This window comes from Oryctolagus cuniculus, chromosome 6 (assembly GCF_964237555.1).
Source record: "Oryctolagus cuniculus chromosome 6, mOryCun1.1, whole genome shotgun sequence".
Lineage (NCBI taxonomy): Eukaryota > Metazoa > Chordata > Mammalia > Lagomorpha > Leporidae > Oryctolagus > Oryctolagus cuniculus.
This window is the reverse complement of record NC_091437.1, coordinates 115,281,507-115,353,595: the sequence shown is the minus strand read 5'-3', so window position 1 is coordinate 115,353,595 and position 72,089 is coordinate 115,281,507. Positions and strand designations below refer to the sequence as shown.

Here is a 72,089-nt window from a genome sequence, read left to right as displayed (position 1 = left end):
CGGTCAGGGCGCCGGATTCTGTCCCGGTTGCCCCTCTTCCAGGCCAGCTCTCTGCTATGGTAAGGGAGTGCAGTGGAGGATGGCCCAGGTGCTTGGGCCCTGCACCCCATGGGAGACCAGGAAAAGCACCTGGCTCCTGGCTCCTGCCATCGGATCAGCGCGGTGCGCCGGCTGCAGCGGCGGCCATTGGAGGGTGAACCAACGGCAAAAGGAAGACCTTTCTCTCTCTGTCTCTCTATCTTACTGTCCACTCTGCCTGTCAAAAATAAAAAAAAAAAAAAGAAATTTACTGGCTCCACATATGTCCTTCCAGGCACTTTGGAATCTGTGGCACAGATCATGGGAAGGGTTCTGGGCAACAGGATGAACCTGCTTGTAGCCCAGCAGGACAGATGTTGGTCCCGTTTGAGCACATACCTGCTGCTGCCACCTCACTAACAGGAAAACCAAGCCTTGCAGAGCCCACAAGCTTTGGAAAACATGATGGCACTTTGTCAGAAAAAAGTATCAGCCAGAGGAAGTTGACGCTGATGTTCTTCCCCTCCCGCTTTTCCTAGGGAAGATGCTGAAGACAAACTAAGCACCAGGTGATGACAGAGACTTGTTTTCAAGCCCCTTGCAAACACTTTCTCTTTCTCAATCTCTTCCAGTTGGCCCATGTGTTACCCACAGAAGAGAATTTCTTGCTGCTCTTCCGGTGCCAGCAGCTGAAGTCCTGTGAGGAATTCATGAAGGTATAAGAAAGTTGTCACTTTAACTGTGGAATTTAGGAAAATAAATGATTTTTAACATGTTTGGTTTTCCTTATCCAAAATTACTTACAGACATGGAGAAAATATGATACCGATCACAGCGGCTTCATAGAAACTGAGGAACTTAAGGTAAGCAAATAAAAACTTGGGCTACTTTTTTCCCCTTTCAAATATAATTATGAACTGCTAAGAACTTCATAGCTTTTTAAAAAACCTCCCACTGAAGAACTAATGTTGAGCAATGGCACATTTTCACCCACTCTTCCACATCATTAATGAAGTAGCAGATCAAAAAAGAGATTTTAAGTGCTTCTTGAAACTCTGTTCAGTAATACAAAAAAATATCATTTTCTCTGGTGTACACAAATTGTTATATAAGGCAGATAGCCACAGAACCATATAAAAGCCCAATAAGCCATTCCTTTCATTGAAATTTTATTTTACAAATTAAACACCTATATAAACATATTTCTCTTTCAAAAAAGACAAAGAACAAATTATTTCACATTAATGTATGCCAACTACTTTGCTTTTAATCTTATATAAATTAGTAATACCCCAGTGATGAAAATGGTTCAGAGATGTTTAGTGATCTTCTGAGGGCCACACAACCCACTGCCTCTGAGCAATAAAAATAACAACCAAACCCTAATATAATCAAACTTTTGAAAAACTGCAACTTTGAAAATGAATTTACCAATTCATGTCATATGAGGGACAAACAGTTAAGTATAAAAGGAGGAGAAGGCAAAGACAAATCTGAAATAAGGTCTCACCTTGCATTAAATCTCTACAATGTTCTTGTTTGTTCCATCTTTAATACTGGAGTGACAATACCTTCCTCTCAGATGTACTGTGAAATTCAGGGGATATGTTGTACATGAAAGATTTTGTTAAATTCAAGACACGGTAAATTGTATTATTAATGAACTCAATTTTCTAGCACATATGGAAGTATCTTTCACCTCATTTCCTTTTATTCAGCCCAAGACATTTCAGACCAAAAGTTTCAGTTTTCTCTAACTTCAGAATATAAGCAATTAATAGGGAAGTAAGTTGATATTTGTTGAGCATCTACTATGTGGCAGGCACAGTACTTGGTGCTCGAAATGTATATTTACAATTAATCTTCACAGAAGACTTTGCAATGCAAGTATGATCATTCCAAATATGCCAACAAGGAAACTGAAGTTCAGATAGATTCAAAATTTGTTCAAGGTTACAGAACTGCAAAGGAAGAGAACATAAATTTGGACCTACAATACCTAATAATACTAACTAATGCTTTTTTCCTGTAACACTACACGCTTTCAAATTTCATTCATTGAGATCTGCTTCCACCACATGGGGAAACATGAATGTTAAACAGTTTCCTAATCATAGTTTAACATAGTTTAGATATTTCCTATTCAACTACAGCCTTGTGAAAGTGAGAACATTTTTAGCTTTTTAAAAAAAATTTATTCATTTTATTTATTTCAAGCATAGATGAACAAACAGCTAGAGGTTGCCAGTCCATTGGTTCAGTGCTCACATGCCTGCAATAGCCAGGGCTGGGGCATAATGAAGCCAGAAGTCAGAGATTCTGTCTGGGTCTCCCACAAGGATGGCAGGGATCTAAATACTTGAGCCTTCACCTGCTGCCTCCCAAAGTGTGCATTAGCAAGAATCTGGAATCAGGAGTTGAGCAAGTATGGAAAACTGGGCATTCTGACATTGCTGGTGTCCCAAACAATATCTTAACCACTAGGCCAAATGCCTGCCCCATAACATTTTCAATGTGGAGTCATTGAAAACAATGACTTTTATAAACTTGCAGCTCAGCAATCTAGAGCCCATAAGGTGACAGAGCTTATTCTATTAGACACACACAAAAAAACCTTTTAAAAATCCTTTCAAGTTCATACTGAAAACCTTAGCTCATTTCCAATACTGACCTCGAAATATTCTGTCTCCTCCTTTGTTCTAAATTTTGTTCTCAGAAAGAAATTCTAAAAAGAAGTTCTCCTCCCTAGAGAATTCTGAAGATAAGTTGGCATTCTTCTTTAATGGATCTTTCAAAAAAGCTAATTTTAAGACCCATAATAGAGTAAAACACCGCTTGCTCTCAGACACGACTTTGAATCTCAGCGTCCCTAGGTTTCTCCCAGGCTATTTTTGTGACCACCATTTTAGTCTCTAATGAGGCTTTTTAACCCAATTAATCTCTGACAAAAGCCTCATAAGGCTCAAAAATAAAATTCACCCCCAACAGATAACTTTGAATTTTCCATGCTTCACTTTGGATTTGAAGTGGAATGTTTCAGGTGAAGATAAATTTATTAAACCAAGAAAAAGTCTCCTTCTTTCAAAAGAGTGAATGAATGGGTGCATTTCAGAAGGAGATAAACCACTGTTAAACCAAAGAAACCCAATCCTTCAACAATAACTGGGCACGGTATCTGCTGAGTTTCCCATAATTACATTAAATCATTTTCTGAGAAAACAAAGGAGTTGCAAATGAACAGCACTATATAAAATGAAAGACTATTCTATACTTAAGTACTTTCACTATCATTTATACGCCAAACCTTTGTAAAGCTTTTATTGATTTATGTCTCTCTAAAACAAAAAATGAAACTCAGTCCTCAGTTCCAACTGTCAAGTTAAAAACCATCTTTTTTCTTCTTTCCCACATTAATCTCTATTTCAATGTGATTAACGTGTACCCTTCAAGGGTTAGATGACATCATCTGTAGGCACCTGTTTTCAAGTGAGTGGTCAGCTGAGGCATTTTAACCAAAGTGTTCTGGACTACATCAAGTTTAAAAGCCACTGACTAGCACTTTGGAGAAATGAGCTTCATACTGGCCATAAACTAGTATACAAATACAGCCTGTGAGAACAGAAAATGCATTTGAAATTAGAGGTATCTCTCCATCTGGTTTACTGATTATTTTTCAAGCATGTTACAGAGATATAGAGAAAGGCCCTATGTGTCTTACAAAATAGTCACATAAAGACTTTTCCAGATATCAGATAGAAAGGCATCCCTTGAGCTGGCTGGGTTTTAATGTTTTTAATTCAGATTCTTACATGGTGCATAATCCAGATAGTCCTTTTGTTGAAATCTGAAAAAATTCTATATAGCTCAGTCTCTGATGGATCAAGTCTCAGTAAAATTAAGATACTGTACCTGTCACTGGCATATTCATTGCCACAATGATTTAATATTGCATCCAGGGCCCTCTCCTCACCCAGTTCTACCCTCACAAAAAGACTCTTTGTATTCCTTGAATGTTCTATTTCAAGTGGAAGCAGACTATATGCATAATCGATGTCACTTATCTGAGTGTTCTTGATCTCAACAGAACTTTCTAAAGGATCTGCTGGAAAAAGCAAACAAGACGGTTGATGACACAAAATTAGCTGAGTATACAGACCTAATGGTAAGACTGATTGTGAAAAGGTGGTAGCTAAGAGCTCATAAAATATTACTGTGTTCTTACTAATTCCTGAAGCTACACAGGATGAAATAAATAAACCATGATGTGGGCATCACATGCACACAGGTATCATTTCATTTGTAAAGGATGCTTACATCTTGTAATGCTGAGTTCTGCAGGCATTAAGTTCCAGGCTCAACATATGGGCATTGCCTCTCTTGTGGAGCTATATAATTTTTATCTATCAAAATATTACTTTTTTTCTTGAGAAATTAGGGCATATATCACTGAATTACATAATTTATAATTTGTAAGTTATATTTTATATCACCCAAAATTCACTTTTTGTGGAGGTTCTGAATCTATTATTTATCTTCTAGATTAGAAAATGATAGGCTGTGTAAGAATTTAAACAAGCCTTTTAGCTATTTTATTCGTTAAGATACTTATAATGGATCCCCTTTCTTTCCATTTTTACTTCAGGCTATTATGCTGATGCTATCAGTGAGGAAGTCCAAATATAGCCTTAGCTTGATGCTATAGTAAATAGTTTAACCAAGATCTATTATAGAATATTGATAATAGAATCAAGAAAATTGCTTTATGCTTAGGCATCTTATATGTTGAGAACAAATAAACAAATAGATTAATGTGGTCTAAATACAATAAGCCAATTCACATGAAGTTAATTTGTTTCAAATAGGTGATATTTTCTTATTTTGACTAATTACAGGGTTAGGACTTCCAGGAGATACATAAGGGTACTTTTAAAAGTTCATGGAAAATATATATTGTTAAAAAGCTATGTATTAGTTACAATTTTTTTTTGCCCCCAACAAAATACTCTAGGGAATTTAAAAAATATCATGGAAAATGGAAATAAAAGATGGGTTGAGGGGCCAGCTCTGTGACATAGCGGGTTAAGCTGTTGCCTGCAACGCTGGCATCCCATATGTGTGCTGGTTCAGGACTCGGCTACTCCACTTCCAATCCAGGTCCTGGCTGATAGCCTGAGAAGGCAGTGGAAGATGTCCCAAGTGCTTCGTCCTGCACTTGTATGGGAGGTCCAGAAGACCTGAAGCGCCTGGCTTCAATCTGGCCCAGCCCTGGCCATTGTGGCCATTTAGGGGGTTGAACCAACAGATGGGAGATCTCTCCCTCCCTCCCTCCCCACCCCTCTTTACGGGTCTTTTTCTCTCTGTGTAACTCTGATCTTCAAATAAATAATTCAATTCTTAAAGGAAAAAAAATATAAGTTGACTTTGGTAAAAGAGACATTTGAAACCCATGCAGAGTTTTTCAATAATGTATATTTTCCATGAACTTTTTAGAGACCCTGAAGCATTTATAAATGCTTCAAGCATTGCGGGGAAACTGTGAATTCTTACAACTTGGATTCAGAGAAATAACCCAGAAACCATAGTTGTGTATTATAAAAGCTGCTGTTTTGTTAGACTAATGAAGGAGTTAGAATTTGTCACTTTCCTGAGAAACAGTCTTACAAAGGACTTGATTGTAGTTGATGTAACTGAGGTTTACTTTCAACCTTAACCTACTTTCTGGGGATAAAAAAGCCACTAGGACTTCTTTATGTCTTATTCACAAAGCTGTGATAATTGTTTTAAAGATGGACTAATCTTGAGTTTCAAAATAACCAAAAATATCTTCATGGGGCCTCCTTAATTCTTCATCATATGTCCATTTACAATAACATTAGCAAACAAATGGGTAGATTTGCCTGCTATGTGCCACAATGGGCAGATATAAACTCTGATTAGCTTTTGGGAAATGGACAATAACCTACATTTATCGATTTTCTATTTTGTTCCTACCTTAAGGGATATCTATTTAAAGTCAAATCTCCTTTCCAGGTAGAAATTTTAAGCAACCTTTCAAAAGCCACTCAAATGGGACTTTTCCCCTGTTGGACTGGCCCAGGATATCTGATTAAATGTCATAAACCAGTTCAAATTCAGGAAGCAAATTAATCAAGAACTAATTAAAATTTAAATATATATGTGGGTAAATATTTCCCTATGGGCGCTAAACTGTGTGATCTACTTGTCCAGGATCTTGGTAGATAGTATGACAATATCAGAATTTATGACCTATTTAGTGTTCTTTTAATGTACATATTATATATTAATACATTGTAGTTATACTACATTCTTCTAACATGGCAATAATTGCTACTTTTAAAAATGTGGATGTTTCTCTAATAAGCATAAGTGTGTTCATGTCAGGTTGGGTCATGGTGCATGATGAGTATGTAAGTATAATGGAGAGTTCCAAAGATTTACTGAATATGTTGTACCCAATTAAAAATTATGCAAGAATTCTATTTTCTAAGACTCTGTTCATGTTATCTGTATATTGCTTTTGTTTGTATTCTTTTGCTCCAAAATTATGAAGTTAACTAAATTTTTATTGTCATAACATTGTTTGGAAAGATTTAGGAAGTGCCATGTACTGCAAAGCTCCAGCCCTCCCATATCTGGACACACATACAAATATATTTGCAAGAAGAAGAAATGATGGTAGCTTTGAAGTCTAGCTAAGATCACTACTCCTCTGTTTGGCTATTCCATGCTGTTCTGACACGCTTTGGCAATTAACTCAAGTTCCAAAATTAAAATGTTGCATTAGAAGTTTTAAAAATGCTAGTTTCAAAAAGTTTTATATTCATTTGATAATTCAAGCTGCTTTATTTTGAATGTACATGTCCTTCATTAAATAAATCATTCATCAATGGCTAGAATAATGTCATTCTGTCTTTCAGCTGAAACTATTTGATTCAAATAATGATGGGAAGCTGGAATTAACTGAGATGGCCAGGTAAGTTTAGGAACTGCACATAAGTTCTTATAATAAACTGTTCTCTTTCCAAAAACCAATTTATTCATATGTTTTTCTTCCAAAAGGTTACTACCAGTGCAAGAGAATTTTCTTCTTAAATTTCAGGTATTTAATTTTTTTCTCTACAGCAAATAATACTTTCCTTGAAAAGATAGAATGTGAGATATTTGTCAAGGGAAATATGTTGAAATACAGTAAGCATTTTAACATTTACTCTCTTCTCTGTCTCCTAGGGAATCAAAATGTGTGGGAAAGAGTTCAATAAGGCTTTTGAGTTATATGATCAGGTAAAAATTCATTTTTTATCCTCTCTTTTTATTGTGATGAAAACAGCACATGATCTGCCCTCTTAAAATTTTAAGTGTAAAATATCGTATTGTTCACCATAGACAGTGTTGTTCAGCAGATCTTTAGAACTAATTCATCTGCATAATTGAAACTTTATGCCTATTGATTAATAGCTCCCCTTCCCCTAGCACTGGCAATGACCATTGTATTTACAATTTGAGTTTAGCTATTGTACAAACATCGTTTAAGTTAAATTTTACAATACTTGTCCTTCTCTGACTAACTTATTCCACTTATCATGTCTTCAAGTTTCATCTATATTGTCATATATTGCAAAAATGCCCATTCTTAAGGCAGAAAATATTCCTCTGTGTGTGTATATGCATATATCACAATTTCTTCATTCATCTACTGGTGGGCATTTAGTTTGTTTCCACATCTTGGTTTTGTGAATAATGCTACAATAAATATTGGAGTGTTAATATCTCTTTGAGATCCTGATTTCAAATCTACAGGTTAAATACCAAGAACTGAAATTGCTAAATAATATGGTAGTTCTGCTTTCAATTTGTTTAGGAATCTTAATTACTGTTTCTCATAGTGCCCACACTATTTGGGATTCCCAACAATAGTGTGCACCCCAAGCAGTGTCTCAACAGCCGAGTCATATGCTCCACCCAGTTTATTCAAATCTCCACCAACATTTGTTTTGTTTCATAATATACAATCTAAAAGCTATGAATTAATATTTAATTGTATCTTCTTTTTAATTCTCTGACAGTCAGTGATATTGATCATCTTTCATATACCTGTTGGCAATCTGTATGTCCTCTATGGAACAATGTCTGTTCTAGTCATTAGTTCATGTTTTTCAATTGGATTATTAGGTATTTCACTAAAAACTATAGAGTTGTGTGAGTTCATTGTGCACCTTGGAAGTTAACACATTATCTGATATATATAACTCACAAATATTTTCTCTCTGTAGGTTGCTTTTTCCTTTTGTTGATTGTTCCTTTGCTGGGCAAAAGCTTTTTAGCTTGGTGTAGTCTCACTTGTCTATTTTTGTGTTTCTTGACTGTGCTTATGATTTCAGATCCACAAAATCATTGATAGGACCAATGTCGTAAAGTTTTTCCCTGTCCTGTGAATTTTAAAGTTTCATGCCTTGCATTTAGATCTTTAATACATCTTGAGTTAATTCTTGTGTAAGCCTAAGGATCCAGTAACACTCTTTTGCATATGATGTTCATTTTTCCACCACCATTTGCTGAAGGGATGATCCTTGGTCAAGTATCTGTTGACATGTAGACTGATTTCTGGGCTCCCTCTGCTGTTGCATTGGTCTGAGTGTCTCTATGCCAGAAACAACCAGGCAGCATAAGGCTTCAACCTTTATTCTTCTTTCTCAAATTTGTTATCTGGAGTCTCCTGTGGGATGAATGTTAGTATCATTTTTCTGTACCTTTAAAAAGATGCCATGGGAATTTGGAAAGGGATCACATTGAATCTTTAGATTTCTTGGAGTAGTATGGACATTTAGTAATATTGACCTCTCCAGTCTGTAACACAGGAGGTCTTTTCACAGGCCTGTATCATTTTCAGTTTCTTTCAATGATACAAGTTGTAGTTTTCAGGATACAAGTCTTTCACCTCCTTAATTGCCTTTATTCTTAAGTGTGTTACGAGCTTTTTGTTACTTCTACTAAAAATACCTGAGTGGAGCTTCCCAGAAAGGAAAAGGTTTATTGCATGTCACAGTTTACAAGCTCACAGTTCCGAACCTGGCAGCACCATTAGCTTGGTGCCTGGAGAAGGCTGGCAGTAGCGCAGGGGCTGCTGACAAATGATCACATGCTGAGCCAGGAAGCAGAGAGAAGCTAGGATAAACTCAGAGTAAAGAAACAGTCCTCTGGCAAGAACCACACACACAAACACACACACACACACACACACATAGCTAAAGATCTCCCACTGGAACTCCATTATTAGACCTAGTCTCCACCCTGAATCCATCAACATTTAACATTAGGCCTTTAGAGTTTAGATATCTGCCTGAGTTTGGGAAACTAAGTCCCTGTTCAATCCATAATATTAAGTATTTTATTATTTGGTGTACTATTGAAAACAGGATTTGTCTAATACTTTAGGAGTTTACTGTTAGTGTACAGAGACACAATTGGCTTTTGAAGGTTGGTATTTTGTCTTGCAACTTTACTGAGTTTGTTTACTAATTCAGAGGTTTTTTTGCAGTCTTGGGGATTTTCTTTATATATAAATCATGTTATCTGTAAATGGACAATTTTGTACCTCTTCCTTTTGCATTTGGATGCCTTAAAAGTTTGTTCTTGTCTATAATTTGATTTTTGAGAATTTAGAAAATGCTCACTAGGGGAAAGTAAAAATCTCAGACTTCAGGTTCATATTGAAAAAAAAAGGGCTTTAAAGTCATACAACTAATTCATTCTTTCCTAGGAAATGTATTATGATATGTCCTATATGATACAAAGCTTGATTCAGATCCCACACTGTGATTTATTGACTTTGAGGCTTTTAACAAGATACAAAACTCCTTGGAGCCTCAATTTCTTCATTGGTGAAGACATGGGCTCTCAATCATCTGCCATTTCCTGGTGTGGTATCAGGCCCCTGACATTTCCCCAGGTCTTGGCACCCATCCTCACCAGATGAATATATTTATGATGACTTTCTTACATACTGTGACTGACTTTGTTACTCCCGTTTCAATAGGAGACAATACTGTTAAGGCAAAATGTGAAGTATAAAAGTATTGCAAAATATTTAAGATATTTTATAAATGTGACATAAGTGAGAAGCAACTCATTTTGTAACTTGGGAGCAGCTAAAGATTGTGAGGGCCTGACATACAGTATTTTTCATGGCTGGGCGATTTCTGGGTACTCTAATGATTGGCAGTTTACTTCATTCCCTACCATCACTGTCCATAGTGTTGGTTGTTTGCTGTTTTCTCATCCCCCAGGATGGTAATGGGTACATAGATGAAAATGAACTGGATGCCTTACTGAAGGATCTGTGTGAGAAGAATAAACAGGTAATTCAGTTAACATGCCACTTACTTCTTAGGCAGAATTTATGGGTCTATCTTGAGGCAACCACACATCCATTTTGTAAATCTATTTAAAATATTTACAGAGGAACAAAAGTACATTACCTGTCTTGACTAGATTTGGTTCTGGCCTACATCAGTGTAACTATGATAAATAGTTTTAAGAAAACAACAACCTGTGATTATTCACATTTGTTTAAGTATTTAACCTAGCTCTTTTTTTCTAAAACATTTTGTTGAGAGGTACAGAGAGACATAGATACATGCACATATACAAACACACACAACTGCACACACACAGATAGAACTCCCAACTCATTGGTTCACTCCCCAAGTGATTGCAATGGCCTGATCCGGGCCAGGCCAAAGCCAGGAGCTGGAAACTCAAACCAGGTGGCAGGCACCCAATTACATGAGCCATCACCTGCTGCTTCCCAGTGTCTACATTAGCAGGAAGCTGGAATAAAGAGCCAGAGCCCAGTGTAAACTCCAGGTACTCTGATATGGTACACGAGTGTGGTAACCACTAGGCTAAATGCCTGCCCCTTCAACTCTTTTTTTAATGGATTGATCTAACAAGGAGGTTTCATCTCACATTGTATCACTTGTCATTGGCTAATTAACTTCCTTAATGCCATCTATGTTCTACACAGGAACTGGATATTAATAATATTCCAACATACAAGAAGAGCATAATGGCTTTGTCGGATGGAGGGAAGCTCTACCGAACAGATCTTGCTCTTATTCTTTGTGCTGGAGACAACTAGAGTTGGTGGCTACTTGCTAGTGACACATTGTATCTAAAAAATAACTGTGCATTATAAGGGAGTAGGCTGTATTTTCTTTTATATCTGTAAATTTAACTGCATATAGATAATTATCCAGGATGTGTGGCACATTCTTTTCAGCTTGTTTCTATACTGTTTGTAATGTACAGTTTTTGTAACTATATGACTGAAAAAGAGAAAGTCTATGCTTAGGCCAGTCAGTATACCCAACTAAAACAAAAGTAACCTACCATATTTCTGCTTTCATAAATACAGTTGGGCACTATGATTTCCCTAAGAATTCCACCAGAATTAATCTCTGAAATTCTAATCTTTGATGTGTAAATGGACATTTGCTACTGAGTAAGAGAGTTATATATGAAAAGCATTTTTATTTTAAATAATCATAGGACTGTCCCACAAATGTATTTCAAAGTTATATTTTCAACTGTTAGAAAGAATGTGCTTTTACATCTAAAATACTCACCAAAATATCAAGAAATAGAAGTTAATTGTGGCTTTATGTGGTTACAGTCACACAGTAGAAGATTTAGTTTATTATCAACAACTGTCTATTGCTTGAATCCATATTAAACTATTGGTTCAAATTGAGTTGGTAATAAGAGAAGACAGCACCAGATGACACATAAATCTGTCTGATTCTATGTCTTTATTTCCACAAACCTAACATCAGAGAGTATGACCTTAGTCCATTTTCTAAACTGTTTTCACATGTTGCAGATTATGCTTATTCAAGTAAACTGCTGTTTCATGTCATATTCTGTGTAATCTGATTAAATTTAATATACTGAGTATCCTGGTGTCTAGTTTGCATACTTCCTGGATTTTCTTTCTATGTAGAAGTGTTCATTTCCACCAAGGGTATCTGCTGCCTCTGAAAATATTTTTTGTAGCTATAACAACTCTATTTTTTACTATGTAATTGAATTTTAATGTAAAATTCATAGCATCCTGATTATTGAATGTTATACCATCAATATTTTTGTGTATTCTGTGAACTATATTTCATATTGAGATCAGCATTCAAAATAGTTCTATTTCTATCTGCAAATAGTTTCAAATGAGTTTTAAAAAAATCTGAAGAAAAATGCTAATGTAATCATTTATCTTATCTAGTAAGGAAGATTCTAAAACATTCTTTGACCCACATCCAAGTCAATTCCACCTATTTGTAGCTAGAATATTCTATAACCAGATATAGTTAATATGTAATAGTTGGCAATTTAGTTCTCAGATTGTGAAGCAGAGAGCTGTGAGAGATGTGTCTATGTATTATAAAGTTATCGCCAAAAAGTTAATGATGGTTCCGGGTCAGCTTGAATGTCCCTATTCTATAAATTCAACACTTATTTTTCAGTTCATAAATAACAAAAAGGTAAGCTTTTTCCCTCAAGAATGAACAGAAAAGTGATCTGTCAAAAAAAATTTAACAAATAATGTGAGTGGTAGATTGGCTTTGCCTCTAGTGTATAAATGCAAGCACCGAAATTAACTGAATTTAACTACTAAGTATAAATAAAGAAGAAAATAAACTAAATATTTTGTATTTGTTTACTCTCCAAAGTATTAGTTAACATGTAATTCACAATCAATCCAGGTAGAAATATAGAATGATCAAATTATTACAGCCTAAAGAATCTAACTTGACTAAATGAGTTACTTGTATTAGATCACTTATGGAATAAAGGGGTATCTCTGGCATTCACATTTACAAACAAAAAACTTTCAGAAAGTTCAAATATCTGAAAATTTTTTTTGCCCAGTTGATACTGTAAAATATTTTTTATGGAAGGTTTCCAGAGGAATATGAGAAAAAAGAATTTTCTTACAATTTATCTTTAGAAAAAGTTATTCAGCACAAAATACACACAAAATCTGTCCCAGGTTTGGCATTCTTGCAATAATAGCATGGAAAAAGAAGGAAAAACAGCAACAAGAAAGTATGATGGGAGTAGTTCTGAAGAGACTTTTTGGAGTACTCACAGTAATAATGGTCACAAATCTAGCATGTAGGATATTAACACCTAAGCACTAGCAAACAAAGAAATCCTTCCACCTCAACTAAATCCATCATACGCATGTCAGGTCTGATTCCTGTGCCAAAAACAGGGGGAACAATTGTTTTTAAATGAATGTAGAGGGATAAATGTAAGATGATTGGCACAGGGCCTACCTCACACTACAAACAAAACTCATTCCACGCTTAATACCAATCTTAATGCAAAAGACATGCATGTAATAACAGAAGAATATCTTCAATACCCTGTGCATGGAAATATTTCTTAGTACCAATTAAGAAGAAACAGATTTAAAACTTGGACTCAGTTAAGTACTGCTGTTCAGGAAAATATACCATTAAGAGAGTGGGAAAAATTCAAAGTGAAGAAGGTATTTGCAACACATATAACTGACAAAAGCACATATCCAAAATACATAAACATTACTCTTGGAAATCCACTTTTTAAAATATAATGCAAGAGAGAAAAGTGCAAGACAGCTGAGCAGACATTTCACAAATATAAAAATAACTAAATGTCCAATAAACATATAAAAACTGATCAGCTTTATTAGCAAGGAGGACAAACACCAATTTAAAAAATTAGACACCAGAAAGACTACAGCTAAAGATGCAGCTAAAGTATTGGTGGGTAAGGACGTGACACAGTGGGAATGCTCACACTCTGCCTGGTGGGAGGTTAGATCATGAACACTCTAGAAAACCATTTGGCAGTATCCTTAATTTGAACATATGCACATCCTATAATTCAGTGATTTCACTATTTATCACCAATCTAACAGAGAAAGGTGGGTTTGTTTTCATCACAGTAACATTTATTTAAGCATTGTCTTTGGCATAATCTTTTTTTTTTTTTTATTTGACAGGCAGAGTTAGAGAGAGACAGAGAGAAAGGTCTTCCTTCTGTTGGTTCACCCCCTAAAATGGTTGCTACGGCCAGTGCACTGTGCCGATCCTAGACAGGAGCCAGGTGCTTCTTCCTGGTCTCCCACGCGGGTGCAGGTGCCCAAGTACTTGGGCCATCCTCCACTGCACTCCTGGGCCACAGCAGAGAGCTGGACTAGAAGAGGAGCAACCGGGACTAGAACCCCGCACCCATATGGGATGCTGGTGCTGCAGGCGGAGGATTAACCAAGTGAGCCACTGCACCGGCCCTAGCATAATCTTAACTAGAAACAATCTGAATGATTACCAACAGTAAAATGAACAAATGTGGTACCTTCATTTATAGTATGTAGTCTGTAGAATATCATTGGACAGTGAGAATACATAAACAATTGCTACCCAGAAAAAAAAAGGCAGAAACAGAACACATTGCTGTATGATTCTATTTACATAAAACAACTTCACTATGGTGTTAGAAGTCAAGATAGGGAGCAGGTACAGAGTCTTGATGAGGGACAGGAGCGAGTCTTCTGGATTCCCAGTGCTATTCTGCTTTTAAAATATATATTTTTTGAAAGGTAGAGTGATAGATAGGGAGAGACAGATCTTCCATCCGCTGGTTCACTCCCCAGCTGACCTCAACAGCCAGGGCTGGGCCAGCCCAAAGTCAGAAGCCAGGAACTCTGAGTTTCCCACAAGGTGCCAGGGGCCCAAGCACTTGGCCCTTCATCTGCGGCTTTCCCAGGCACATTAGCAGGGAGCTGAATCAGAAGTGGTACAGCTGGGGCTTGAACCAGTACTCAGATAGTGGGTGCTGGTGTCATAAGCAGCAGCTTAACCTGCTGTGCCACAATGCCAGCCCCAGTGTTCTACTTCTTGGTCTGAGCAGTGGTCACATGGGTATATTCATTTTATGACAATCTCATTTATACACTTTTCTAATTAAACATTTAAAAAAAAAAAAACTAATGGGATTCTCCCCCTTAAGGCCTTTTGCAATATAATGGTATCTCATATAGATCCTGTCATCTCTTGATTTAAGCTATGATCTAACCTGGGCAAGATACAGCAGTCACAAAACTTCCTTGAGCCAGACTCCTCAACGGTAAAATAAAAGGATTGAGAATTAGTAGCATCTAAGGCTTTCCCAGCTCTAAAATTTTATTATTCAAAGCCACTTAAATCTCACTGCTTTATTTTCCACAGGAACAATAAGGAAACAATGGCTGTCATACTGTACCTGAAATATCTCCTGCAGGTTTTCACATTTTAATTGTAAGATGAGTGACACTGTCACCAATAACCCCACTTTAATTTACTGAGTATTAATCCCTCCATTAGTGAAAGAGAAGCAGGACTCATAAAAGGTACCAATCACAGTGACAAAGCCGTAATTCTTAAGGTGAAAACAGGATGTGGCCTGTCATAGGGTATAGTGACTCTCCATCAGTAATGTTTGTTTCTCTTTCAGACTCAGGAATAATTCCTATTAGTTGGTATCCTCCATGTCTTCTCTCTTCTGATTCTGTTAGATCACAAATTTTGCTCCCTCATCCACTATTTGTAATAATATGCAGAAATGAGGTAAATTCTGAGAGATGTTTAACAGGAAAAATTACATACAAGCTAACATAAATAAAAATGTTTACAATCTCCCATTAAGAAACCAAGTTTAGTAAGACAAAAAGGAAATTTATAAGTGTAAAAAAGTATACCATCTCACTATCAAGCACATTTTTAAAAAACTGTTTTCTAAAGATTTATTTTATTTGAAAGGCAGAGTTAGAGAAGAAGGAGAGACAAAGAGAGAAGTCTTCCATGGGCTGGTTAGCTCTCCAAATAGCTGCAACAGCCGGAGATGGGCCAGTCTGAATTCAGGATCCAGGAGCTTCTTCCAGGTCTCCCACATAGGTGCAGGGGCCCAAGCACTTGGGCCATCCTCTATGCAATCTCAGGCACATTGGCAGAGAGCTGGATCAGAAATGGAGCAGCTGGAACCTGACACCCATATGGGATGCCGGCACTGCACGTGGCAGCTTAACCCACTATGCCACAGCACAGGCCCCAATTAAGCACATTTTAAAAGGAGCTCTGTATGACATTGGTAAATACTTTTAAAATATTTATTTATTTGAGCAAGAGAGTCAGACAACCAGCCAGAAAGAGCCCCCATCCACTGGTTTGCTCCCCAAATGTCCACAACCTGGCCAAGCAGAAGCTGGGAGCTGGAAACTCAGTCCAGGTCTCCCATGTGAAAAGAACTCAACTACCTGAGCCATCACCTGCTGCCTCCCAGAGTGTGCATTAATAGGAAGCAGCAATTAGAAAGGACCCGGACATGGTGAGATGGGATGCAGGTACCCCAGTAAGCAGCTTAACCAGTAGGCCAAACACCTACGCCTGGAAAATTGTTATCAGGTAATTTTTTTTTAAATTATTTATTTCATTATCTATTTATTTTACTTGAAAGAGTTAGAGAGAGAGGAGAATCTTCCATCCACTGGATCACTCCCCAGATGGCCACAATAGCAAGGGCTGGGCCAGGCTGAAGCCAGGCCCTTCATTCGGGTCTCCCTCATGGGTGGCTGGGTCCCAAACACTTGGGCCATCTTCCACTGCTTTTCCCAGGTGCATTAGTAGGGAGCTGGATTGGAAGTGGAGCTTCCAGGACTCAAATAGGTGCCCATATGGGATGCTGGTGCTGCAGGCAGTGGCTTAATCCACTATGCCACTGCACAGACCCCCAACTGAATAGTTTTAAAAGGGGCAATAAGAAAATATTGAAAATAAAAAAAAATTATAAAGTTATAAAAAGGTAAAAATATCAAGTTAATAAAAAAGAGATATAGTTATATTGGTAGAATTGGTGGAAAGAAATATCTATGTCCATGTGTGTTTGGAGAGAAGCAGAAGGCAGAGGATGGGCTTGGAAATGGAACAAGGGACTAAAGTATCACTTATATAAGAAAGTCCACAAAGGTTCTAAAATTGGGGGGGGGCGGGAATCAAGAAACAGCAATATAAGCATGGGGCATTTTCCAGAAGAAAAAGCAGACAGTGAGGAGCTGAAGATGGCTGTTTTGTGAAGTGAGCTGGGGAATGAACTGCAGTAGACTCTTCGTATAAATTACATATACGAACTACCTGCACAGAAACTGTTACATAAAAAAGCAACATGTTGAAAATAAACACACTAACGTAAAGAAAATTACTTTAGGAGGTTAGTGAGCTTTTCATTTTTTTCATTCTTTTGTATTCTCACATTTCCTATTATAAAAAACAAAAGAGCAGAAAAAGCAGCATCCATTTTTCATCGTGTTTCACACTGTTAAGCAGCATTTATTTCTTTTTATTTATCAGGAAGACAGTGAGGGTGAGAGAGACAGAAGCAGAGACAGCTGGATATTCCATCCACTGCTTCATTCCACAAATGCCCCCACAACAGCCAGAGATGAGCCAAGCTGAAGCCAGGAGACTCCATGTGGGTGGCAGGGACCCAGGTAGTTCAAACGTCATATTCTTTACAATTTTCTTGGAGAGACAATATCCCATCTTATTTATCTTTGATATACAATGGCTATCATTGTTCTGTCACAGCATATGCATTCAATCACTGTTAATTAACAATCTATTAGACTTGACAATATTCAAGATTACAGTCAGTTCCTACTACTTCTGTTTTCTGACTTCTACTGTAACCAAGAAAAGGCAGCGTGGCCTTAGGAGCCTTTTGTCTTCCTGATGAGTCCTTCTATTGTGTCCCACTGCTCCTTGGTGACCTGATACAGAAAGAAGAGGTCAATTTAATGTGACTCTCACATGTTTTCAAAGCTTAGCATCCTAGCTACTAATATATCATTCAATATACACAAAATGGCATTACCTTCCTCAGACTGTTGAATTCACCCGATATAAGTACTTCCTCTCCGCCATCAAATCTAATGACCTGAAAAAATATTAAAAACCCTGAAATTAAACTCATTTTTAAAAGTTTCTGAGCCATAAGCCATTTCCACATCTTAATTGGATAGGATATCTTCTTGGCACTTTCAATCAAAATCCAAATGTTAAAAATAAAACTGATGATTAAATCTAAATTGATTTACTCCATTCGGAATACTCTACCATTTCAAATTCTACCCAGTCACAAAAATCATCTTAAAGACATATCTCTGGGGCCAGCGTTGTGGCATAGTAGGTAAAGCCGCTGCCTGTGATGCCAGCATCCCATATGGGTGCCGGTTATAGTCCCGGTTGCTGTACTTCTGATCTAGCTCCCTGCTAATGTGCCTGGGAAAGCAGTGGAAGATAGCTCAAGTCTTTGGGCCCCGGCACCCACGTGGCAGATGGGATGAATCTCTTGGCTTCTGGCTTTGGACTGGACCTGCTCTGGCCATTGTGGTCATTTCAGGAGTGAACCAGTGGACAGATGAAAGGTATTTACCTCTTTTTTTCTATTTCTCCCACACATCTGTCTCCCACTCTCTATGAACTCTGCTTCAAATAAATACATAAATAAATCTTTTTTAAAAAGACATCTATCATGATAACTTGTACCTTATAAAATTAATTTATAAAGGAATACATTTCTTAAGCTAATTTTACAATTTACAGATAAGTAAGATTTTAAATCACCTTTACATTCAGCATTGTTAGAAATGGTTCCACAACAGGGCTCCCTACTCTCCAGCCATCCCCACCAAATAAAAAGAGCCACAATCATGCTTACTGCTCCATTAATCCAAGAAGCATAATCACTACAAAGGAAAACGGCAAGATTTGCCAGTTCTTCTGCAGTCCCCAGTCGGCCACAGGGAATTCTTTCAATCATATCTTTCTCAAATGCTCCAGTTGGGTCCAAACGGCTAAAGGCACCCTTGAAATTAGAAAAGAAAAATTGTTTTTAAAATTCATCCCACTTTCTACTTAAGAAACAAGTTTGAATATAATAGAATGCTTTTATATGGCAGCCTGTTCATCGCTTGGGCCTTCGAAGTACCAAAATTTCACCAAATTCTTCTACATTCAGTTTAGTTCAAAACAAGTCATTTTATCTGATTAGACCTAAAATAATTACTGGAAATGTGACATTTTACTTTAACTAGCCTCCTTGTAAAATTAGGATATCTATCTTAGCTACCTCACAAAACTGTTGCAAGGATATAAAGAAATACATAAAATATATATAAAATATATAAAAGTACTCAGGAATACAAGGGTCCCCAAAAATTTCATAGAAAACAGATATTATTAAAAAATAATGCATGGGCTCCAAAATTTTTTACACCAAGATAAATTTATCTTTTTAATTCCATCTTTCACAAACTTTTTGAAATATTCTCATATGCACAAGTGTAGTGTCACAGAGGTAGTGGTGCCATTATAATTTCATTTAGTACACAGAAAAGTGACCCAAATAGGAAATATTGAAGAGAAAATTATTTTTCTTCTCTTTTGTTCCCAAAATAACTGGAAATGAGGAAAATCAGTATGTAAAAATTTGAAATTCAAGTAGATTCTGGAGAGAGAAGAAAATATAACTGGCCACACAATTTCTGGTTCATGTTAATGACATGAAGGAACACCCAAAGATGAATTATGAATGTGCACTGGTTAACAAAACTGACGGAATCTTTCTGTACTTGTGCCTTGAAGCCTACGTAACAGTTTTCCTCAGTAACACAGCCATGAGACAGGAAACAAGCAAGGCTCTCTGTGAGTCCTCCAGCTCTCTCTGGACAGGTATAAAAACAGTATGGGCAGAGGGCAGCAACTAGTCTTGGTTCTGTCCATGCTTGCTAGGAAGTTTCAGTTCTTCAGTTTGGTTCTTTTATTTTTCTTTTGCTTTTTTTTTTCCATCACTCTAAAACTAAGTACTTGTGGCCCAAAGCTGTGTAGTAGGTTAAGCCTCCACCTGCAGCTCCAGCATCCCATAGGCGCACTGGTTCAAGTCCTCACTGCTCCACTTCTGATCCAGCTCTGCTATGGCCTGGGAAAGCAGTAGAAGATGGCCCAAGTGCTTGGGACCCTGCACCCACGTGAGAAACCAGGAAGAAGATCCAGGCTCCTGGCTTCAGATCGGCCCAGCTCCTGCCATTGCAGTCATTTGGGCAGTGAATCAGCATATGGAAGATCTTTCTCTCTGTCTCCCCCTCGCTGTGTAACTCTACTTCCCAAATAAATAAATAAAAATCTTTTTTAAAAAATTAAATACTTATTACTTGGGCATAATTCATAGTTCTCCTGCTAGACTACAAACTCCTTGAGGGCAAGCACTTTGTCACCAAAGATTTTTAACTTTTTCAGTATCTACACACAATGGACACTCACTACATACAAGTTAAATAGATAAGTAAAATGGGTGTGATCTTTCCTAGACATAGGATACTAGAAATAACCTTCTGTGACGAGAGAATTCTTTTCAGACAGAACTTAGCAAAAGGTCATCCTGAATTATGTGCTTTCATATATGATATGCATCTGAGTTATTTTCCACTAGTTTCATTAAACTCTTTATTATTTAAATGTTAGATAGGATATTCAATCAAGTTTTACATACTCAGGTAATTTTTGCCTTTAAAAATTTTTATTTATTTAAAAGAATTTTTCTTCTCTTTGTTTCTACCCATTGAAGTGCTAGATAAAACCAATATGACCACTTCCATATTAATATTGAATACTCAAGAACTACCTACCACACAAATGTTCCTTAGTACAAGTTACCAAACTTACTGGGTTTTCAAAGCTACATCCTCGTTGGATCTATCAATTTTTACTTTACATGAAAACAAAAGGAATTATGAGGATGAAGTTATTTGCAGTCATTAGAGTACAGAGAACTGTGGACATTCTGAGCAACATCTGCAACAGCATTACTGATAATTATGAGTTGCAACGAGCGTCTGCAGGGATTATTAATTTTAGGTGAGACGTATGCCATCAGAAGGATTTTTAATCAGAGAGATGTAGGAGTTAGATGACATGCATAATTGACAGAGTGAAAGGCAAAGACATGAGTCAAAGAAAACGCTACCTATAGCAAGACCAAGCTCGGATGATAAATTTCCAGAGCATCACTTAAACTAAAAATACAGTTAACAGTTTTATAACTTTAAAAAAGAATGTTCGGGGGCCGGCGCTGTGGCATAGCGGGTTAACGTCCTGTCCTGAAGCGCCGGCATCCCATATGGGCACCGGTTCTAGTCCCGGCTGCTCCACCTCCAATCCAGCTCTCTGCTATGGCCTGGGAAAGCAGTAGAAGGTGGCCCAAGTCCTTGGGCCCCTGCACCCATGTGGGAGACCAGAAATAAGCTCCTGGCTCCTGGCTTTGGATTGGCACACCTCTGGCCATTGCGGCCATCTGGGGAGTGAACCATCAGACGGAAGACCACTCTTTCTCTCCCTCTGCCTTTCCTCTCTCTGTGTAACTCTTTCAAATAAATAAATCTTTAAAAAAAAAAAAAGATGTTGGGGCAGAGGTTTGGTGCAGTGGTTAAAATACCACTTGGAATACCTGCATCATATATCATAGTGCCTGGGTTCAAGTTCTGGCTCAGCTTCTGACCCCAGCTACCTAGTAATGTATACCCTGGGAGGCAGTAGGTGATGGCCCAAGTACTTGGGTACCTACCACCCTGTGGAACATCCAAAATGACATCCCAGCTCCTGGCATCAGCCTGGCACAGCACCAGCTTTTGTGCACATTTAGTGAGTGAACCAGCAGACAGAAGATCTCTCCAGTCTGTCCCTGTCTCTGTCTGTCTCTCTCTACATTCTTAATCAAATAAAAAATTAAATAAGTAAAAATTGTAATGGGATGTCAAAGTAAATCTTTAAAATAATCATAAAAATTAAGAAGTATAGGATAATAGCAGATAGTGACAAAGCAAATCGGAAAAAAAATATCAAAATTGACAGCATAAAAGATCCTTGAAGATGAAGACACTGAAAGAGACATTATCAGGAAGCTGTGCATATGCTATGCCCTGCCCACCTCATTATTTCTTCTATTAGATAATGGCACAAACTTCTTCCAACATTCAGGGCTTCAAATCCAGGTATCCCCAAAGTCCTTCACACAATAATCAGAATACATAAATCACTTTTTCATGCTTTAATCATTCACAGGTTAAGCAAATTAAAACTTACTTTGGTTTTTATAGGCCCTGGCTGAATCACATTGAATCGCATTCCATATTTACCCCATTCAGCTGCAAGAGACCTAAACATTACAATAGATAACATTAATTTTAAAATATTATGTCAAAAACCCAAATAACCAAGACTCACTGTATGCTTACTACAAAGTTTATAACCCCACCAGGCAGAGACTACTCTTACTCCCTAGGTAACAGTTGGGGTAACTGAGGCACAGAGTAATCAAATCCTTTTCTCTAGGTCACATGGCTGATTTGTCAAGCTCAAGTGGTCTAGCGTGAGAGTCTGTCCCTCAACTCCTCTGCTGTAGGATCTCCCATTTATGCTTTAATGCCCTTGATCACTAGGCTGCACTACCTACCATGTACATTTCAGAACAAGAAGTCCAATATTAACATATATAATGAGTATATTTTTTGGAGTAGGTGTTCATTACTCACATAAAAACAGGAGAGCTTCACGCCCTTCCCTTATATATCCTGGAGATTAATCTCGCATTTATAAAGTTCATTGTAATTTTACATATAGCCTGGTAATTTTACATATAGCATTGGATTACAATGTCTGCAATATCACAAGTAAGTTAATTGAATAAGAGATGGATTACACAGATTTAAAATATTAACCACATCCATGTTTAACTAGGCTTTAATACAATTGTTGAACTGCATTAAAAAGGAAATAGGAATCTAACAAAACCTTTCTAAATGTACTGAAGCAAAAGAGAATCCAAATAGCAAACACAGAACCTTGAAGCAATCTGTTTTAAAAGCCTGCCTGATAGGTCTATATACTTCACAAATTTATAATAGTATGTATATCCATGTGTATGAGGATATTTCAAAATATTAATGGAAAAGCTATTAACAGATTTTTTCCTAATGAAAATAATCTGAAATCCATACACAGTTTTTTTTTTTTTTAATTTTTTGACAGGCAGAGTGGACAGTGAGAGAGAGAGACAGAGAGAAAGGTCTTCCTTTTTGCTGTTGGTTCACCCTCCAATGGCCACTGCGGCCGGTGCGCTGTGGCCGGCGCACCACGCTGATCCAAGGCAGAAGCCAGGTACTTATCCTGGTCTCCCATGGGGTGCAGGGCCCAAGCACTTGGGCCATCCTCCACTGCACTCCCTGGCCACAGCAGAGAGCTGGCCTGGAAGAGGGGCAACCGGGACTAGAACCTGGTGTGCCAGCGCCGCTAGGTGGAGGATTAGCCTAGTGAACCACAGTGCCGGCCCATAGTTTTTTCTATGATCTGTTTTATTTAAATATATATATATGGCTTTCCAAAAAATTTTGCACCAAAATAAACTCATCCATTTTATACAAATTTCTTGAAGTAGCCTCATACATTCTTAATCTAGTTTTTAAAAATGCTTTAAGGTATCTTAAAGAATACAAATAATACAAATGAAGAAGGAAGGAAGGAAGGCATGGAGAGGGAGTGGGAAGGAAGGAGTGAAGAATAAGGAAACATACAAGAGCAAAGAAGGAAGCTAATATATAAATGGATTTTTAAATTCCATGTTACTGCCAGAAGCAGGTCACAAATTTGTATCTACCCTTTTCATGGTCCTATGCAAAAAAAAAAGTTAAGCATAATAGGTTACACAATTCACAGTGTTCATATGGAAAAAGCAAGCTAATTACTCAGGAAAAGCATAATTTTTTCTAACAGAAAAAATGATTTCTTCTGGAAGACTGATAAAAGGAAAATGTGATAATGTAATAGTGTCCTTAAGACATTGTATCCTTGCAACAGATGAAATTGAGTATGTTATATGGAAGCACAGATATCTATTAATAGAGTCTGACAGTATCACTTCAAAGGCCAATTCAGTAAAACCAACTCTACAGGATATGCAACATATGATCCAATGCCAGCCTTATTCTCACCTAAACCATGGGTATATTTGAGAAAAACAGATTGACTATACCTTTTTCAGGCAAATCACCTCCAAGTTATGCTTTTTTAAAAACAGACATTCATTCATTCATTTATTTGGAAGGCAGAATAACAGGGATAGTGGGAGAAACAGAGAGAGGAAGGATAGGAGAGAGAGAGATGTAGGAGGAGAGGAAAAAGGAGAGGGAGGGGGAGAAGGAGACAGAGGAAGAGACAGAGAAATCTTCCATCTGTTGGTTTATTCTCCAAATGCCCACAGCAGCCAGGGTGGGCCAGGCCAATGCCAGGAGCATGGAACTCCATCTTGGTTACCTATGTGAGTGGCAGGAACCCAAGTACTTGGACAATAATCTGCTGCCTCCCAGCACAGGAGTCAGCAAGAAGCTGGATCAGAAGTGAAAGAGTCAGAGCTTGCATGTCAAGCAGTTATTTAACCCACTGCACCACAATGTCTCACCCTCGAGAATGCTTTCAACGAAGTTCATGACCATACCATGGGCACATACTTGTAGTGCACTGACTCCAAGCTGCTAGAGAAGTAGTAACTTCATGTCTTAACAGGATTTCTAAACTGAGCAGAACCTACATTACGCTGGGAAAAACTGAGCAACCTGTGAAACAAATGAACCTAGGGAAAAGCCATCCTAATCTTAGGTATGTGCCAGATAAATTCATTCCACTAAGGCAGCAGAGGATGGCCTGAGTGTTTGGGCCCCTGAACCTACTTAGGAGATTGGAAGAAGCTCTTGGCTCCCGACTTTGGCCTGGCCCAGCCTTGACCAGTGCATTTGGGGAGTGAACCAGCAGATAGAAGACCGCTCTTTCTCTAGGCACACTGCCTTTCAAATAAATAAATAAATCTTTTAAAAAATATTTTTTAAAAATTTCATTCCACTGCTAACATGATCTATCAGCTCCCACTGAGCTAACTTATATTGAGGAACTACTGTGACATGATAAGGAATTCACCTCTCATGGTTAGTGGTACATGTTAAAATGCTGAGCACACAGCTAAAATATTGGCTATTTAATTTTTTTTTAACTTTTTATTTATTGGAGAAGCAGAGAGAGAGGGGGACACAGAGAGAGATCGATCTCATCCACTGGTTCACTCCCAAAATGCCCAGAATAGTCTGGGTTAGGGCGGAGCCAGGAGCCCAAGCACAATCCATGTCTTCCACATGGGTGGCCGAAACCTAATTACTTGAGTCATCCATCATTACTGCCTTCCAGGTCCTCATCTGCAGGGACAAGGAAGTATCAGAGCTGGAAATTGAACCCAGTTACTACAAAGTGGCACACAGGTGTTTTAACCACTAGGCTAAACACCTGCTCCCTAATTTAAAATTTTTAAGTTAAGCTTTTCAGTAAGAGTGGCTATATTTCATGGGTCCAACAGCTACATATGGCCGTGCGTTAGGGTGATTGCAGAACATCCCTTTCACTACAGAAAAGTTCTTTGGACAGTACTGCGACTGACAAATAGGGCTCACTCAAGAGATAGAATGCCTGCCTTTGGTGAATTCAAAGTACCCTCTGTTTTACTTTTCTCCAAAGGGAGATCAGAAAGCAAGAAATTAGTTTCATGAGTTAGCAGAGTACATTATTTACATTCAGCAACAGGATTAACTAAGGAGTACTCACTTGTGCATGGCTTCCACGCCTGCTTTGGAAGAAGCACTTGGTACCACAAAACCTGATCCAGTCTCCGCATAGATAGTTGTGATAGCAAGAAACGCTGCTCCTGAAGTTTAAAAGGACACAGTTGATTAACAATAAAGCTATATCAATTCACATGAGGAAAACGCAATTTAGTAGAAGAGGATCTCATTCAAGAGGGTGTAACAAAAACTGAGCTTTTCAAAGAAAATTCACTAACCCTAACTTAGTAAGAGAGTAATCAAAGACAATTGCTAGGTCCTGCTACTAATCTTGCTGTCCCTTCAGATGGCCTAGTCTGTGCTTACCTGGAATTCTATTCCTGGTGAATCAACAAAAGACCCAAATCTCAGAGACATTCCCTGTAAGACCCTATGTAATCAGCTAAACAGGATTCCTATGAACTAAAGACCACTTATGTATGAACAAATCATAATCAAAATTAGCAGAGTTGTCCGCCTCCAGCCATGATAGGCTCACTCTTGTGCTATAAACATCAAGCAAACTGTACTTTCACATGTGTACATCAGGCTGGCAAGGACAATGATTCCTGAGAGAAGGAAAATGAATGAAATGAGTCCCAAGATCACCCCCAGATTTTTGCCTTAAAAATTACACAGGCTGTAGCATAAGGAGGTGTAATCCAAACAGAAAAGTACATTTGCATTAAGTTAAAGAAATGGAGATCAGAGTTTGGGAAGGCTGAGGAAAATGAAATTTGTGACTAGGAGCTCCCAAAGGAGGAACACATGCAGGACAGAGCTCCATAAATCTGCAAAAAGTCTCCTTGGATCTTTGGCCAAATACTAACCTGTATATATTTAGGGTAAGATTCTATGAGGCCAGACAAAGAACTACTGCCAGGGAGCTATAAGACTAACAATTCCCAGAGCTCACATAAGGCTGGGATACTTGTAAATTCTAAGTAGCTTCACTGAACCCCCATGGCTTTCTGCAGAGAGCTCAGAAAGACCATGGCCTTAGAAGAAGACTGCATTATCCCCAAAATAAAGTCTTCTGTACACTTGCTCAAACAAAGCTTTAAAATGAACCTTGAAATGATCGGGCTAATCTACAAGTAACTTAAGACATAGAGACATAACCAGGAGAAAAATCAGTGAATAGGAAGAGTCCCAGAAAGGACTAGAGATAGAAATAGCAGATGTAGACCTTTAAAATGCTATTATAAAAATGTTAAGGAGTTCAAGGAAAAAATAAATAATAAAAATGGAAAAATACAAAAATAGAAATAACACTTCTGAAACAGAAAAATACAATATCTGACATGAAAAATTAATGCACTTTGCTGCAGAAGAAAAGATCCAGGAACCAGAAGACCCAGAAGTAACTATCCAAAATGAGGAACAGAGGAGGAAATAAGTTGAGGGAAAAAGGAGAACAGATCATCAGTGATCTGTGGAATAATATCTAGTGTGCTAACACACATTTAACAGGAATCACAAAAGGAAGAAGTACTTAGAGAAATAAAGACAAAAAATTCCAAATTCGGTGAACAATAACTTAACAAATCACAACTAGTATAAACAGGCCAGGGCTGGGGGAGGCACATCATAATCAATCACTTAAAACAAGTCATAAGGAATTGGCACAGTGGCATAACCAGTAAAGCCACTGCCTGCAGTGCCAGCATCCCATGTGGGCACTGGTTCAAGTCCCAGCTACTCTATTTCCAATCTAGCTCCCTGCTGATGCACCTGGGAAAGCAGCAGAGGATGGTGCAAGCCCTTGGGCCCCTGCACCCACATGGCAGACCTGAAGGAAGCTCCTGGCTCCTGGCTTCAGATCATCCCAGCTCCAGCCGTTGCAGCCATTTGGGGAGTGAACCAATAGATTGAAGATTCTCTCTCTCTCTCTCTCTCTGCCTCTGCTCTCTGTAACTCTGCTTTTCAAATAAATAAATAAATCTTTTTTAAAAAAAAAAGTGATAAAATATTACTAATAGCTAGAGGAAAAAATAACACTATAAATATAGTAACAGATAAAAATTTCACTGATTTCTCCTCAGAAAGTAGGAAAGCTAAAAGGCAATGGGATGGTGGTATCTTTAAGGTGCTGAAAGAAAAATCTGTCCACTTTGCATTCCATACTCAGCAAAAGTATCCTTCAATGAAATACAGCATGGGTGTTTAGCCTACTAGTTGAGATGCCGATGCCCCACACTGGAAATCTGAGTCCAGTTCCTGGATCCAGCTCCTAAGTCCAGCTTCCGGCCAATGCAGACCCTGGTAGGCAGCAATGATGGCTCAAATACTTGGGTTCCCTTCACCCACATGACAGACTTGGAATGAGTTCCCAGCTCCCACAACAGTCCAGCCGAGCCTCAGCAATGGCAGGCATTTAGAGTGAACCAGCAGGTGGGACCTCTCCCCCCACCAAAAGTTAAAAATAAAAATAATTTTAAAATCTGCAAAAAAGAGATGATATTTTCGGATAAACAAAAGATTAAAGAATTTTCTACCACCAGACTTGCACTGTAATAAATGTTAATGCAAGTTCTTTTAGCTAAATAAAAACGATATTATATAGAAACTCAGAGTATCAGTATCAGAAATGTTAATTATGTCATAAATATGACATTTTCCTTGTTTTCTGGATTCCTGTTTAAAATTATCGTATTGGGTAGTCATTTTACACAACATTTAAGATGTCTTTTATGATGCCTACATCCCACACCAAAGTAGGAGTATGGGTGAGAGGGCAGGTGGGAAGCTATACTTAAAGCTATACTTATGAAATGCATGAAGTTTGTATTCCTTAAATAAAAGGTTTCTTTGAGGAAAAAAATAAAGTTTTGAGAAAACAAAAAAAAAAAGTGAAGTTCAGACACCTCTGCCTCTTATCTGGCTTCCTGCTAAGGCACACAATGGGAGGTGGAAGATGACAACTCAAGTACTTAAGTCCCTGCCACTTAAACAGAAAACTCAGAATGAGTTTCAGGCATCCTGGCCTGATCCTGGCTGTTGCAGGCATTTGTGGAGTGAACCAGTGGATATAAAAAAGCAGCACTAAAAAAATATATAAAAGCAACACAGCACATACAGTAATCAACAGTACGTGGGATATAGTAGGTTCACAATGAAAATGAAAGCTTTAAAGAGTAATCCTTAGCTCCTCAGAAATCAGTGATTTTCTAATTATTTAATCACAACACTGGCTAAGAGCATACTCTTTTAATATTCTGAAAAGCATCAACATTCATTTATATATTTTTATAAAATATACTTTAAGAAATTTAAATTTGAAAGAAAGTAGTTTGAAGATCATTCAGATAAGTTTTTTCTCTCCTTCACATATTTAGTTTCTCTTTCCCTCAGCATTTTCCAGAGTAGAAATAAAATTCAGCACATCCTGGAGAACATGGGGGTGGAGGAGGGGGCTGGAGCACCATTTTGAGGATATGAGAAATAAGAATGATTATGTTAGTCATTCTGGTAACTACTTTTCTATATCAAACTTAGCCTCTCAGACATCTGAAAATTACTTGGGTTCTAAAATATTACTCTGTAAAAAAAGGAGGGATGTAGAACATCCCACATTAGTGGGCTCTACTGCAGTATACTGACAACAGATGCCAAGTATACTGCAAAAGTACAAAAACTACTTTAAAAGTGAATTACTTACAAAAAACAAATGCTTCAATAGAAAGTGCACTATCTTCCAATTAAGACTTAACAGATAGGTTTGTTAAGGGTGAGAGAGAAGGAGTTAAGCCATTATAATATAATTTAGATGCCAAAAATGAATGTTACTGTACTCTTTCTTTCTTCAGGTTTTCTAAACCTAGAAAATTCAGAGTCTACCGTTGACAATTTAATACTATTGCTTTTAAATTTTACTAACTGCAACAGGAAGTAAAAATTTATAACTGCACTGTGCAATAAAATAAATGCTACACAGTGAAACAATTAGCAGTTGCCCTTCAAGAAATGAACAGTGGTGCTGAAAGTTCAAAGTAAAGAATTCCCAGATTCCCAGGATTAGTCAGATATATTTTTCTTTTTGTAGGAAGGCCAATTATTTCAATTAGAATGGGAGAAGATTATAAATGGCAAATTCTAAAGCCCAGTGCAGTCAACTGAAATGCTTCTATATTATTTAGTGAGGTCAACAAGATGGAGAAAAGGAGCAATAAATGAAATAAATAGGCTATAAAAACCAATACACAAACCAATTAACACAGAACTAGAGAACCCAAAAATAAATCCATATACTTATAACCAACTGATTTTTGACGAAGGTTCCAAAAACATACATTGGTGAAAGGACAATCTCTTCAATAAATAGTGCTGGGAAAACTGTACATCCATACACAAAAGAATTAAATTAAACCCCTATCTGTCACCATATATGAAATCAACTCAAAATAGAAGACTTAATTGTGAGAACTGAAATATGAAACAACTGGAAGAAAACACAGGGGAAATACGTCATACTTGGTTTAGGCAGTTATTTTGGAGAAGATCACAAGAGCACAAACAAGAAAAGCAATAATACACAAATGAGATTATATAAAACTAAGAAGCTACCTACAGCAAAGGAAAGAATTAACAGTTTGAAAAGACAACCAGAGAATAAAGGGAGAAACCACTGCAAACTATTCACCTGGGAAGAGATTAATATCCAAAACATACAAGAAACTCAATTCAACAACAACAACAATAATGATAACCTGATTTAAAAAGGTTAAGTAACCTGAATATATATATATATATTTAAAACATATATATATTTAAAAGAAGATACATAAATGGCCAACAAGTATATGAAAAATAGTTTAACATCACTCACTAATCATCAGGGAGACACAAATCAAAACCATAATGAGATCTCATGCAGTTAAAACAGCTACTGTCAAAAAGACAAAAATTTACAAATGTTGGCAAAGAAGTGGAAAAAGGGGAATTCTTATATACTGTTGGTGGGGATGTATATTAGTACAGGCATTATGGAAATCAGTATAAATATTTTTTTCAAAAACTAAAAAGAAAACCATCAGATGACACAGCAACCCTAAGGGCATACAAATATATTCAAAGGCAATGAAATCAGTATGGCAAAGAATTACCTGCACTCCCATGTTCAATGCAGCACTAGCCACAATAGATAAGACATGGAATCAACCGGGATGTCCATCAATCAATGAATGGATAAAGGAAACAATGTAATATTGTTCAGCCAAAGGGGGAAAAAAAAAAAAGAACTCCTGTCACCCATGGCAACATGGATGGACTTGAAGGACATGTCACATAGAAAGACAAATACAGCTTGTTTTCACTTATTTGTGAAGGCTAAAGAAGTTGATCTTGTACAAGTAGAGAATAGTATAATGGTCACAAGATATTAGGAAGCAAGACTAGACAGAGGGAGGTACCAAATATGATTAGATTGCAAGAATAAATTCTAGTGTTCTATAGCACATTAGGGTGACTATAGTTTAAGACAATTTATTATATATCTCAAAATAACTAGAAAAGAGAGTTTTAAAGCTACCTAGCAAAAAATATATTAATTATCCAGATTTAGTTATTATAGATGTATACATGAATCAAATTATCACATTATACCCCATAAACACAAACAATTCTTATGCACCCATTACAAAGAGAGAGGGCTAGCAATATGATGCAGCAGGTTAAGTCAACACCTGTGACACTGGCATCCAATACTGGAGCAATAGTTACAGGCCCAGTTGCCCTTGTCTTGCATACAACTTCCTTGATAATGCACCTGGGAAAGCAGCAGATGATGGCCCATGCACTTGGGTCCCTTCTACTCACATGGGAAACCAGAATGGAGTTCTAGACTTCTGGCCAGTCCTAGCTATTGTGGCCACTTAAACCAGCAGATGTCAATCTCAATCTCTCTCTCTCTCTCTCTCTCTATCTCCCTCCCTCCCTCCCTCCCAGCCTTCCTCTTCCTCTCTCCCTTTCTGTCAGTCTGCCTTGCAAACCAATAAAATTAATAAATCTTTAACAACAAAAACAGAGAGGAGGGAAGGAGGGAGGGAGGGAGGGAGAGGGAGAGAGGGAGAGAGGGAGAGAGGGAGAGAGGGAGAGAGAGAACAAACTCTAGACCCTTTGGCTCAAACAAGGTTTCCTATACAGGCAACGTTGCAGACTGAGTTGCTAAACACACCCTGCACAGCTCCACTACAGGAGGATTCTGGAAGCTGATCTTCCCAGGCTTGGCCCAATATGCTTTTATCTTTCATTATCCTTTATTGTTCTTTTTGTATTCTTTCACTGTAAACCATGGCTGGAAGAAATAACTAAAGTAAAATTTTTTACTTACTTACTTATTTATTGCCAAAGAAACCTTTCATTTAAGGAATACAAACTTCATGCATCTCCTAAGTACAACTTTAGGAATATATTGATTCTTCCCACCATACCTGCCCTCCCAACCCACCTCCCCCTCCTTCTCCCATTCTCAGTCCCATTCTCCACTAAGATCCATTTTCAATTAATTTAATACACAGAAAGCCAACTCTATACTATGTAAAGAGTTCAACAAACAAAACAAACAAACAAACAAACAAAAAAAACTGTTCCTAAACAGTTGAGACAAGGGCTGTACAAAGTCATTGCATCTTGAAGTTAATTTCACTTCTTTTTTTTTTAAACTTAATTAACTGTAAAGAAGTACACAAGAATGATAAATCTTTTTCAAGCACTTAGACATAACTATAACTTATGAGACAAAGACCTCCATGTAATACATTAAAAGAAAATAAGTCCTTGAGAACGAGTTTTAACATTAATTAAGGGCCGGCGCCGTGGCTCACTAGGCTAATCCTCCACCTGGTGGTGCTGGCACACCAGGTTCTAGTCCCGGTCGGGGCACCAGATTCTGTCCCGGTTCCCCTCTTCCAGGCCAGCTCTCTGCTATGGCCTGGGAGTGCAGTGGAGGATGGCCCAAGAGCTTGGGCCCTGCACCTCATGGGATACCAGGAGAAGCACCTGGCTCCTGCCTTTGGATCAGCGTGGTGCACTGGCCACAGCACGCCAGCCGCGGCCATTGGAGGGTGAACCAACGGCAAAAGAAGACCTTTCTCTCTGTCTCTCTCTCTTTCACTGTCCACTCTGCCTGTCAAAAAAACAAACAAAAAAACATTAATTAAGGAAGCACCTAAAAAAATAAGTAATGGAGTTGGACACTTAGGCATAACTAAAACTTTTGAGACATAATATCCTTCACTTAATGCACTAAAACAAAATAAATCTCTGAGAAAAAGTTTTACTGTTGATTCTCATAATATATCTTTCCCATAACAGGCATTCTCCATAAACTTTTTGAATATTCTTCATATATGGACTCAGATATCATGATTGTCAATAAAGCTAACTGTCAGGAAAGCTGCAAACAGTGGCTCAAGTGTGTTTAAGAATTACAGGAAGCTCAATTTTCCTTATATGCGACATGTAATTCCTGGATTATAGATTATAAATAATTCTATTACTAGCTGTATAACTATGTGACCTTGGGCAAATCACAACTCTCTCTGAGCCATAGATCACCTATAATATCAGAAAATAAGAAATGCACAAATGTTGTTAGCTTCTAGGGATTAACTGTTACATAACTGTTGCTGTTCTACTCATTACTCTTCTATCCTCATGCAAAAAGTTCCATCTTTTAATATTTATTTATTTGAAAGTCAAAGTTAGAGAGAAAGAAAGATTTGAAAGGCAGAGTTACAGAGAGAGAGAGAGAGAGAAATATCTTCCATCCATGGGTTCACTCCCCAAATGGTTACAACAGCTGGGACTGTGTAAGTTCAAAGCCAGGAGCCAGGAACCTCCTCTGGATCTGCTATGGGGGAGACAGAAGTCCATTGCTCTCCCAAGACATTAGCAGGGAGTTGGACTGGAAGTGGAGTAGCTGGGACATAAATCACCAACCAGTGATGCTGGCACTTCAGGGCAGTGGTTTTATGCATTACGCCACAACACTGGCTCTAAATTTCCATGTGAAAACTAACAATATCCAGCTTTTTAACCATCTGTAACTGCAAATGATGTTATCTAGCAACTCTGATAATTTCATTTAAACCTCACTCCTGCCATTAAATCTACAAATACACCTGTATCAATAACTCCAACTCAACTTCTTCCATCTTTCTGGTAGATTTCAAAATTAAGGTGGATGAGATCATAAATTTACCTTGTAGTTCCATAATTTCCCCATCCACTGTGCCCTGGTCTGATCCTCCAATTTAGCCACAACCTAATCTCTGTCAGCATTCCAAACCACTGAGTACACTGCCTCACAGTGTACTCTGGGCTCTGTCTTTCCAGTTCTCTCCCATTCTCAAACCATTTATGCTCTTTTAGACTTCATTTTTAAAAATCTTGATGTTTTATCACCTATCTTCTTTAGGCTTATAATAACCTCCTTTTCTAATTTGCCTATTTAACAACATAATCTAACATAAGAACTAATCGCTAAATTCTATATTCTCTTAAGACTTCCATCTTGCAACCCATCAATACCACAATTGCTTCTCCAGTGTTACAATTTAACACTGTTGTAAACTGTGGTTGAATCCCATTGGAAAAATGCATCTAGAGATCTTTTCCTGGGGCCTCAACATAACTCATCAGCCCTTTCAATATCCGGAGTAAGCCCCTTTCGGAATCACAACACCTGAGGCTCAACCATTCCTTCAGTGATTCTCTCTTTCTCCTTTATCTTTACTACTTCTTTTCATCGGGTCCTCCCCTGAGTCATTATTCATGTTCCAATATCCACTGGAATATATCTCTTTTTAAGAGCCTTCAATTTAATTTTACTCATCTACAGAAAATAAAAGCCAAGTCCCTTAGCCTCAGCTCCTGACTCTCCAGGAATTATATGTCACATAGGAGAAACATCAAACTTCTCGTAATTCTTAAAACGCACACTTGAGCCATTGTTTACAGCTTTGATGACAATTAACCTTACTGACAATAATGGGAAGAAGAGGAACTTCCCTACCTTTGTGATGATGGTATAAAGGAAACCTGTGTTGGTCATTTTTCAGTAAGAGACCAGATTAAAACCTAAAAGCCATCAATGCTCTAAATATTATTCAAAGGAGGACCATATAATTTTTTAAATGGTTAAAACAAACATTTTGTAAAAGGGTATTACCTACTAATTAAAGTATTAATATATCCTATGGTTTTTAACACGATTTGGCTCCCAAATGTACACAGGACTTTAAAATACAAAGCCATAAGTACTAAGAGGGCAGAACTTGATCTGATCAATTTAAGTTATTGAAGGTATGCCTTCAAATGACAGTCATCATGATAGGATTGGTCCAGCTACTTTCTCTGCTTCCTGGCTTGCTATGTGATTCTTCTACACTTGCTCCAACCACCAATGGTATCCACTTCACACAGCTGAGGCCAAAGAAATGAGGCTACCTGACCCTGGACTTGAATCATAAACCAAAATAAACCACTTTCCTTCATACATAGCTTTTCTCAAGCAATTTGTTGTAGTAAAGAAAAAGCTGACTAATGCAATATAAACATATTTAAATATTTACTATAAATACATCCCTCACATAGGTTGCAAACTAGAAGTATAATTATAGTAATTTGTATCAGGGCTCTGTTTTTCTAATCCATTTTAATTATGGGTCATCAAATTTCAGAGACTTAATAGTCCCCTTATAAAACAAAATTCATATACTTGATAGTCCCCTCATAAAAGAGGTGGTAAAAAATATACTTACTGTGGAAGTAATTAGCATATTCATTAGCTCACCCTTACTGACCACTAGTCCTGGCGAGTGACTCTTCTTAACCCTTCACAAAACTGCTCATGCATCACTGCAACAACCCTAGGAAGGGAGCTCTCTTATTATCACCATTTTACAGAAGACATTAAGACACAGAGAGGAAATTTGCCCTTGCTCACAGGACAGGTAACAGTACAACCAGCATGCGACTAGTGAGTTTGGCTATGGAACCTACAATCTCAACCACTATGCAAGACTGCCTCTCCAAGAAATTTCTAATTACATCAAAAAGAAAAAGGATTTCCCTTCAAAAATCCCCAAATTTCCTTCCTTTACATTACCTTCACAAAACAACAAATGAAGGTACATAGTTGCTCCGAAAAATTTTAATAAGTGCGGTTAAAATCCAACCTGGTAAGATAACGCTAGGAAAAATTAATTTTAAAAGGATGCAGCTCAATAGGCTAATCCTCCACCTGCGGCACCGGCACACCGGGTTCTAGTCCCGGTCGGGGCACCAGTTTCTGTCCCAGTTGCCCCTCTTCCAGGCCAGCTGTCTGCTGTGGCCCGGCAGTGCAGTGAAGGATGGCCCAAGACCTTGGGCCCTGCACCCCATGGGAGACTAGGAAAAGCACCTGGCTTCTGCCTTCGGATCAGCACGGTGCGCCGGCCACGGCGGCCATTGGAGGGTGAACCAATGGCAAAAGGAAGACCTTTCTCTCTGTCTCTCTCTCTCTCACTGTCCACTCTGCCTGTCAAAAAAAAAAAAAAAAAAAAAAAAAAAAAAAAAAAAGGATGTTACTGCTGCCAATGATAAATTTCAAAATATTACAATAAATGTATTTTATGGGGGAAGGTGATCTGGAGGGTGACTGCTACTGAGTAAGAGGTTTCCTTTTTGGAGGGAAGAAAATGTTCTTAAATCAATTGCACTGATGGCTGCACAATGCTGTGAATAGACTAATGACTGGACTGTACACTTAAATGGACGAATTGTATGGTATGTGAGTTATATCTCAACAAAGCTGCTCAAAGGGAAAACTGTGTATTCTAATATTCTTTAAATGCAGCCACTGTTCTAAAAAACCGTGGACATAATATAAGGAAATGCACCCATACGGTTCTTAAATAATTTAAAGTTACACAGTGTATACCTAGTACTTGCACTGTGGTCTAATAAGGAAGGCCTATTCTTCCTGCTTCTGGATCAAGCTGCATTTGCCTCTGCTCCAGCTGATCATGGCCAATGTCTGAACATTTTCTTTTTCCTCAAACAATATAGTGAAAAAACATAACTGGGTGCTCCAAGATGGCAGATTAAGGAGGGAGTGCACTGATAGTTTGGGAAAAGATAGTATAATAAAACTGGAGATACTGTAGTCTAAGGGAAGAGTTAGGGGAAAAAGTGCAGAGGAAACTCTTCCAGAACTAGTGAGACACGGTGGACCTACGTGGAGGTCAAGGGCGCCCACAGCTCGGGACCCCAGCCGCTGAGACTATGCACCAGAGCTGGAAAGGGAGGTGAGGCGAAACCACAGTAGCCCAAGACACTGGTGGAAAAGTGGTAGGAAGTGCCTAGAGGGAACGAGGCTTGAAGCCCCATGGGGGAAAGTTCACCAGGCTAACTAGAGGAGAGAAAAATAAATAAATAAAAGGGACCAGTACGGACACGATTCTCTCTCTCCACTCACCTTACAAAGGTGGGGAAAAGAATACAGCAGGTGCCATTTTGGACATATGTAACAGCTGAGCCAGCTCAGGGCTGTGCCCGCCCCCAGTCATGCAGAAAAACCTGACTCTGGTGGGGAGAAATAACAGGAGGTTAAGACATAGTGAATGTGTGGAGCTTATGGACTGGGACTGTGAAAAAAAAAAAAAAAAGCAAAAACTGAGGGTGTGTGAGAGAACGCACATTATGGCTGAGACTTGAGTACGCTCTGTGAGAGATGCCACAAACTCGCTAACTTTGGCAACCTGGTGGGAGACATCGCAGAGGAATCTGAGCTTACTCTGAGGACTGCACAGATCCTTTGTGTGGTCCTTGGGATGGAGTAGACAAATATTATACCCACTGGGGCTAGCGTTTAAGCACTGATTGCCATTAAGGAGAAGGGCTCAGCTGAGCAGAATTACTTCACTTCTAAATAAAAAAAAAAAAAAAAAAGAGAGAGAGAGAGAGAAGATTTACCACGCCTAACCTGGGTGTGTCACCTTTGGCACACCCTTAACCCTGAAGAACTGAACAGAGCTCTCTGGCCACACCTACCACAAGCCTCTAGAGATTCACTAAAAGCAGACAGAACACTTAATCTAGAGTCATAGCATAACGAGAAAAGCCACCACAATGAGGAAAAAAAAAACAAGGAAGAAATCCAAGAATATCTCCACAATGCCAAGCAACAAACGCAGAAACCAAGGAAATAAGAACAAGGAAGACATTATGACACCCTCAAATGAACATGACACTCCAATACAAGATTACAAAGATGATGAGATAGAAGAAATGCAAGATACAGATTTTAAAAAATTTATGATAAGAACATTTAGAAGCTACCAAAAACAAATTCTTGAACTACAGAAATCCATACTGGACAGGATAGAAAATCTCTCGTGAAAATGAAATCTTAAGGAAGAATCAAAATGAAATGAGAAATTTAGTAGAACATGAAATAGAGACATTGAAGAGAAATCATAATGAAATGAAGAATTCAATGGAACAAATGACAAACGCATTTGAGAGCCTTAAAAACAGAATCAGTGAGATAGAAGAGAGAATATCAGGACTTACAAGACAGAGCAGAGGAAAGTATACAGTCAAAATAAGAAAAGAAGAGGAAATTAGAAATCTAAAACATATTGTTGGGAATCTGCAGGATACTATTAAAAAAACCAACATTCGGGTTCTAGGAGTTCCTGAAGGCATGGAGAGAGAGAAAGGATTAGAAGGCCTTTTTAGTGAGATACTAGCACAAAACTACCCGGGTTTGGAGAAGGATAGAGACATCCAAGTACATGAAGCGCATAGAACCTTGAATAAACAAGATCAAAAGAGATCCTCACCATGACACATTATAATCACACTCACCACAGTGAAACATAAAGAAAAGATTCTAAAATGTACAAGAGAGAAATGTCAGATTACTCCAAGGATCTCCAATTAGACTTACAGCAGACTTCTCACCAGAAACACTACAGGCTAGGAAGGAATAGCAAAATATATCCCAGGTACTAAGAGAAAAAAGCTGCCATCCCAGAATATTATATCCTGCAAAGCTCTCATTTGTGAATGAAGGTGAAATAAAGAACATTCACAGCAAACAGAAATTGAAGGAATTTGCCACCACTCATCCAGCCCTGCAAAAGAAACTTAAAGATGTGTTACACACAGAAACACAGAAACACGACCATCAATACGAAAGAAGATAAAGGAAGAAAACCTCCCAGTAAAAGATCACAGGAAGTTCAAAGCATATATTAGAAATACCTTTGGGAAAATGGCAAGGCAATGGTACTACTTATCAATAGTCACACTGAATGTTAATGGTCTCAACTCTCCAGTTAAAAGACACAGACTGGCTGAATGGATTAAGGAACAAAATCCAACTATTTGCTGCCTACAAGAAACACATTTTTCCAACAAAGATGCATGCAGACTGAGAGTAAAATGTTCGAAAAAGATATTCCATGCGAACAGAAACCAAAAAAGAGCTGGCATAGCCATCTTAATATGAGACAAAATAAACTTTAACACAAAAATTGTTAAGAGAGACAAAGAGGGGCACTATGTAGTGATTAAGGGATCAATTCAACAGGAAGATGTAACTATTATAAATGCATATGCACCTAATTACAGGGCACCAGTGTATTTAAAAGATATGTTAAGTGACTTAAAGGGAGACTTAGACTCCAATACAATAGTATTGGGGGATTTCAATACTTTCAGCAATAGACAGATCAACCGGACAGAAGATCAACAAGGATGGCCGGTGCCGCGGCTCACTAGGCTAATCCTCCGCCTGCATCACCGGCACTCCAGGTTCTAGTCATGGTTGAGGTGCTGATTCTGTCCCAGTTGCTCCTCTTCCAGTCCAGCTCTCTGCTGTGGCCCGGGAAGGGAGTGGAGGATGGCCCAAGTGCTAGGGCCCTAGAACCGCATGGGAGACCAGGAGGAAGCACCTGGCTCCTGGCTTCTGATCGGTGCAGCATGCAAGCCATAGCGGACATTTGGGGGGTGAATCAATGGAAGGAACACTTTCTCTCTGTCTCTTTCTCTTACTGTCTAACTCTACCTGTCAAAAAAAAAAAAAAAAAAAAAAAGAAGAAGAAGAAGATCAACGAGGAAACAACAGATTTAATAGATTTAATTGACATTATAGCCCAAATGGATCTAACAGATATCTACAGAACTTTTCACCCTACACTAAAAGAATTCACATTCTTCTCAACAGTACATGGAACCTACTCTAGGACTGACCACATACTAGGCCATAGAGCAAGTCTCAGCAAATTCAAAAGAACTGAAATCATACCAAGCAGCTTCTCAGGACAGTGGAATGAAGCTGGAAATTAGCAACTCAGGAATCCCTAGAGCATATGCAAACACATGGAGACTAAACAACATGCTCCTGAATGAACACTGGGTCATAGAAGAAATCAAAAGAGAAATCAAATACTTTCTGGAAGTAAATGAGTATAACAACACAACATATCAAAACTTATGGGATATTGCAAAAGCAGTGTTAAGAGAAAAGTTTATAGCAATAGCTACCTTATCAAGAAATTGGAAAGGCACCAAACAAATGAGTTATCAATGCATCTCAAGGATCTAGAAAAACTGCAGCAAACCAGATCCAAAACTAGTAGGAGAAGAGAAATATTAAAATTAGAGAAGAAATCGACAGGATTGAATCCAAAAAAAAAAATTACAAAAGATCAGCCACACGAAGAGCTGTTTTTTTTTTTTGAAAAAATAAACAAAATTGACACACCATTGTGTGTGGATTTCCACATGCAGAAGCATGAAGCAAGACCCTACCTTACACCTTACACAAAATTCCATTCAACATGGATTAAAGATCTAAATCTACGCCCAACACCATCAAATTATTAGAGAACATTGGAGAAACTCTGCAAGATATGGGCACAGGCAAAGACTTCTTGGAAAACACCCGAGAGGCATAGGCAGTCAAAGCCAAAATTAACAATAGGGATTACATCAAACTGAGAAGTTTCTGTACTGCAAAACAGTCAGGAAAGTGAAGAGGCAACCAACAGAATGAGAAAAAAATATTTGCAAATTATGCAATAGATAAAGGATTAATAACCAGAATCTACAAAGAAATCAAGAAACTCCACAACAAAAGAAACAACCTACTTAAGAGATAGGCCAAGGACCTCAATAGACAGTTTTCAAAAGAGGAAATCCAAATGGCCAACAGACACATGAAACAATGTTCAGGATCACTAGCAATCAGGGAAATGCAATACAATACCACAATGAGGTTTCACCTCACCCTGGTGAGAATGGCTCACATTCAGAAATCCACCAACAACAGATGCTGGCGAGGAGGTGGGGAAAAAGGGACACTAACCCACTGTTGGTGGGAATGCCACTGGTAAAGCCACTATGGAAGTCAGTCTGGAGATTCCTCAGAAACCTGAAGATAACCCTACCATACAACCCAGCCATCCCACTTCTTGGAATTTACCCAAAGGAAATTAAATTGGCAAATAAAAAAGCTGTCTGCACCTTAATGTTTATTGCAGTTCAATTCACAATAGCTAAGACCTGGAATCAACCTAAATGCCCATCAACAGTAGACTGGATAAAGAAATGATAGTAAAAAAAAAAAAAATGAAATCTGATCATTTGCAACAAAATGGAGAAATCTGGAAAACATTATGCTGAGTGAATTAAGCCAGTCCCAAAGGGACAAATATCATATGTTCTCCCTGATTGGTGACAACTAACCGAGCACCAAAAAGGAAACCTGTTGAAGTGAAATGGACACTATGAGAAACGTGACTTCATTAGCCCTTGTCCTGACTGTTCATGAACAACTTAATACTTTATCCCTTTCAGTATTTTTTTATTCTACCTAAGGCTTCCACAGCCTTGGCAGATCATGACAAGAGCCTAGGGTGATTACGGATGCCATAAACAAGAGTGTCAATTGCTAAATCAACAACAGGAGTCACTGTGCACTTACTCCCCATGTAGGATCTCTATCCTTAATGTGTTGTACTATGTGAATTAACAGTATAATTAGTACTCAAACAGAACTTTACACTTTGTGCTTCAGTGTGGGTGCAAACTGTTGAAATCTTTACTTATTATATACTAAACTGATCTTCTGTATATAAAGATAATTGAAAATGAATCTTGATGTGAATGAGATGGGATGGTTGTGGGTGGGAGGGAGGTTATGGGGGGAAAAGCCACTGTAATCCAAAAGCTATACTTTGGAAATTTATATTTATTAAATAAAAGTTAAAAAAAGAAAGAATATAACTGAAAGAGTGTTAAATACATACTAGTCACCTTCTTTATAGAGGTCTGTACAAAGTTTTACTGCATAAACAAAACAACATCTGTGTGTTTATTATAGGAAATGGTGGAGAAACAATGGAAAGTATTTATCAGAGAGGCAGAGGGATATAAAATATATATAAATATATTTTGAAGTTTATTTTGATGTTTACAATTCATACATCATATACTCCAGGAGAACAGCAAGATGAATAAAATCTTGTGTTTTCTGATAATTTAACTGAATTGTAAGAACAGTATTTTACATTGTTAAATGCTTCCAAGGTGTCTGGCCTTGAAAACTATTTCTTCATATTCACTGACTGTAAGGGTCTTTTCTTTTTTATTCCTTCTCTATTCAGTTATTTACATTTATTCTTCTCTTCCTCCTTCACAGACTAATGGTAAGATTACTTCAGGCATAATTCCAATAATGTGCATCCTAATCATAATGCCTTTTATAGACATTTCCTAATTACTTCCCTTTACTCCCCCTCACTTTACATGATTAACCTACAATGATTAACCTGCCTCTGTCCCCAACACAAGCTCCATATGACTCAAACTTCCTTATTTTGTTTCTATCCCTTACTCAGATTTCCCTGATGCTCTTTAAAATTATTTCCACCAAATTCTTTAAATTATCTAAATGACCATATGTCATTCCCACAGATGAAGAAGCACGTGGATATCTGTAAAGCAATTCATATCTTTCATGAAGCTTTCATATCTAATGTTTTGTGCTACTAAATATTAGAATAGGCATTTACCATCAAATACATTTTACTTATAAGAAATCTGAGCCATAATAAAAGCATGATGACTTCCTAACTGTCCAAATATACAGTGTAAACTATGTGACCTTTATAAGAACAAAAGTACTGTTCCTTTTTTATTCTCTATTTAACCACAGTGAAAAAAAATTTAATAGTGTAAATCATCAATTCTAATAGTAATAATATTTAGAAAACCATAGCTTCTCATCTGTAAAGCAAGTATTAAAAATATCCACCTCATATATTTAAAAAAGACTAACTCTATGCCTTAGTTTTAACCCTTATCTATAATTAGGAATACAACAGCACTTACTTTAGAGGGTCATTGAAAGCATTAAGTGAGTTACTAAATGTTTATCATTTGGAACATCTATGTAAAATAAGCACTCACTAAAAGTTGTTTAGAAAAAGAAAGAAGAAGGACTGAGGAAGGAGGAAACCAGGAATGGATTAAATTTAGAGCACATTTTTATGAATAAATGTTTTGATTTTTGCTTATTCTGTTCTTCAATACCTATTGTATTCTATGTCTTCATTTAGTAACTGTAGAACTTACAGCAATCATTGCAAAATGTTTATATAGTTCATAAGGAAGGAATTCTAGGTCCATGGTATAAAGTAATCCAACAGACTCAATCACCAAAGCTAGTTACCAAAAACGTTAATATCTGGGTAGGCTGCTATACAGTTTTAATGATATATGAAAAAGAAGCAAGTACTTCTTGGATAAGACCTCAGAAGCACAGGCAATAAAGGCAAAAATGGACAAATGGGATTATGTCAAGCTAAGAAGATTCTGCACAGTTAAGGAAACACTCAACAAAGTCCAGAGGCAATCAACAGAATGAGGAAAATATTTGCAAACTACACATTTGATAAAGGATTAATGTCAATGTATATATAAGAAGCTCAAGAAACTCAATAACAACAAAACAAGCAATCCAGTAAAGAAAAGGACTAAGGATATGAACAATTTTCAAGGGATGAGTACAAATTACCAACAGACACATGAGAAGATGCTCAGAATCACTAGCCAACAGGGAAATGCAAATAAAAACCACAATAAGGTTTCACCTCACCCCAGCTGGAATGACTATGATACAAAAATCAAAAAATAACAAATTTAGGTCCAGCATGGTGGTGTAGCCACCTGAGGTGTCAGCATCCTATATGGGCACCAGTTCAAGTCCCAGCTACTCCACTTCCAATCCAGCTCTTTACTATAGCCTGGGAAAGCAGTAGAAGATGGCCCAAGTCCGTGGGCCACTGCACCTATATGGGAGACCTAGAAGCAGCTCCTGGCTCCTTGCTTCAGATCAGCACAGCTTTGGCCATTGCGGCCATCTGGGGAGTGAACCAGAGGGTGGAAGTCGTCTTCTCTCTCTCTCTCTCAGCCTCTGCCTTTTTAACTCTGCTTTTCAAATAACTAAAGCCTTTAAAAAATAACAAATGCTGGCAATGATATGGGGAAAATGGTACGCTAATACACTGTTTGTGGAAATGTAAACTAGTACAACCATTATGGAAGACAGCATGGGGATTCCTCAGAAATCTGAAAATAGATCTACCATATGACCCAGTCATTCCACTCCTGGGAATTTACCCAAAGGAAATGAAATCAGTATTTGAAAGAGTTATCTGTACCCCCATGTTTATAGCAGCTCAACTAACTCACAATAGCTAAGATACAGAATCAACCTAGATGAATACCTGAAAAGGAATTCAGAAGAATGATATAAGATTACTCAAAAACAATGAAAAGCAAATTCATGAGTTAAAGAAATCCATACACAACATGGACGAAAAATTTTGCTGGGAGATAGATATTGAAGAGAAATCAAACTAATATAATACAAATGAAGAATCCAATATGCTAAATAAAAAATACAGTGGCAAGCCTTAACAGATTTGGTGAGGCAGAAAAAAGGCTAGGCTATCTGAGCAAGAAGACAAATCTTTGGTAATATCAATATCTCAAAAAAAAATACAGGAAGGAGGAAGGCAGTTGGGAGCATGGGTGGGAGAGAGGTTAGGGTGGGGAGTATCATTATGCTCTTAAATCTCTATATATGAAATTTATTTACCTTACATAAACAAAAAATTTTTAAAAATGAATAACCAGTAAGTCTGTTGAAGTATGTTCAATTAACATCTGTGATACCTACTCCTTGAAATATTGTTTGCTCTTATCTGAAGTTCATATTTGACTATCTTATATTTTATCAAGAAATGCAACTTGGGATGAATATTCAGATAACCTGCTCTTATGAAGTGAGCAACACACAATAGTAACATTTTGAGAGTAGATTCACATAGGATACAATGATTTAACGATATGAGAAAGAGTAAATTAACGAAGCTATAGATGGAAAGTAAGTATGTACTTTCCAAAAGGTCTTTTTCCAAGTACACCATTAATTATTTTTCTGAGAGTAAACATTTCCAGAAGTTCTGGTTATCCATCACTCTTCTGGTTTGTACTGAATTCCATTTAAGAAGGTTCCCAAACCTATTGGATTATTCAGTAGTCTTGAAATTGCTGTTGTTTGATTCTGATTCATGTAATATGCAATTGATCTACAACAAATAAATTTCACAGTGACCTGTTTAAAAAGAGAGAAGAAAAGAAATTCATGGCTCCCAGCCTCAGGCAGGCCCAGGAGATTGGAAATCTGTCTTTTCTTTCTCTCTCTCTCTCACTCTAATAAATAAAATGAATCAGTAAAACATTTTTTAAAAAAAATGAATTACAGACCAAATGGTAAAATTGAAAACTATGAAACTTCTAAAAAATGCAGATACTATTTATGAATGGTATGTTAGGCCAATAATTCTCAGACAGTTCTTAAAAAACAAAAGAAGGAACAAAAGAACGAAAAAGTACCTACATTGGACAGTATCAAACTTAAAAACTTTTCCTCTTCAGAAAATACTGCTAAGGACATGAAAAGATAAGACACAGATTAGGAACAAAATAAGTGCAAAATGTATAGAGTGGAATAAAAAATCTTTCAATTCAAAAGCAAGAATACAAAAAAAACAATTTTCAAAATAGACAAAAGATTTGAACAAATTTACTTCATCATAAAATAGATGCAAGTGATGAGTAAGTACATGAAAAGAAGCTCAGCATCATTAGTCATTAGGAAAAATATGCCAGCATCATACATGAGAAGCCACTGTAGAACTCCAGAATGGTTAAAATGTAAAAAATAAATAAATAAAAAATATAAAACCTAACAATAGCAAGTGTTGGCAAGGAGGAAGAGAAACTGAAATTTATGCACAGCTGTTGGGGATACAATACAGACAATCTGGGAAATAGTTTGGCAGATTTATCTAATTTATAAGTTTTTCTTCTCATCAAAAAACACTGCTAAGGAAATGAAAAGGCAAATCATAGACTGGGAAGCAACATCCTAAATAGTGTACTAGAACTAAACCATTTGGTTTTACCTCCATTTTAGCAAATAAAAAATTCTCTGTTAAAGCTATAATGTGGGGCTGGTGCTGTGGCATAACAGGTAAAGCTGCTGCTGGTGGTGCTGACATTCCATATGGGCCTGGTTCAAGTCCTGAATGCTCCATCTCCAGTTCAGCTCCCTGCTTATGTGCCTAGGAAAGCAGTAGAAAATGGCATAAGTGCTTGGACCCCTGCACCCACGTGGGAGACCTGGAAGAAGCTCCTGGCTCCTGGCTTCAACCTGGCCCAACACTAGTCATTGCAGCTCTTGGGGGAATGACCCAGTGGATGGAAGATCTGTCTTTCCCTCCTTCTCTCTATAACTCTGCCTTTCAAATTAAAAAAAAAAAATTCCATTTAACAAAGCTAACTTATACATTGATTTACTTTTTCTTTTTCTTTTTTTTTTTAATTTATTTGACAGGTAGAGTTACAGACAGTGAGAGAGAGAGACAGAGAGAAAGGTCTTCCTTCCATTGGTTCACTCCCCAAATGGCTGCAACGGCCAGCACACTGTGCCGATCCAAAACCAGAAGCCAGGTGCTTCTTCCTGGTCTCCCATGCGGGTGCAGGGGCCCAAGCACTTAGGCCATCCTCCACTGCCCTCCCCGGCCACAGCAGAGACTGGACTGGAAGAGGAGCAACCAGGACTAGAACCCGGCTCCCATATGGGATGACAGCACTGCAGGTAGAGGATTAACCAAGTGAGCCATGCACCAACCCCTCTTTTTTTAAGATTTTATTTCTTTATTTGAGAGGCAGAGTTAGAGAGAGAGGGAGAGACAGAGAGAAAGGTCTTCCTTCCATTGGTTCACTCTCCAAATGGCCACAATGGCCAGTGCTGTGCCGATCCAAAGCCAGGAGCCAGGAGCTTCTTCCTGGTCTCCCATGTTGCTGCAGGGGCCCAAGCACTGGACCATCTTCCACTGCTTTCCCAGGCCATAGCAGAGAGCTGGATTGGAAGAGGGGCAGACGGGACTAGAACCGGCGCCCATATGGGATGCCAATGCTGCAGGCGAAGGATTAACCTACTGTGCCACGGCCCCAGCCCCCACTTTTTCTTTATTTATATTTAGGTTTACAATTTTCTTGGATTTCAGACTGTTTCCCTATTGTAAATATAAAGTACTTGGGTTGCAAAGAGTATTATTGGTATGGACTGAATGTATTCTTATGTTGAAACCCTAATCTCCAAGTTACCTTTTAGCTTGCCCTTATATTCCCTAGATGACTGCCCAGATGTTAACTTGACTGACATCCTAGATGCTGGACCACCTTACATATTTATGCTCACAGACCACCATTGATTACTGCCCCCTGAAGTGACTTTCAGGTTACTCCCACTGATACGCTTGAGAGACCACTAACACTTGAGGTTCCTAACTTTTGATCTAACACCAGATTAGATTGAACTCTCCTCAACTCAGTGGACCAAGTTCTCCAAGTGCTGTCAGGTTATAGCATCAATAACTGACAGTAATCTTCAAAGACTAAAAACTGGCTTCTATATTTCAAAAATTCTTATCTAATATATTTTTAATGAAGGCCATAGAATTTTAATCCAATTTGATGAATAAAAATAGATCAAAGTCGATGTTAAAATGAAAGACAATAATGAGAAAAGAAGACAGAAATCAAGGGGCCCAGAGATGGGCAAGGGAAGTAATAAAAGTAACAATGAGGCAGAGAGAGGCAAGCGAGGAGAGAGACAGAAGAAGAGAGAAATACAGACCAGAAATGAAGAGAATACAGAGACATAAGCAATAGGTGTGGAGAAGCAAAATTCACACAGAGCAGACACCAGGGAAAGACACAGAGATCAAGATTCTTTGTATAGACAGGACAAGAAAGGAGTCAGCCCATTTTCCCTGATGTCCCATGCCAAGCTTATCCATCCTTCCCTGCTCCCCTCCCCCACAAAAAAATAAATAAATCAAGCTTGACCCAAACTCTAAATCTAAATCATATCTACCTTGCTGCAGTGGAAATGAGTGATGAGGGGACTTCAACTTAAATGGCACATGGAGGAAGGATGGAAGCTGTTAGCACCAAAAGAAACAAGGCTAGTGCCTCTCTAGCATCCTCTGCTTTTCTAAATCTGTTCTTAAGCTACTTCAAAGATTTGCCATGCTGCACAGAATTTGAACCTCTTAAGGCACAGAGGTAGGAGTCAGACAGCTCCAGGCCAATTTTCCTCCCCACTAGCACCAAAAGACAGTCTCTGAAAAGCATGAGGATTCTTCTTCCTGATCCTTATTCAGAATGCTCTCCACCCTCTCTGACAAAAATACCTTCATTCTTCAAGTCCTAACCTCAAATTACTCAGAGACAGTCTTGTATACGTCTGGGCTTCATGCATGTACCATGGCGCCTGGTTCACAAAAAGTCATCAGTCTGATAAGTGAATAAATGCACACTAGGTCTAGACATATAAGTATGCCCACATATGCATATATTACACATGCTTACTGTTTATACACACATGAACTTTTATAAGGAAGTTGTTCACAGTATAACAAAAATACTAACAAACAAAAGTTCTTCCCATAACTTCTCCATCAACCTATTCTCCCTCAAATGTTCTGACATCCGTGTTCACTGATATCATCATCCAAACCATGCATTCCAGCTAAGGACTCTCATCTAACACGTAAGGCCTGTAGACCTTATGTTCTAATTGCTTCCTACTTTACCTACCATGCCATCTATCCGCATGCCAAAAGAAGTACCAAACCCACTTGAATGGGTCTCCTATATTTTTCATTCCCCACATTGTTGCCATTAACCTTTCCAATCAAGTCATATTCTTCATCAGACATCCTCAATAGAATTCCAAAAGGAAATATCTTCCCATTTAACAGAAAATATCCTATTTTGGTATTGGAAAATTTCCCAAGTATACCCAACCCATTCCCCAAAATCATTTCTTGCCCTTCTCTCTTCCCATCTCTAACCATATAAACTTTCTCATCATTCTCTAAATGCTTTGGGTTTCCCTTTGAACAAGCCTCTGCCCATGAACATTCACATTTCCTTTCCCTCCTCTTTTTCCACATTTAGGACTTAGACAATTCAGCTGAAAGCACTACATCCCTCAATATAACCACCAACCCCAGGGAGAGTCAATCATTCCTGCCTATGTATTTCCAATGCTCTTCAATCATGTATTTGTTATAACTTGTATCATAATCGAGGTGATAACTTAATTATCTTTGTTTGCCATTACATTGTGACTTGTGCAAGTACAGGCTCTCATAGGGCTTGATACAGAACTTAACTCACAGTAGAAGCTCAATAAACATGCAAAGAATAAATAAACATACCTTTCTGTGCTTTAATTAGTTGCTTTCCAATTTCTAGCGTCACATAGGCCGTGCCATTTAGAACTATGTCACTTATCGTCTTCCAAGCATTAGGAGACAGTCTTTCAGAGGGGGAAATAAAATTTCCTGCTGCATTGTTTATCACGATCTAACACGTGAATAACAAAGGTTATAGAAACTGGCATGAGGAAGAATGTTCTCCCTCTAGGACTTTTATTTCTGAAACTATTAATACAAAACAATACAATAAAATTTCATTCAGCTTTGTTATCTGAATCTGTGACAGTCTCTTGTTATTTACCAAATTTCAAAATCCTGACCCCTGTCTTTAAATTAGAATAGACTCTATTATTAAGAAAACAAATACAGATTGATCACATTTACCATGTGACTATATTTCAAGGAATCTCAAGAAATGCATTTTAACATCCAGTGTTATTTTAGTTTCACTGATCCAATAAAACTCTTGCTTAGTGACCTTCACTATCAAAAAATATTCTGAATAGCTCCATGGCAGATTCAATATTACTGGTCAATCTCAAAATATCTTTAACATTAAAAAGTGCTTTCTTTGAAGCTAATGGAAGAAATGACTTCTCTCCAAAGAATGAACCAAACAACAGCAAAATATCCATGCATATCTCAGGTACTATAAAGAGAAATTCAGAATTTCTTATATTTTACTTGTTTGTATTATAAGAGAGAGAATCAAAATTATTAGGAAAATCAGAGCATACATCATTTAAATTAGATATTGTGCTCTTGGATAACTGCTCTTGTTATTTCACAATCTTATTAAATAAAGTGAAACCCAGTTTGTTCTATAATTATAAATGCACCCTTTAAATATTCCTAAAAGGAAGTAGTGCAGTCCACCTATACTGCTGCCTGCTTTAAATGGAGTTGGCATTTTCCCAGAGACAGAAAACAGGTGTTTCTCAGCACAAGACTTGCTCATATCAATATTTTACATCCTTTGTGCATCTTGATGGGTGTTATCCACATCAAACACCTCACACTTCGGCCTCATCACAATTGTACTTACATTGGGATGCCCTGCTACTTTGATCAGTTCTGACACTGCGTTCTGAACCATGTTAGGATCCCTCACATCACACTGAATGGCATGAACCTGAAAATAAAGCAGAAAAAGCATCCTATATTTTTCAGACTTCCTAAGGCAGAAATATGTGTGAAATATTTAAATATAATAATTGTTAAATCCACATTAAATGACTGATTTTTAATGTACCTTATTTCCAGTTTGAGAAGAAATTTGTTCTGCAGTAGCTTTCAAAACATCAACATTCCTGGAAATAAGTACAAGGTATTTTACATGAGTTCTAAAATGACTTCATATTTTATTTTCTTTTTAGTTCCCTAAATTAAAGAACTCATAGAATCTACAGCTTAAAGAAATGAATTTATGAGAAAGCATAAAAGTTGAATCAATACACAAATTGGGGGCTGGTGCTGTCGCTTACTAGGCCAAGCCTCCACCTGTGTGTGGTATGGGCATCTCATATGGGCTCCAATTTGTGTCCACACTGCTTCTCTTCAATCCAGCTCTTTGCTAATGGCATGGGAAAACAGTGGAAGGTCCAAGTACCTGGGCCCCTGCATCTGTGTGGGTGGCCTAGATGAAGATTCTGGTTTCAGATCAGCCCAGCTCTGGCCTTGTGGCCATTTGGGGAGTGAACCAGCGGATGGAAGAGATTTTTCTCTGTCTCTCTCTCTCTCTCTCTGTAATTCTACCTCTGAAATAAATAAAATCTTTAAAAAATATACAAATCAGTTTTAATAAATTCAATGTCTAAAAATTAAATTCAAATAATTTTATACATCTGATACTAATTATTTCATTAGTCACTTGTAAACCAGTTATTATAGCATTATCTACTCATAGCTTTAAATTATTTCCTTGATTATAATCATTGTATCTGCTCTTTTGCCCAAGCCAGCTTTACAAAGAAAACACATTCATGGTATAATGTCAGCAGGTCTTAGATCAAATTTAAAGTTTCAAATAATCTATACACATTCAGAGTCTTATATCCTTGAAAGAAACACAAAAATAAATCATGAATTTATATAGTAGTAAAATGAAAATACTGTAAAACTCTTGGAAACATTACAATATAAAAACACAAAAGTTCTGGCCAATTTATATTTGTGAATGACATAGTGACTATTGTTCAGATGACTATTTGGCCCACATAAATTTTACACCATTCAAAATCAGAGAAAAGGATGGATCTTCCTGACATCTTGAAAGCTCCAGACAGATATGCCTAAATAAGAACTTCCTTCTACATGGTAATACCCTTTCTATATTCACCACAATAGATGTTCTGAAAAATCTGTCTAACTTACAGAAAATAGGAGTACATCAAATATCCTAGTACAAAGTTAGTTATCAATTGATGCAGTAAAAGAATCACTTCTACTGAAAACAAAGAAGTCTCAATGTAGTATGTTTAAACCTCATCTTCATGAGCAGAAAAAACAATAAGCTATCACTGAATTTGGGAAATGTTAACATCATCAGCTCCATAATGTCACTACTTCTATCAACTCCATTTATAACTAACTTTTTCCAGGGAGGTCTGTTTAAACAATCTAAAGAATACAAGCATTTCATATAGGATTAAGATGTAAATCAACGCCTCTGGCACCTGTTTTCAATGGTACAGCACAGTTTCTTCTGTAGACTTTCAGCAAGTGGCTCAAGAGACTGACTTACCTGCTGGCTATCACACACTGAGCACCCAGGCTGGACAGGAAGGTCGTCATTGCTTTCCCAAGGCCAGTACCTCCCCCGGTAATGAATGCAACTTTTCCTTGAAAACTATTGGGTGGTAGCATCACTTTTTGAACTGGTGGAAAGAATTTAGCCTGGGAAGCTTCAATGTTTTGATATAATATCTTTGTCCCATAACTGAAAAACTAAAAAAAAGAAAAAAAAAAAAAGAATTGACATTTGCTCACAGGTACTTCCATAATAGAGATGAATTTTTTAAACTTATTCTTTAAAATTAATCAAAGTTTTGGATTAATACAAACTGCAAACATATAAAATTATATTTAATCATTTATGCTTTGTCTTTCTGAATGTTATGTTACATAATGAAATGGTTTTCAAAAATGGGCTTCAGAATTCCATGGTATGAGATAGAATTTTCTTTCTAGTAATAAATACTTCAAGTTATTTAAGCTCTCTGTGTCTCCATTGCTTCATCTAGAAAGAGATAAAGGAACAATAAAAGAACCCTCTTCACAGGATACTGTGAAGATTATACGAGTTATCATAAGTAAAGCACTCAGAGCAATGCAGGGCACACAGTAAGCACCCTAAAAATGTGAGCTTTACTCTTTGCAGATGTTTTGCTTAAATTTAACTTAATTTTTGTTAATTTATGTGAAAGGCAGAGAGACAGACTGAGAGACAGATAACACACACACATACACACACACAAACACACACAGATTTTCCATCTGCTGGTTCAAGCCAGGAACTCAATTGAGGTCTCTCATGTGAGTGACAGGAACTCAAGTGCTAGAGCATCACATGCTGCCTCCACATGTACGCATCAGCAGGAAGCTGGAATTGGAAGCGGAGCCAGGGTTCAAACCCAGGAACTCTGATGTAGGATACAGGCACCCAACACAGCATCTTTATCACTGTGCCAAATGCCCAGCCCTAAATTTAACTTTAAAAATTCACATAAAGCATCTTTGTCTTTTAACAGCAATAATTTAAGTAAAATCACAATTCATCTTTGAATCACTTAAGAAAATTATTTTAAAATTCTTTTTAAAGCTTGCTAAATCAAAGACCTCTTCTTATATTTTCTCCTGGCCAATGAACTTAGAATAGGTAAAATATTTAAAATAAGGGAGTGTGGGCATTGTAGTGCAGGGGGCTAAACTGCCTGGTGGGATACCCACTCCACATCCCTTACTGGAGTACCTGGGGTCAAGTCCTGCTTCCACTTCTGATCCAGCTTCCTGCTAATATGCACCCTGGAAGTAGCAGGTGATGACTCAAGTATTGTTATGTCCCCATCACCCATGTGGAAGACCCTGGTTGATTCTGGGCTCCTGGTTCAGCCTGGCTCAGCTCTGGCTGTTGTGGCATTTGGAGAGTGAATCAGCTGACTGAAGTTCTCTCTCTTTGTCATTCTGTACTTCAAATAAATAAATAAACTTAAAAAAGGGAAAATCATCCCATTCTAAACTAAAAATATTGATATTGCCCTATTTTATATTTTATAGCATATGCCCGCAATACTTGTAAACACCACTACCAGAGCTGGTGCAGTGTCATAGTGGGCTAAGCCTCTACCTGTGGTGCTGGCATCCACTATGGGCACCGGTTCTAGTCCCAGCTATTCCTCTTCCTATTCAGCTCTCTGCTATGGCCTGGGAAAGCAGTAGAAGATGGCCTAAATGCTTGGGCCCCTACACCCACATGGGAGACCCAGAAGAAGCTCCTGGCTCTGGATTGGCCCAGCTCCAGCCATTGTGGCCATTTGGCGAGTGAACCAGCAGATGAAGGTCTCTCTGTCTCTTCCTCACTCTGTCTGTAACTCTCTCTCTCAAAGTCTTAAAAAAAAAAAAAACTACTATTATCACATTTAACTATAAAAACAAACTTTAAGAGTTTAACATAATTAACAAATAGTTAACTTTCATAAAGTGGTGATCATGTACCAGAATTAGATAAACATTTAATCTTCGCAACCTAGTGAAGTCTTCAAAATGAACTATCTAGTGTTCACAATCCAGCCTTCACACTGAAATAGATACTATGTTTATCCCCATCAAACAGGAAAGGCTCACAGGACTTCAAAACATTGTGAAGGTCAAGGAGGGCATTTAGCATCTAATTAAGATGTCAGTTGGACCACCCACAGCCATGTTCTAGTGCTCCACTCCAGCTTCATGCTAATATGTACCCTGGGAGACAGCAAGTGATAGCTCAAACGGATGGGTCCCTGTCACCCATGTGTAAGACCCAGACTGTGTTCCCAGCTCCCAACTTCACCCTACCCCCTGCCCCCAGGACAATGGGCATTTGGGGGGTGAACCAACAGATCAAAGTGCACTTGCTCTGTGTCTCTGTCTCTCTGACTCTTAATAAGGTTTCTTCTTAATTATTATTTGTTAAATATTGTCAAAGTTACAGAATCAAGATTGGAAAGTATGCTAACAGGCTCTGAAGCCCTCTCCAATAACCACCTTGCATACTTCTCTCTATCTTCTTAACTCCGCTAAGTTTAGCAGTCACACCATGGAGTTTTGGGATAGTTCCCCACCAGAAACTGGTTCCAAGATTAAAACTCCAGACTCTTATCATTTGCTCCTAAAGTTTTCCTGAAAACTGAATAAGCTGCCATCAGTTGGTCTTGGGTATCTAGAAATTTATCTTATGGAAATAATTAGAGATGTGGTCAATGATTTAGGAAAAGGCTGTTTATCATCTGGAAGTTGTACAAGAAGTGCATATGATATGATGTAAAGTGGAAAAAGAAACAAATAACCATAAATAAAAACAAATGCTTAGGAAAAAGCAAGGAAATAACATAGAAGATTCAATATGTTCCACTTGCCACAGCATCCTAAAGTCTTTCCTCACAGCAGTTCCTTGGGTAAATTTTAGTTTTACTCCTATTTTATGGACAGAAAATTGAAATTGAAGCACAGAAAGACCAAGCAATTCACTTTTAAAGACAACTCATAACAATTTGCAAATTTCCACACCAGTCATATTTCTTTCCACTTCCTGTTGACCATTTTCTTTTTTATCTTTTTGCCAAAGCATGATAATACAGCAACCTACAATAACCTTTCTCTACATAAATGGCAATTTGACTTGAGGCTGCAACCTGCCTTCAGAACTATTACATGAAGATGATGAATCAGGAAGTGTGCACAAGTAGGCTGGTAAAATTGTCACTACCTAATAACAATGAAAAAAGGATTCCAATTTTCCAAAGGCACTGTCATAAATTTTTACTTATTGCTGACTTGTGTACAGAATCTGATGTGGTACTTTATGAAGGATAATTGAACAAGATATTTACATACAGAACTTCCTTTTTAGTTTATTTTACAACATTTTCCTCAACATCCTAGCTGACAGAGGAAAAAATATAAAACTAGCACATTTGATTTCATGGGTTGAAAATCACCCCAGCTTTGGCCATGGCTGTGGGTGAGATTCTGAGCCTAGAGCCACCAGGGGTCTCAGCTCACCTTCTACTGCTTCGATGTGGGGAGGTGAAACCTAGGCCCTGACAGGGGGGGAAAAAAGTAGCATATTTGATAATAATTGCTAATAAGTTTCTACAATATAGTGGTACTAGACGTAGCATGGTCTTACTTATTTGAACTAATCAACACTGATTTTAGGACTCAACTTCCCCACCAAACCAGAAGAAACTACATGCTCTTTTAATTCACATTACCCTCTGACAATTCAGCACATATATGTAAATATAAATTCAAGTCATTACTTTGCCTCAAAATAAGTTGTTCATTTCAACAATAAGATGCACAGAGCTGGGGTCTGCTTTGTGGCATAGTAAGTAGTCTAAGCCTCCGCCAGAGGTGCTGGCATCCCATATTGGCGCCGGTTTAGTCCGGGCTGCTCCTCTTCCAATACAGCTCTCTGCATATGGCCTGGGAAAGCAGTAGAAGATGGCCCTGGTGCTTGGACCCCTACACCCACATGGGAGACCCAGAAGAAGCTCCTGGCTCCTGGCTTTGGATCAGCCTAGTTCTGGCTGTGGTGGCCATTTGGGGAGTGAACCAGCAGATGGAAAACCTTTCTCTCTGTCTCTCCCTCTCTCTCTGTTAACTCTGCTTTTCAAATAAGATATATTTTTTAAAATGCACAGAGCTAACCAGACCTCACTGGATTATACTATATTCAATGTCCTATTTCTAAATAAATAAATAAATAAATAGGCATCCTGAAATAACATTTTGGCTGTTACTTTTTGACATAAAAAGTGGATACAAAATAAGCTTTTTTTGCCAAATCTTGTTTTACAGTTTTCCTGGAAACAAGTCTAGAAATAAGTTGTTTTTGAAAATGGAAGTAACACCTTTCAAATAACAGAACTGATTTCTCTACAGATCTTCAGTGCCCTAAAATTCTTAAAACTCTCTAAAGTCTTCCAATTTTGGCAATACAGATGTACTTTTTAGGGTTACAAGTTCTAAATCTACCCATACAAAAGTCAGCTGTCACCCACCTCTGCCTCCACACCCACAGCTCATAAACAGTATCTTCCTCCTTTCTGCACTGCTACATTATAGCAACCAAACTAAAGGGAAGGGATCATACTTGTAGATCTCAAATGGCAATTCAGAAAAGGTATTGAATTTGTCCCTTCCCTAGAGGACAACAATTTTGTTCTAGTAGAATTATACCTAAATTACTTATTTGTTTTGGGCATTCTAAAATGTTTAGAATAAATATCTAATATGGGGGGTAGTTTGTGTCCTACATCAACTGTGCTTTGTTATACCTGCCTAATGTTTTTAAAATTTGAAGCAACACTTAGACATCAGGAAAATCCTCATAAAAATCAGAAGTTCAGGGTTAGCATTCGATGCAGTGGTTAAGATGCCCCTTGGGACACCTGCATCCTATAAGAGCACCTGGTTCTAATCCCAGCTCCACTTCCAATCCAGCTTCCTGTTGATGAACACCCTGGAAGATGGCAGATGATGGCTCAAGTACTTAGGTCCCAGCCACTTTATCGAGGAGACCATGATTGAATTCCAGACTCCTGGCTTCAGCCTGGACCAGCCATAGCTATTGTAGGCATTTGGAGTATAAACTAGCATATGAAAGATCACTTTTCATCTCTCTCTCTCACTCTCACTCTCTCTCTCTCTCTCTTTCTCTCTCTCTCTGCCTTTCAAATAAAATGAAAATACAAAAATAAAATCTCATCTCTCAAAAATGTTGATGCCTTCCAGAGTCAAAAAGACAAAAATCAGTATCTTGACCCTGGCTTTCAAGTCACTGTAAATATGTCATCCTAACTCTACTTCCCACCAGTTCCACCAGAGAGGTAAACTCTGCACATATAAACCTTTTGACTTTCGCTAAACTTGCCAAGCTCTTCCCTCTTCTGGCCTTCACTTGTGCCTTCTCCTTAGCCTGAACCACTCGTTCTTCCTCAACTTTCAAGAATCAGAAAAATCAGGCAAATGTGTCAATACTTTGAAACTTTTTAAACATGTTAAATACAATCAATGAACACATCCCTTCACCAAGGCTTCTGAGCCAGGCTGTGAGCACTCAGGAAGCCTGGAACAGTTTCTCGTTCATCACTGCAATCATGTTTCTGGCAGCAATTAAGTATTCAGTAAATGTTGGGCTTACTGAATTTCATGTTGGTTGGCCAAACTCCAATTACACTGAAAAAGTACATGGATGCAGATGTACAGTCTTATTTGAATATATGGTGCAAATACAGCTCTTTACCATTTGTTCTAAAAAATTAAAATAGGGGACTGGGTTGTGTTGCAGTGGGTTAAGCTAGCACTTGTGACACAGGCATCCCATATGGGAGCACTGGTTCCAGGCCTGGCTACTCCACTTCCAATATAGCTTCCTGGTAATGAACCTGCAAAAGCAGTGGAAGATAGCCAAGTAGCTAGGCCCCTGCCACCCACATGGGAGACCTGGATGAAATTCGTGGGTCCGGCTACAGCTTGGCCCAGGCCCCACATTTGTGGCCTTTTGGGAAGTAAACCAGCAGATGGAAGATCTCTGTCTATCTCTCTCTGTGTGCCTCTCTATCTGTCACTCTGCCTTTCAAATGAACAGAGCTTCCTGGCAACACCCAGCACATGCTTCAGGGTATTCACTGAAAGAGCAGAAACTCCGCTAATCCACAGAGGCATAGTCAAAGATAAAAGCCATCACAGGGGAAAAAAATAAATAAATAAACCAACAAGTATCTCCACAAATGCCTAAAAATAAATGCAGCAATTCAAAAAATAATAAGGAAGGCAACATGACATCCCCAAAGGAACACGACAACATTTCATACTAGAATTTGAAAATGAAGATTAAAGAAATGCCAGAAACAGAATTTTAAAAATTGATCATGGGATTACGTAGAAGCAAATCCATAAACTGAAGAAATCCATATATGACATCAAAGAAAACTTTTCTCATGAAATTGAGATTTTTAAAGAGAAATCAAAATTAAATATTGGAAAGGAAGAATTCAATAGAACAAATAAAAAATGTGGTAGAAATCCTTAACAACAGACTCACTGAGGCAGAAGAAAGAATATCTGAATTAGAAGACAAGTCTCAGGAAGTTTTACAGTCAGACCAGAAAAAAAGAAATTAGAAAACTAAAAACAGTGTTGGATATTTATGGGATACTATTAAACAACCCAACATAGGGGTCTTAGGAGTTCTGGAAGGTATGAAAACAGAGAACAGATTAGAAGGCCTTTTTAGTGAAATAATTACAGAAAACTTTCTTAATTTGGAGAAAGAAAGGGACGTCCAAGTACATGAAGCACATAGAACTCCTAATAGACAGGACCAGAAAAAGATAGGTACCATGACAAATTGTAGTCAAACTCTCCATATTAAAACATAAAGAAAAGATTCTAAAATGTGTCAGATTACTTTCAGAGGGCCTCCAACTACACTCAGAGCAGATTTCTCAGAAACCCTACAGGCTAGGAGAGAATGCTGAGAGTATTCCAAGTCTTAAGAGAAATAACTGTCAACCCAGAATACTGTACCCTGGAAAGCTCTCATTTATGAATGAAGGTGAAATAAAGACCTCCCATAACAAATGGAAATTTTTAAGAATTTTTCAACACTTGTCCAGCCTGACAAAAGATGCTTAAGGATGTGCTGCTGCACGCAGGAAGACAGAAATATGGTCATCACGATGAAAGAAGGTAAAGGCAGAAAATCTCTCAGTAAAAATATAAAGGAAATCCAAAGTAAACAAAAGGAATCTATATGGATAAACTGCAAGGCCAAGTCGTTCCTTATCAATAATCAGCTTGAATGATATTAGCCTCAACTCTCCAGTTACAAACTTGGCTGAATGGATTAAAAAACAAAACCCAGTTATTTGCTGTCTATAAGAAATGCAGCTCACCAACAAAGATGCATGCAGACTGAAAGTGAAAAGATGGAAAGATATTCCATGCTAACAGAAACCAAAAAGGAGCCAGAGTAGCCATCCTAATATCAGACAAAATAGACTATAACACAAAAACTCTTAAAAGAGACAAGGAAGGGTACTATGTAATGATTAAGGGATCAATTCAACAGGAAGATGTGACTATAATAAATGTTTATGCACCTAATTACAGGGCACCTGACTATTTAAAAGAAATATTAACAGATCTAAAGAGAGACATAGACCCCCATACAATAGTAATGGGGAACTTCAATACCCTACTTTCAGCAATGGACAGATCAGCCACACAGAAAATCAGCAAGGGAACAACAGTAAATTGACACTGTAGTCCAAATAAACCTAATGGATATCTACCGAACTTTTCATCCTACAGCTCAGTTGCAGAACACACATTCTTCTCACCAGTGCCTAGAACTTTCTCTAGGATAGACCATATGCTAGGCCATAAGGCAAGTCTCAGCAAATTAAAAAAAATCGAAATCATACCATACATCTTTTCTGACCACAATGGAGTGAAGCTAAAAATCAACAACTCAAGAATCTTTAGAACATATGCAAACACATGGAGACTGAACAACATGCTCCTGAATGAACAGTGGGTTACAAAAGAAATCAAAAGAGAAATCAAAAAACTGTTGAGGAACAGTTTTTTGTTTTCATACTACTTGTTGAACTCTTTATATATAATCTTCTGTGTATAAAGTTAATTGAAAATAAATTTTAGTAAAAAAATAAGAATGGGAATAGGAGAGGGAGGAGGCAGAATGGTGGGAGTAGGGGTGGGAGGGCAGGTACTCTGGGAAGAATCACTATCCCTATGTTAAGTTGTATTTATGAAATGCATGAAGTTTGTATACCTTAAATAGAAGGTTTCTGGGGATAAAAATCCCAAACAGCTTTTTGCAAAATTTGACAGGCTTATCCTAAAATTGATATGGAAATGCAAGTGCCTCCAAACAGCCAAATATAATCAGTAAAGCTTTATCTATAACAGAAGAGACTAGAAAACAATCTATGTACATTTCCATAGGGGTCATATCCAATGGGCACATGCATATAACAATATGCTGTTAAATAAATCAATTATCTGCTAAAAGAAGAAACTAGCATTTACATGCTCTTGCTGCTGGAGCTGAATGTTAACACTGCTAGTGAAACATTGTTTATTCAATCACTCAACAAATATTTGCTGAATGTCAACAATGTGAAACATCATGTGTTAAGCAAAACCTCACGGTAAAGAAATACATATGATATGCTTCCATTCATGTGTATTTTTTCTAACTGAGGATATCTTCATGCATAAACTGAAATATGCATGGGAAGGATCCACAGGAAACTATTCATAGTAGCAACCTCTTGGAAGAGGGACTTACTACATTATCACTGCACATGCTTTCATACAGCTTGAATGTTCAACATGTGCATAAATTAGTATTTCATTAAAGACACTTAATAAATAATTAAATCATATATTGATGTATTTAGTGCAGGAAAGATGTAGAGCAAAACAACCTTACAGCAAGGAGAAAATGGCATAGAACTGATTTCATGATAAAGGCTTATATCTTACTTAAAGTGTAAATATTCTGTATCTGACATTTACATGAGAGCATACTGATAAATACCATTTCCCTATATTTTGGAGTTTGTTAGTATCCACCACTTTATGTCAAATTAATATTTTTGATCAAATTTACTCCAACTTAAATTCACATAAGAACTTTGCATAATGAGCTTTAACTGGAAAATAAAAATATTAACTTGTCAAACATAGGACATCATATTTTTTGAAAACTAAGTATGAAAAATTACATACTTTAATTCCAAAAGCACATCACATATTCCTAACCATAATGACCCTTCCATAAGTGCTCCCTAACTTATTTTGTCCAGTTACTAGAAGGTACATGTCTGTGCCATGCATGTATTCTTTTCCATGTCCAGACCATGGCTATTTCAGTGTGGTGTATGTGGTTTTTAGCTGGAGGCATCTGGTGGATGCTCTATTGGGTGTCCCAGTGCAGATAAGTACAGTTTTGTACAATGAAGGATTGTGTCATCCCAAATACCAACAGTGATGCTGCAAATTTTAAAAATACTCAAGTGCTCAAATTCTACCCCACACATGGCTTGCCATAGGCCATTAAGTTCACACTCGATGCTTCTGTGTATTGCTTGAGCATATCTAGCTGCTCCTGAACTTAAAGCAGGACACTGCACAGAGGCCATGGATATTCTGAGCTTTCGCAGAGCACAGATCTCGTTGCCACAGCAACTTGAAGGTAAGGCTGAGCAAATATAAAAGAAAAGTGCTTAGCCGGACTCTAAGCTCCAATAGCTAAGCTGAATTATACAATCGCCAGTAGCAAAACAGAAATTATACTTTTGAGCAACAATACATCTTATATCAGTGAATATGAGCCCTTGAAAAAGTAGCTGCTCTGTGCTACAGAGTGTAGTTCTCATTTTTATTACAGCTCTTATCCGCAGGTTAAAAGCCAGATATTTCCCCAATACTATACAATGAAGGGAGACAACATCAGACACAAATTAGGAGGCAGCTTGAAATTTTCAACTGCGATCTTCAATCTGCCCACCTCCCACTTAAGCCACATCTATTTTAATCCTCTGCTTTATTAGGCAAGACTAATGGGACTAACTTTCGTGAACAAAAAAATCAGACCCTCTGCTCTTGCAAAGGGCTTTGATTCAAGGTTTTGCTTACATGAAAAAGTATTAGAGATAAACATGACATCATGACTGGGTACACAGTGTAGTCATTTATTCATTTTCAGCAAGTTTTCATTGATCATTACTCTGCCCCCAAGCAGGCATCACTCTAGACAACAGTAAGGCAGCAGCAAACAGAATAGATGTCACTTTCTACCTTCCATGAGACTAACTTAAGGAGCACAAGGCATAAACAAATGGAATGAAATATATGGTACAAAATGATATGTAGGATCGGGGGAAATAGGGCATAGCAGAGAGGCAGAAGTTGCTAATTTGAATAAGGTGGCCAGCAACGACCTCAGTGAGATGGTGACATGTAAGCAAAGACCTGAAAGAGGAGAAGGATGAGTCACACGGTCTTAGGCCCAGGGAAGAGTAGAGCAAAGGCTCTAGAGGAACATGCCAAGTAGGTGGGGTAATCAGGCAGGAGGGCAGTGTGGCCAGTGTAGGAGGGAGAGAGGCAGGAGAGGTCAGTGAGGTAGAGGGGACTGGCTCATATGAGCCGAGTGAGCCAATTTGCAGTTACGCATTTATTCTGAGTGGGAAACACTGCCCAAGTGTAGAGTAGAAGACTGACATAATCTGCCCACGTGTTTACAGGACTGTTCCAGCTGCGACATTGCAAAGCAGTGGCAAGGTTGAAAGCTGGGAGACCAGTTCTGACACTAGGACAGCAGACTACTCACAAGATGATGATGGCTTAGGCCAGCAAGCTAATAACATGAGAAGTGATAGGAAGTTAGCAAATCCAACTGCTTGCAAGTGCCAGGGGCCCCAAAAGACAGAAACTCATTTATCACTGCTCTGTCTCACAACGCTTGGTCTGATCCCATCTTGCATCAGGCCCAGCCTCTTCACACTTTGACCTATTTCACCAAAAGCAGATAACCAATCTCCTTTTACTGAGATCATGGTCGTTCAGCTGAAAGTGTTTTCACCTCTGTCACCTTCACCTCACTTCCACTGTTACTATAGCACTGCCTTGGTATTTCAGAAAAAGTTAGATTAACTGTCAGCTCCAAAGAGGAAATGGAGACTTGTATGACAGCAGACAGTCCTCTGAGAGATAGTGAGGGCAAGAGCAATAAAAGGAGGGGACATTTAATATATTGACCAGCACCAGCTAGAAGTAATAAGTCGAGAGGAGCTGAAGATGACTGAGCTTTCTAGTTCACATGGCTGAGTGCAGTGATGCTCTAACAGAAATGACTGGGTAGACATGAAAAGACCCCAAGTAGAGGACTGATGCTAGCAGGTTCTGCACTAGAATTCCTGCTTCTGGGAGATCTGTGGAATATTCAGGTGAAGATATCTAAGCTGCAGTAGGGAATACAGTTTTGAAGCAGGATCCTCCAACAGCACCCGGGAGCTCTGGAAGTTCCGATTCTTCAGCTCCACACAGCACATCAAGTCTTCACCATCTGCTTCTTGTCCATCTCTCTTACCTCATTTCCCTTGAAACTCAAACTCAGAAAAACAAGGTACTCGGGATTTCCCGAACACAAAGGGTTTCCTCCAACCTTACCCTTACGCAAATTGCTCCCCACCATCACCCAACCCCAGCTCTAAGCACTCTGCCACCTTCCCCAACACTCAGGGAGAATGAACATTCTCTCCTCCACCTCTCTACCTGAATTATCTGGAAACCAGTGTAGGAGTCTCAGAGTCCACTAACACTCCAGGACTGACTTCACTCTCTCCACTCCTTCCTCCAGCTCCCTCTTCCATGTCCTCTCTCTCTCAGACACATTGTCCTCAAGCCAGAGGCAAACAACAAACAAAAACACATGGGTTCTGGGCCTCAGCATTGAACACTCAAACCATCAACTCCAGTTCCTATCATTCCTCAACAGCTCCAGTGCTGCCCTTGGTTCAGACCCTCATCACTTTTGTTTTCTCTTGCGCAGACTGTAACTCACATCTTACCTTATGCTGCTACTTTCCTGCTCAAAATTCTGACTCACCCCTATGATTCAAGACCGAACACCATGGCTGCCTAATCTATCATGTGAAAAAAGTGTGTTAGCAGTTGGCAGATTAAGTCTTCTACCTGGCCAAAGAAATTTTGCCTTTGGGTTTAGTGTGTTAAGATTTTCAAACTTGGCCGGCGCCGCAGCTCACTAGGCTAATCCTCCGCCTAGCGGCACCGGCACACCGGGTTCTAGTCCCGGTCGGGGCGCCGGATTCTGTCCCGGTTGCCCCTTTTCCAGGCCAGCTCTCTGCTGTGGCCAGGGAGTGCAGTGGAAGATGGCCCAAGTGCTTGGGCCCTGCACCCCATGGGAGACCAGGAAAAGTACCTGGCTCCTGGCTCCTGCCATCGGATCAGCGCGGTGTGCCGGCCGCAGAGCGCCGGCCGCAGCAGCCATTGGAGGGTGAACCAATGGCAAAGGAAGACCTTTCTCTCTGTCTCTCTCTCTCACTATCCACTCTGCCGGTAAAAAAAAAAAAAAAAAAAAAAAAAAAAAAAAAAAAAAAAAAAAAAGATTTTCAAACTTACGGGGTTGGTGTTGTGGTGCAATAGGCTAAGCCTCTGCCTGCAGTGCAGGCGTCCCATATGGGCGCTGGTTCCTATCCTAGCTGCACCACTCCTTATCCAGCTCTCTGCTATGGCCTGAGAGCAGCAGAAGATGGCCCAAGTGCTTGGGCCCCTGCACCTGCAAGGGAGACCCGGAGGAAGCTCCTGGCTCCTGGTGTCAGATCCGCCCAGCTTAGGCGGTTGTGGTCATTTAGGGGAATGAACCAGCAGATGGAAGTCCTTTCTCTTTGTCTCTCCCTCTCTCTCTCTCTAACTTTACCTCTCAAAGAAATAAATCTTTTAAAAACTTTCTCATGAATTTTAAAAAAGACTTTTAAATTTAATGGGACACGGGGCTGTCTTGGTTAGCACTGCTTTCCTTTTGTTTTATTTCTCTGCCCCTCTCTCCAGCTGTCTTCATTAGTATATTTTATGTGTATAATGGTCCCTGGAAAGACAGGTCCACAAAACAAAACAAGGGCATACAGGGAGAGGTGGAGGCCAGTAAGAGACCCACCTCCCCTCAGCTTGCTATCTGGGAAGGGGACCCTGTAGACAGCTCAGGTTTTCTTTTTCGTTAGCTTTTGCCTTTATGCTAAAATTTTTAATTCCGTGATCCGTCTTCATGTTTAACCCATAGGCGGATTTTCAGATAAAGCAAATGACCTCTTTGGAACCTGCTCCCCCACCCCGTACTTTGTCCACTCCACTTTCTACACTATCAGTGCTCAACTTTGAAACTTGCAAGAATGTGAAAACTTGGAAGCCGCGCCCTCCTTTGTCTCCTCTTCACATACCACAGCTTTTATCTGATGGTGGAATACGACCCCAGCCCCGCTCTCTCAGCCCGCCTGGCCTCGAGCGCCAGGGACGCCCCTTCCCCCCTCCTCGGGCTTCCAGGCGCCCTGTCACCTCCGCTTCCGCCTCCCCGCGCCCCGGGACACCCCGTCCGCTCTTCCAGAGTCTCCAGATTCCCCGTCACCGCTCCCCACGGCCCGGGGTAGCCCCGTCCCCTCTCCTCCAGCTGCGGGACGCCCTGTGCTCTCTGCTCGGTCTCCCCGCCCTGGGACCCCAGCCCTCGTTCCGCGCACCCCCGGACACCGCCGCCAGGGTCAGCAGGGCAAGGCGCTCGCGGGGAGCGAGCTGCGCCCCCTGGCCCTCCGCGCTGCCTTACCCGCCGAGGACCGAGGCCACAGGGCAGCCAGGACTCCCCAGCAGAGACAACCAGGCGCAAGGAGACCATGTTTCCCTCAGACCTGAGGCCGGAAAGCCGCACGCTCAGGGGGCGGGCCAGAAAAAGCAAAGTTCCGGGAGCTGGGCAGGGACTAGAGCCCCAAGGTCTGGGGTCTTGCCCACACGGAGCTAACCTGGAGGGGGCCTGCCCGCACCCCTCAGCCCCTCAGCTCAGCTGCCTTGTTCCTTTTCCGGCTCTCCAGGGCCCAGGATGATTTGTGGGGCGGGGAATGGTGATTGGGCGCTCCTGTGTGGGTGCAGGGACTCCTGCGGCATCTAAGGGCCCGAGGACCTCAGAAACGCAGGACATCCACGGGCTGATATCTCTTTGAGTCTTTATTTCTTAAGTGCGTGTTGCAGTTCGTGTAGCGTTCAATCACCCATTATCAGCATAATAATATCCTGGGTCAGAACCTCAGCCTCACTTTTCCTGAGGCGAAGCTTCTCAAAGCTCTGGGGCAGTCCCCTGGAGTCGCGGACTTGTCCAGGACACACCGCCCCCTGTCGCCGGACGCCGCGGGGCTCCCGCTCCAGCGCTGGCCTTGCAAAGGAGGGAGCCATTCAGGCATTAAACGCGAATGTTAGCCATTGACACGCTGCGGAAGCTCAGTTCACATTTCTTACCTCACTTGTCAAATGTGAATGCTCAGCTCTAACTCAGGATTATTGTGAAGACAGAAGAAAATGTGTGTGAAGCCCAAGCTTGGGTTGATAGTAGTGACACCGAGAGTTTACAATGTGTCTGGTATTTTCCAGGTGCTGGCGAAGGGAGGAAAAAAAAAAAAAAAAAAAAAAAAAAGCACTCCCTGACATTCAGAACCTCGCCTGGAGCTCACAAGGGCCCCGTATTAATCTCCTGTCAGACATAAACTGTCTTAGAATACCAAACTCTGACAAGGTTACTCAGCCTCACAATAAGGTAAGACAAAACAAGTCAGCTTGATCAGTTTGTCTAAGCACAGAGAAAAACAAGCTCACAGTGTTGCACGTAAAATACCAAACGTTCCTGTCTCTCAGCCAAAATGAGTTACTACCAATTCTTGACTAATTTCTTCTTCAACCACATGAGAGTGTCTCTTCACTGTGGATACAATTTATTGAGATTCTGGATCATAGAATTGCCTGCACTGATGTCCTAAACAGCACTCTGGCCTCAGAATCAGCCCTTAAGGCATGCAGATCCAGCTGAAAAGCCCATGAGAGTATTTCAGGCATGGAAAGCCAAGGCACTCTGGGAAAAGAAAAAAAAATCTAAATGAAAGAGCTCTGTGAGTGAGATCCCAGCAGAAAGAACGGGCCATCGAAGAAGGAGGTAGCTTTCTCTGAAGGGAGGAAAGAACTTCCACTTTGACCACAGCCTTGTCTAAATAAGATAGGAGTTGGCAAACTCAAGAGGCTTCCATAGCCTTGACAAGAGCCTAGGGTAGTTACTGATGCCATAAATAAGAGTGTCAATTGTTAAATCAACAACAGGAGTCACTGTGCACTTACTCCCCATGTAGGAGCTCTATCCTTAATGTGTTGTACTATGTGAATTAATGGATAACTAGTACTCAAACAGTACTTTACACTTTGTGTTTCTGTGTGGGTGCAAACAGTTGAAATCTTTACTTAGTATATACTAATTGATCTTCTGTATATAAAGAGAATTGAAAATGAATCTTGATGTGAATGGGGTGGGAGAGGGAGCGGGAGATGGAATGGTTGCGGGTGGGAGGGAGGTTATGGGGGAAAAACCACTGTAATCCAAAAGCTGTACTTTGGAAATTTATATTTATTAAATGTAAGTTAAAAAAAGAATTGTATCCATCAAAGAAAGTATATACTAAGTTGATCTTCTGTATGTAAAGATAATTGAAAATGAATCTTGATGATTCATTTCATCTTGAATGGGATGGGAGAGGGAGTGGGAGATGGGATGGTGTGGGTGGGAGGGAAGTTAAAGGGGGAAAAGCTGCTTTATTCCAAAAGTTGTACTTTGGAAATTTATATTTATTAAACAAAAGTTGAAAAAATGCAAAAAAATTGCCTGTACTTTCTGACAGCACCCAGTCTAGAGTGAGTGGTCTTCCTCAGACCCTCCCCCAAATCCTCTGATAAGTTATTTCTGACACCCTCCTCCTGTGAGACATATTAGGTTTTCAAGCCAGCAAGGAGGATTTCTCAGTGCAGAAAAAGGTCCAGTCTGCCTTTTAAGGATAATCTTCTAACACAGTGAGACCTAAACCAGAATAATCCTCATTTCCTTTTGATTAACTAAACGTTAACTGATTTGGGCACTTAATTATATCTGAGCAATCCCTTCCTTTTTGCAACTTTCTGTTGACTAGAAGCAAGTCACAGTTTCGACGCAGGCTTAATGACGGGGGACTACTCAATACCAGGGAGTTAGTGGGGAATCTTCTTAGAATTCTGCCTGCCATAACCACATGTTAAACAGTGGAATGGAAAGAGGTAGCAAAAGTTTTAGGCAGAGCTACAGTCTACCACCGAGCCCCTAAACAGTGCCTTGAATGCAAATGTGAGATGCTCTCTGTTCAATCTCCTGGCCTTCCTTCTTAGCAAAACGTGTCTTTGCCTTGCCTTATGATAGAAAATCAACTGCTTGGTAGAAACAACTCACTGAATTGAGGGAGTGGTGCTGTTGGTCCTACATGGTTCTAATCACCAGACCCATGAGGTCGTTTTCTTCTCCAGTAGATAGCATCTTGGTGCCATCCAAGTTTAGTGGTATGTGAAGCATCTTGATGGTCAGTATTGTCTCCAATCATTTCTTTGTGGGAATTCCAGTTATGGGGCAGAAAATAACTACCACCTGCATGTAGCCTCCAGACTGACAGAAGCCCAACTTTGTCATCTTAAAAAGTCTCTAAAGTGTGTAGAATCACTAACCACAAACATCACCAACCAACCAGGAACCCAGACATGATGCTGAAAACAAATGTCCTATGCCAATGCCAACTCATAAGGGCCTTCCTACCTAGTTCTTTGGGGGAGCCTGGGAATTAAGTGATAGCCCAGCTCCTTGCCCTGCATACCTCCTTTAACCACTCTGATGTCAGTGATTGGCTTTCTGTGTGTATGCAAGTGAATCCAGTTTTGGGGGACCTATAGCAAAGTCCTCTATACAGTTTTTGGGGTTGTTCCATATCACTGTCAGAATGGCATAGCTGAATAATTTGAGGGATCTTCAAAAAGTTCATGGAAATGTATATTATGAAAAAGTTATGCATGGATTTCCAGGGTTTGCACACAAACATTTTAGTGCCATGTTCCTATAAGCTTTTTGAAGTATCCTCATCCATTTAGTTAGGTTGACCCCTGGCCACCCAGCTTGATTGTTAATTCTCAAGCTTAGTTCAGAAACTGATGAGTAAGACTTCAAGGAATAAGCACATAAGGAAAATACAACTACTCTGAATGGAAATCAGAGTATATGAATCTAGAATGTAAAAATAAATCATAACAAATTATAAATTTCAAAAAATTCACAGTACTTCAAGTTGTACATGATCCAGAAAAGGATAGTAACATTATTTCCCAAATAAACATTGTTTATAATTTTCTCTTACATTTTTTGGCTGCATCATCTTTGGTCACACAAAACTGGTATGATATATTCATAATAGTAAATACTTTGTTGAATATTGCTGGCAAGGCAAGCCACTACTTTGGCTAAGCATCTGTTAAATCGTATCCTCTGCTTATAGTTTTATGTAATTTGATACTATCTTCTTGCTCTGTACACTTCAAACTGTCGCTCCCCCTCTTCATGGAGGAATGACACTAAACCCTGCCTAGGCTTCATATCCGAGTCACGGCACCATTATGTCGCTCCCCATCTTCGTGGAGGAACGACACAGGACCCTGCGCTGTTCTTTCGTCTGCTCGGCCCTCCCCAGGTTTGCTGCTGGTTCTTCCCGGGTTGGCTACCGACCCTTCCACCTCCGTGGAAGGGCGGTTCCCCCTAGCTACTTTCCCCACTTCCGCGGGGGAGCGGCATACCGCCGGCCGGCTCTCTCGGGGGCTGCACAGGTATTCCTTCAGATAGATGTTCCTCTTAGATGTTCCTGGTGCATGTTTTCTCTCTCCTCCTTTATAGTCCTCTTCCGCCAATCCCAACTCTGCTACCCACACGCCGAGTACGCTGCTCTCCTCCAATCAGGAGCAAGATCAGCTCCTGCAGCTCAGTCAATCAAATTGGTGAGAGGCAGCTGCGTAGAAGTTGTTACTCCCTTCTCAGCGCCATATTGTGGGAGAGCAGATGCATAGAATAAGTCTTAATTCCAGTAACTTAGTCTAGTCCAAGTTGCCCCCCACACAAACAATTCAAACTTTACTTCTCTTCCAATCCATATGCTTCCAGAACTGGGCACCACAGGATGCATCCATATTTCAGTTCATCCTCAGGCCCTGCATATTTGAGGAGACTTCAAAATTTTATGGAAAGTGGAATTAAAAGATGAATTCATTTTTGATGTAAAAAAAGTTTAAAGTCCACACATAGTTTTATAATAAAACACACTTTCCATGGACTTTTTAAAGACCCCCTCATACCTATTGATAGGAACTCCAAGGGCCCCAGGAAAGGAAAGAAAAAAACATGATGTAACTCTCTAGGCCTCCTGAGGGAAGAGGAGATAGGAAATGGAGGAAATATATACAATGTAATCTTCAATGCTGAGTCTGCCTAATGGACCTGATTGAGCACTCTGCACACTTCCATGCAAACAGGATACTCCAATGCCAGTTCCCTGATTGGTTGATGTAACATGCATTTTCAGTTCCCTGATTGGTTGCTATTCTGGCCTCCTGACTGTTGAAGGTTATCCCTGCCTTCTGATTGGTTGTTGCTCTGTCCCTCCTCTTGACTGTTTAAATCTGTACTCACTTTTCAGAAGGGGGCCAATAAGAGACAGTCATTTTGTGTACAAAAGACCTAGCACCGGCAAGCTTCTTTGGCAATTCCTCCCTTAGAGTCCCCGTCCTGACTGCTGTGGCAGGAGGTTTCTAGCTTTCAATAAATCTTTTCTCACTGTCCCTGTCTGCATGGAAATTCTTTGATGTAAAACAAGAACAGAGATCACATTCATAGTCCCAAAAACAGTATTACAGCATTGGCAGAAAGGATATTCCAGGAAGATGATCTTATAGCAGGACAACTAGTATTGATGTAACTCTACCAACACAAGTATTCTCAGTTAATCTTAGTTAAATCTGTCTCTAAACTAACTTCCTTTTAGCAGCAGCCAAAACTCCAAGATTATCTAATGTGAAAAGTTTGAAGAACAGAAATAGAAACGGAAGATGATATTCAATGTATCTTATTGTTAATATATCTTACCTTTCAAATTTTAATGAAAAATAGATGGCCATGGAACCTCAGAAGGACCAGATAAGTAAAGGGGCTTGAAGTTCGCCAGCTTTAGGTAAATCTACCCCCTGTTCTTGCAATTCATGTTCACAGAGTATAGCTCTTATTGTGATCACAATTTCACTTCTCTGCTGTGTGTTAGAAGTGGATGTTGAGGGGCTGGCATTGTAGCATAGCAGGGAAGGCTGCCACCTGTGACATCAGCATCCCTTATGGGCACCGGTTCATATCTCAGCTGCTCCACTTCCAATCCAAGTTCCTGCTAATGCTCCTGGGAAAGCAGCTGAATATGGCCCAAGCCCTTGGGCCCCTACACCCATGTGGGAGACCTGTAAAGATGTGTGGGCTCCTGGCTTGAGCTTGG

General features: G+C 38.9%; 2 protein-coding genes and 1 non-coding gene across 5 annotated transcripts in view; 2 read left to right on the top strand and 1 right to left on the bottom strand.

The window, feature by feature from the left end:
• The window catches only part of CALB1 (calbindin 1), a 23,147-nt gene extending 11,156 nt beyond the window's left edge, over positions 1–11,991 (top strand). The window contains 8 exon segments of the mRNA NM_001082112.1: positions 651–734; positions 825–881; positions 4,103–4,180; positions 6,957–7,012; positions 7,099–7,138; positions 7,267–7,320; positions 10,323–10,394; positions 11,063–11,991. Coding sequence (NP_001075581.1) covers positions 651–734; positions 825–881; positions 4,103–4,180; positions 6,957–7,012; positions 7,099–7,138; positions 7,267–7,320; positions 10,323–10,394; positions 11,063–11,176 — 555 coding nt within the window. The 3' untranslated portion in view covers positions 11,177–11,991.
• Positions 11,992–17,405: 5,414 nt separating this feature from the next.
• DECR1 (2,4-dienoyl-CoA reductase 1) lies at positions 17,406–66,571 on the bottom strand. 3 transcript variants are annotated; one of them, XM_051844622.2, is made up of 11 exons: positions 66,293–66,559; positions 65,101–65,257; positions 52,406–52,608; positions 50,915–50,972; positions 50,708–50,794; positions 49,663–49,810; positions 25,806–25,905; positions 22,248–22,320; positions 18,829–18,975; positions 17,983–18,045; positions 17,406–17,878 (listed from the first exon to the last, which is right to left on the bottom strand). In XM_051844622.2, the coding sequence occupies exons 2-11, from the start codon at positions 65,155–65,157 to the stop codon at positions 17,819–17,821; spliced, it is 996 nt and encodes a 331-aa protein (XP_051700582.2). In that variant the 5' UTR covers positions 65,158–65,257; positions 66,293–66,559; the 3' UTR covers positions 17,406–17,818. The 3 variants fall into 3 exon arrangements, with proteins under 3 accessions (XP_051700582.2, XP_002710618.2, XP_069931951.1); XM_002710572.5 differs by lacking the exon at positions 65,101–65,257 and having other exon boundaries at positions 66,293–66,571; XM_070075850.1 differs by lacking the exon at positions 65,101–65,257 and having other exon boundaries at positions 66,486–66,571.
• Positions 55,841–55,967, top strand: LOC127490882 (small nucleolar RNA ACA64). The gene has a single exon (XR_007919271.2). It is a non-coding gene; the product is annotated as a small nucleolar RNA ACA64 (small nucleolar RNA).
• Positions 66,572–72,089: the final 5,518 nt, after the last annotated feature.

Bases quoted from the DNA above. Each gene is read 5' to 3' on its own strand.
- DECR1 (XM_002710572.5), bottom strand. From the start codon at position 66,361: ATGGTCTCCTTGCGCCTGGTTGTCTCTGCTGGGGAGTCCTGGCTGCCC. The intron at 50,795-50,914 runs GTACATTAAAAA...CTTTATTTTCAG, and splicing joins CTTCTCAAACTGGAAATAAG to GTTCATGCCATTCAGTGTGA. The intron at 18,976-22,247 runs GTAAGTTTTAAT...TCTAATTTCAAG, and splicing joins CAGGGCCTATAAAAACCAAA to GGTGCCTTTAGCCGTTTGGA.